General features: G+C 35.4%; 1 protein-coding gene and 1 long non-coding RNA gene across 3 annotated transcripts; one reads left to right on the top strand and one right to left on the bottom strand.

The window, feature by feature from the left end:
• Positions 1–12,354: 12,354 nt before the first annotated feature.
• Positions 12,355–50,894, bottom strand: LOC121727497 (opsin, ultraviolet-sensitive-like). 2 transcript variants are annotated; one of them, XM_042115385.1, is made up of 3 exons: positions 50,309–50,894; positions 18,732–18,862; positions 12,355–13,477 (listed from the first exon to the last, which is right to left on the bottom strand). In XM_042115385.1, the coding sequence occupies exons 1-3, from the start codon at positions 50,737–50,739 to the stop codon at positions 12,459–12,461; spliced, it is 1,581 nt and encodes a 526-aa protein (XP_041971319.1). In that variant the 5' UTR covers positions 50,740–50,894; the 3' UTR covers positions 12,355–12,458. The 2 variants fall into 2 exon arrangements, with proteins under 2 accessions (XP_041971319.1, XP_041971318.1); XM_042115384.1 differs by lacking the exon at positions 50,309–50,894 and adding an exon at positions 43,374–43,897.
• On the top strand, positions 25,273–26,872 carry LOC121727522. Its single transcript, XR_006035688.1, has 2 exons — positions 25,273–25,349; positions 26,836–26,872. It is a non-coding gene; the product is annotated as an uncharacterized LOC121727522 (long non-coding RNA).
• Positions 50,895–51,320: the final 426 nt, after the last annotated feature.

Here is a 51,320-nt window from a genome sequence, read left to right on the forward strand (position 1 = left end):
CAATTGGCAGGGTTACCACCACATGTATACAGATGCATCTAAGGATACTACAGATAGTTGTGTTGGAGTTGGTGTCTACCATTTACAATATAATATTGTACAAAAAGTAAAGTTTCCGCCTGAAACATCTGTTTTTACAGGAGAGTGTTACGGCCTTTTTAAGGCTGTTGAGTATATTTTACTTGGCAGGCTTAAAGAGACACTAATATTTACAGATTCTTTAAGCTCTCTACAATCCCTGATTAAATTTCCTTTTAAATCAAAAAATTGTTATCCAATTATTGTCCAAGTTAGAAACCTTCTATATCAATGTAAACTTCAAGGCTTTTCAATAACTTTTATATGGATACCGAGCCATTGCGGAATTGTTGGCAATGAAATTGCCGACAAATTGGCAAAAGAGGCTGTTTTCAGTGGTGATTTGTTCCCTTTTAATAATTATGCGCATGATTTGGCTGCTCTGGCACGGAGTTCCCTATTGAAATCTTGGAATAAGTTGTGGGCCTTGAGTAGCCAAACAAAAGCTATACAGTATCGTAAAATTCAACCAGAGATCCCTACTAAGCCCTGGTTTTCTAAAATATTCCTCTCTAAAAATATAACAACATCAATTATTCGGATGAGACTGGGTCATATGTGCATTCCAACGCATCTTAGGAGAATTGGCGTTAAAGATGATGATTTATGTGACTGTGGAGAAGTAGGTGACTTAAACCACATTATCCTATCGTGTTCCCTCCATGATCATTCCCAACTGTATAATAAACTATCTTTAATCCCTATTCCATTTCCTACTTCTGTAAATATACTACTTGCTTCCAATGATAAATATGTATATATTTGTATATCTAATTACTTAACATTAAATAATATTAATATTTAGAATAAGTTATATGTCATTTAGTTTATTGTAGAATTTAATTATTTACCTCACTGTTTTAATTAACTTTCTTCCAAATTCCGTTTCCTTTTATTCCTTCCGCCGTTCCTTACCTTTTTACCCTGTCTGTGGCACAATACGCATCCTTTGTGTCAAGTTGCCAAAATAGAGGAAAAAAAAAAAAAAAGATACATAGTCCGCGGCAAAAAACGACCTCACTAAAAGAGCACCAAACGCAACATTCTGGTGGACTTTCGATTTAGTAGTGCTCGAACGCTCCGCTGGGAAACATGTCCCAGTGCTCGTTCAACAATTGTAAAAATCATACGTTTAAAACGCAAAAAAAGGATGGAATTTCATATTTCCGGTAAGTATTAATTTTATCCTAATATATTTCATACAATTGTATTATAAATATTGGTATTTCGTTAAGAAATCAACAAAAACAGTTTTAAAATTAAGTTGTAAATAAATCAACACGAGGTATAAACCATCTCAATTGCGAATACTCATACTAAAGGTACTTATCGTAGTTTATCATGCCCACTTGAAATGTTCGGGTTATACACTGAGTTTCTGTTCCATTTGGTGGAGTCGCTATTAATTATTATTTATTTTATTGAGGAATATATTTTTTTTAGGTTTCCTCGAGATCCAGTTAGATGTGGAGATTAGATATCAGTTATAGCACGGCAAAGATGCGAACAATTTTTCAAGCCGACTTTAGCGAGCGTTGTATGTTCTAAGCATTTATATTCAATGTATACACGTATATTTTAGTTAAGTATAAAATTAAACATATTAGAACAACATAATATTACAAGTAAAAATAATTACTCCACACTTTATACATTAAACTTTGGAAAAATAAAAAAATGGACTTTTAAAATTATTACAATCAACAAAAAATGTTGAACAGTTCGACTCCGCCCATACTTCACTTCACCCTGTTCCAGCGGCGACGTGCGGCCGTAAAATTATTGAAGTGCTTTTTTGGAATTTTGGAAAACTTTAAGACATATGGACGATGGTTGAATTTAGTTTGAAGCGTACGTCGTTCGTAAAAATGTATTGCTTTGTAAACACACATTTTACATTATTTTATAAAAAGATCTTTAATAACTTTTATTAAGGTTGATTTTAAAAAAATGTATACTTTTTTAAACTCTTTTACTCGGCGACAGATTTTCGAGAGGTTTTGTATGGGACTGTGTATCTTGTATATTAGTGATCGAAGATTAATTATTGAAAAACGAAAGGTAAGCCATTGTAAAATGTAAATATAACCGTAAATTGATAAATTGAAGGAAAACATAACTATGTCATACCGTATTCTAATACAAAGTATGTCATAGTGATTATTTGCATATTTGTATAATAATTTACAACGTAAACTATAATAATATGAAAAAGATAGATTATTATTTCATGGAAAATATTATAATGTATCAGTATGTATGCAATTAATTTCGAAAATGTTGAAATGTGTCTATTGATTTATTGTAGTTATTAATTGCACGTTGAGTGTTAAGCGACTGATCAAGAGTTCTGACAAGACGTGCCCCCGCTAGGTGTGTTACAATTTTTGAACTTTTGAACTTTGGGACTCTCAAGCGCATTTAATTTTAAAGTTTTGTCTCGGTCTAGTTGAAATTTGTAGAGTAGATGCAATGATGCTAGATAAGTGCATGTGAATTGCGAAGACACGAATTCAGCGCCCCCCCCGATCCTCGCGCCCTAGGCTGCAGCCTAATTATTAGCCTAAGGGTTAATCAGGCCCTGAAGGTTATTAACTTTAAGTAATAATTTATGTATGGAAATGTAGTAAATGAAAAACTTTTCATTAATTTCAGATTTTTAGGTCCCTGTACTAGTTTGCAACATTTTAGTCTGCAGGCAATGGTTGTTAAGGAGATTTAAGGAGGAGGAGAAGGAAGGTATTGGATTATGAGAGGTGCGGCCACTAAGGGAAAATCCTCTGATCAAGTGAGGTGGTATACAGCTGGCCTGAGCCCACGCGATAGATTTCAGCTGTCGTATGTACAGACTGTAACAAAACAAAGTAATAATACTTATGTGTGTACTTATAAAGATGCGCGTCCACTGGATCGGAATCGGAGCGTACGCAGCGGACGGATTTGTTGCCTAAACCTTGTGGATTAAATCTGTTTTATTGTTTTGTGTTTATTTAGCTATGTACAATAATTTTTATTGAAATAAAACACTTATTTGAGCTCATTTCTTTTTTTTTTTAATTTTTGGTATGTTTAGAGTGAAAGGTTTTGCACTTAAAAATTTTAACTTTAGTTTCAATTAAAAAAAATAATAAATGTTAATTTTTTTTTCTTCTAAGTCCGACCTCTTGTTACGTAGTATATGACATTCTCTTTGATATGAGGTACTGCCAACCAGCCAACTGCCAATATTCTAATTTTATTCTTTTTTTTGTCTGGCAAACCATAGAGTAAAGGGCAAAACCATTGAGGTACTATAGACTGGAGAATAGACTGGAGCATAGACGACAGTATATATTATGTCCATAGACTTAATATATACCATAAAGACCAACAAAGAGTGCGAGAGAGAAGAAAATCCTTTATGGAATTATAATAAGATGAAAAGAGAGAGGCAGTCTAATGAAAATTGTAACAACTTTTATTTGACAGGTCGTCAAAAGTCGTCAATCGTTTTTATGCCCTTTCGGTATTTGCAATTTATTATTTAAATCGTATGTTATTTTCAACAAATACTATTATATATAACAATAATAACTTGTGCTGTGAGTGATTGCAGTGTAAATCATAGGAATAATCCTGAAAAATATACATTTCACCCGTAATTAATCTTCATGTCCTAATTGCTACGATGTGTTTATTTTTGCTATATTCTGGTCTTTAGTTCTCTATTTCAAATAAAATATTGTGACTCCTCCCTTTTACTTTCATATTTTGCGTAACTAAAGGTACTATTGTTCCTATATTACACAAATTTTGAAGAAAAATTTTTCATCAAAATTTCTTACATTATACGCTAGTGCTTGAATCAAATTTATCGATATGCTTATCGATATTTTACAATAACATAAATCTAAAATAATAATCATTTACCTTTATATTTATCACCTTAAGCCCGGCCGCACATTATCCGAAATTTCTGATCAGGAAATTCGGACGCCTGGCGGAACGCACTCTGTTCATACATTTTGTTGTAGACCCATCATACAAAAAGAATTTCTGACGTGTCAAATGTATGAGCGGGGCGAGGCCTCCGAATTTTTGTGATCAGAAATTCGGAAAATGTGCGGCCGGACTAAAAAGGACATATTATCTTATTTTAGCTAATATAATTTATTATAGTATAATATAGCTAATATAATATAATTACTATAATATAGAGTGACTCTAAAACTAGAGGAAGGTTTATATTTATATATCATAATCATTTGTTTTACAGATTCCCTCAAGATCCTCTAATAAGAGGAAAATGGCTGAAATTAATTGAGCGTGTTGGTTGCAATCCCAAGAAAAATTCAACAATATGTAGGCAAACATTTCATTGAAAATTTAAAAAAAAAATTAGAATAAATACTATTTTGGTTAAAGGAGCTATCCCATTTTTATTTGTGCCAGTAAGTTTGACATACTGTTGCACTTGTTACTGAAGCAATTATTAAAAATAAGCAATTATAAGCAATTAATGCTTTTTAGTTCTTTTAAGATTATACTTATATGAACTAAAAAGTATTAAATAATCCTTATTCTGTACTCAATCTTCATAATTTTAAAGTCGGTACCAGTCCTAAGTATATAAGTTGCTGTTATACCTATTCTGTCAGAGAACTGCCGATTAGGTTAGCTGGTACCGATTGCAAAATAATGAAGATTGAGAACAGAATTAATACTGAGTACAGAATAAGAATTATTTAATACTTTTTAGTTCATTTAAGTATAATATTACTATTGTCATTGCCTTGGAAGTCGGTTTTAATTTTTTGTTTAAAAATAATAATTTTACTAATTTTAGCTGTAAATAAGTAACTTTATAATGTGTTAAGACTTACACTTAGTGTAAATTATTTACCCCTATAAGAACCTCATGTCATAACATATCCGACGATTGAAAAATCATTCCAAAAGAAAATGTGTATCTACTTTTCAATCGTCACCTTTTTTTGCCAATTAAAATTTATGATACCTAATTTGAAATACAAATCTATCAAAGTTGCATATTATTTATTTCTTATAGAAACTCAGGTAAAATAACTCGAACGGACTAAACTATCGATAGCAAAATACTATACTATCGATAGTAAAATATACATCACTAGCACACGCACACATTGACAGATCAAAAATGGTCACGCATTTTCGAGTTGTCAGGTGGTCTTTACGACAGTACATATTATGTCTATGATTATGTCTATGCTTAATATAGGTTTATGGATGGTTTATGGACTGGAGCATAGACTTAATATGGACTGGAGAGAGCCTTATATCGGTGTATAAGCGTCGAAAGCGTGTAATGTTATGTCCTACTTACTAGGACATAACAAAGGAGTCGGTCTGCATATTTCATGTAATAAAAGTGTTATTATTACTTATTGGGAGGCAGTAGCTTATACTCTCCGCGAAACTGTTATGTCGCAAACGGAGGCTACATAAAGAGAGCGGGAAGCAAATTAATAATATGCAGATATAATATGTGTTATTTAATAATTATAAATAATATTTAAATAAAATAAAAATTTAAGGGGGGCTCCCATACAAAAACACAATTTTGGCTGATTTTTGCTCTAAAAAGGTACGGAACCCTTCGTGCGCAAGTCCGACTCGCACTTGACGATTATTTCTTAGATTGATTTGAAAGGGATGACACTACGATGTTGCCACTTTTTAATTTCTTCACTTTCTTGACAGAGACTGACTATGACATATACAAAGATTATAATAGGTGATTACTTTACATAGATTAGACTCATTTCTTGTAATGTCGTAAATTAAACACACAATATAACTACATCATAATTATTTCAAATTTTCTTAACTACATAATATATATAAATAATAATATTTACACTGTATTGTACTATACTTAAACTGTATTTAATATAAAGTATCAAAATCTTTTATAGTGACTGGATACAGTGTGGCCATAAGAGGCCACACCGGAAACAAGTGGCGACTCTATTAATGTCGTGACTTTTTTGACGGGCTATATATTTGCGTATTTGAACACATGTCTGGCGTCGGCTTTAGACGAGCAATTTTCTTGCGCAATATTATTTATTGCGTAATATTATTGATCGTTTTTGACAGGGTTGATATTGAACACCGCGCGACTTCAATCTAATGGGGATGTAGTCAGTAAACGAAATACAATACAAATTATTGTTTTTTTGGGAGTTTGTATTATAGAATTACCGGAAATTACATGTTTTTATCATTAGCTTTATAATTTTTTTATTTCATTAAATAAAAATTAAATATTTAATCCATAATATCACATGATCGCAAACAGCCATCACAGAGTGTGACGTCAGGATCTAAAGAACAACGTGCGTGACAGTGACATTTCGATGTCAAACCCATTTTTGTTATTTGGAGGACCGTGACGTCATAGCGATGCCATGATAAACTTTAGCGTTTTAGCGGGAAATTTTAAAACGAAATTTATTAAGTAGTTTTTTTTTTTAATTTAATGAGTGTATTAATTTTTTATACAGGTTGCAATTAAACCTTCCTGCCAAATTTTGATATATTGATCCTTGTTAAAAATAAAAATTCACTTATTTATTATTTTATAATCACTCAGTACTAAAATGTTGAGAAATAGCTTCCGTAAGTTATCCTAAAAAACACTACAATTAATGGACATGACGCGTCGCCCGCGCGTAAGGGAGCATACCCATACTACGTGACCCATTTAGGGGGGGGAGGGGGGTCTTCAAAATACTACGCTCGGTCACGAGGGGGGGAGGGGGTCTAGAGTTTTGTCACGTATGACTACGTGACAAAACTCTAGACTCTAGATTTCACCGAGAGAAACGTCATACGAAATTTTTTTTTCTCGTCATTTAATACTTAACACTGGCATTTATTATGGTTATTTATAGCCAACAGCCATTAAAAAAACAGGCAATGTTGTCACTTATCAGGCATTTTGAAGTTCGGTGAAGCTGTCAAGCTGGGTGATCATATTTACTATATATTTTAGTGTTCGATTACAATTTGAACTACAGTCGTGACTAAAATAGTAGGTACCATCAAGGAAATTGATTTCTAAGTAGTTGACAGACCAACGTCATGTAGTCGGTTCATGTCAATTCAATGTTAATTGTGATCTGTCGGTTGGGTTTAACTTTAAACGCGACCAAATTACTTAGGTCCGCCATCTGCCTAGAAATTAATTTCTCTGATTGTTCTATTGTAATTTTAGACTATCACTAAATATTATAAAACAAAGTTTTTCCCCCATGTCCCTTTCTTCTTTAAAACTACGCATACGGATTTTGATGCGGTTTTCTTTAATAGATAGAGTGATTCAAGAGGAAGGTTTATAAGTATAATAACATTCCTTAAATAGTGGAGAAATAGTGTTATTGTTGGGGTTTCTAATGTGATGTCGTAAATAATTACATTTTTTCCGCTTACATTGCAAACGCAGGCTGAACCCTACGAGATTTATCAAAATAATGTACCAAGTACTGTACACATTGAAAAGCTCACATTGAATACTCCGCAATGGTATGTGTCTACCTCTTATGGATATCCCACAATAACAGTTTTTGTCATTTACTTTTAACGACAAAATATTATAATGGCTAATTTTCGAAGCGATTTTAACCAATACGGCATTAATCCTTATTCAATAAAACCACTTTAAATACATTGTAAATTGAATATCTATACTAATATTATAAATGCGAAAGTACCTCTATCTGTCTGTCTGTCTCGCTTTCACGCCAAAACTACTGATCCAATTGTAATGAAACTTTGTACACAGATAGTCTAAAGCCTGAGAAAGGACATAGGCTACTTTTTAACTGGAAAAAGGGGTTGTAAAGGAGTGTTTATACGTAAATTTGTTCAAATTAAGTTAGTGCCAAAAATTCATCACTCAAAAAATCTTAAAAAGTAGGTCACGTAGTATGGGTATGCTCCCTAATGTGTCCCCGCGCGCGCTTCCACCCGCGGTACCCCCGCTCGGTCCCCCGCGCCGTGAGTGACGGTTCTGCAACGATTTTTAATTGGGATAAAATATATCAATAAAAAATATTATAACACCCAATTTTTTTGGTTAAATGGACTCTCTTAATGATACCTAAGCCCTGATAAAAAAAAACTGGCAGAAAGGTTTAATTGCACCCTGTATATATTTTTAGGTGTAACAAAATATGTACATCTATAAAATAAATATACCTATTTCCTAAAAATAATTTACACCCCTATTGCCAAAAAAACTGTTCAATAAAATTGAAGCGTGATATTGCACAATACAAATTACATTATTGATCGTCTAGGGGCCGCAGCCGGCTTACGGCCGTTCCCAATATTTGATCTATCTCTGGTTTTATTTTTAAGGACCAAATACAGTTTTGTATCACTAAATGCATAAATTCATGATTAATAAAAAATTACAGCTAGATACAATAACTAGTTACATTCGGCCTCAACATGCATTAAATAATAAACAATATTTTAAACTAAAACTAAATTAAATTAAATTATTAAAAATTAAAAATACAGTTAATTGCATGGAACAATACATATTTTCTAAAAACATAATTATAATAATTGTACATAGCATTAAATTAAAATTAAACATAGGACACCAAAAATTGTAAAATTAATAAGAACAATAAAAAAATAAAAAATATATCATTACTATATTTACATTATAATTATTGATTAAAATTTAAAAAGTACTTAATTAAAAAATATATACATAAAAAAAAAATATTAATAAATTTGTTTTAAAATTACCTCGAAACGTGGTTAAAATTTTCTCTAACAATATTTTTAACTTTGTTGAGACTATCACAGAATAAGTCGATTAGATCAGACACACTGTTCAATAATTTGAGAGTTCTGGAAAATGGAGAATTTTTTCGAAGGTTTGTGCGACATGTGTAATTTGCAAACAAGGGAACCGGGTAGCGAGGCATACGATGGGGTATCTTAAAAAATATTTTAGACAGTAAGTCTGCAGAGTCTATTGATCCATGCAGAATTTTATATAACAGCAGGATACGTCCAATATAGCACGTCTAGATTCAAGACTCTGCATGTTAAAGACCTGCAATTTACCCTGGTATGTTTCGTTAGGGTCGAAGATGTTTCTAAAACACTTACTTCTTAGTAAGCGCTTCTGCAGCTTCTCAATCCTCTGTATGTGGATTTTGTAGATAGGGGACCATACTGAACTACAATATTCTAGTTTACTTCTGACTAAGCTGTTGAAAAGGAGAATAAGAGTTTGTGGTATTTTAAAATCTTTACCATTTCGAAGAATGAAACCCAATGATTTGCTTGCAGAACTTATTATGTTGTCAACATGAGGTATGAAACTAAGTTCGCTATCCATGATCACGCCCAAGTCGGAGACTTCAGATATAGAATTGACATTATCCCCATGAATACTATAATTGGTCTCAAACTTATTACGTTTACGTGAGAATCTCATATGAAAACATTTTGATGTATTAAGATCCATTTTATTCTTTTGACACAACACAACTAGATTCTCCAAGTCACGCTGTAGCAGAGTTTGGTCAATCAGACCATTTACCACACGAGTGATTTTTAAGTCATCAGCAAACATATACACTTTGGAGTTTACGATGACATCACTTAAGTCGTTAATGAAAATGACAAAGAACAATGGACCCAGAATTGAACCTTGAGGTACACCTAAGGTAGCATAGAAAGCACTAGATTCACAACCGTCAAGCACAAACCTGTTGACTTACGAAGGTTTTGCCCTACTAGAGATAGGAATAGCTCACATTATACACAAATTTATGTCAATTGTGAGCTATTCCTATCTCTAGTAGGGCAAAACCAGAGATAGATCAAATATTGGGAACGGCCGTTAGAGAGAGATAGATAGGGCACTGTTGTACTACCATAACATGTTTTTACTTTTTAATGGTCAATTCAATGATATTATAATATATTACTGGCTAAATTAATAATAAAACAAAGAAACGAATATTTCACATCAATTTAATTACATATATATTTTGGTTCAATAAAATATATTTTTCAACAATATTATATTTTTATATACTTATATTTTTATTTTAAATAATTTGACTAGTACATATTATAATAACTACATTATTTAAAAGTCAGACTAGTAACTGCAACTGTTGGGTACACGATACACCATACACTCACAGATTTGGATGATTCTCCTTGTTACTTTTTATATTTTATAAAAGAAGTTATAAACACCTATATCTATAACTATCTATGTTGGAGATAAAAATATATCTAGGTCCAAACAATAAATCTAGGTCCTTTAAAAATAAGTGCCTACAATTATTATTTCGCAAACATTTCTGTAAAGTGTAAACTGAGGCACAGTATAGCAAATATATTATTGCTATACTGTGACTGAGGTGAACAACACAAAATATGACAGTAACAGTTAAATATGACTGTACCAGCTAATATGAATAATTGCACCAAAGTGTATGTAATGGCATGTTTACACTCAGCCCTTGCCACTGCTCCTGCCGCTGTCGGAAATATTGCCTCAAATACTTCTGCGGCATTATAGAGGAGAGTGGGTGGTCACACTCAGCCCTCATACTCCTTTACGTAACGACTCGCAACGATGGCGGATATCGAAACTGTTGCGGCGACAGCATTATGTCTGCTGAGTATATATAAATATACCTATGCATATTTTAAAAACAGATCAAAACACATTTGATACGTGGGAGAGCCATGCTTCGGCACGAATGGGCCGGCTCGACCGGAGAAATACCACGTTCTCACAGAAAACCGGCGTGAAACAGCGCTTGCGCTGTGTTTCGCCGAGTGAGTGAGTTTACCGGAGGCCCAATCCCCTACCCTCCCCTATTCCCTTCCTTTCCCTTCCCTACCCTCCCCTATTACCCTATTCTCTCTTAAAAGGCCGGCAACGCACCTGCAGCTCTTCTGATGCTGCGAGTGTCCATGGGCGACGGAAGTTGTTTTCCATCAGGTGATCCGTTTGCTCGTTTGCCCCCTTATTTTCATTTAAAAAAAACAGATCGAATCGAAGACGCCGTCGTCGTAGTAAAAGGAAATTGTGGATGAGGGAAATTCATAGAAATAGAAAAAAACTTAATGATTTTCTCGTTACTCCACTCAGTTGGCGGCGGTGTTGTAGGCGGTGACATTTTTGTGGATTTTGTCGCACGTGCTTTTCGTTCAAAACGCTGGCGGCAAGTGAGCGAGAGAGCTGAATGTAAACTCTCACTCGCGCTCGCGCTGCCCGTCCTTTGACTTCCGCCCTTCGATCACTAATTTACAAGATACACAGTCCCATACAAAACCTCTCGAAAATCTGTCGCTGAGTAAAAGTGTTTAAAAAAGTATACATTTTTTAAAAATCAACCTTAATAATAGTTATTAAAGATCTTTTTATAAAACAATGTACAATGTGTGTTTACAAAGCAATACATTTTTTCGAACGACGCACGCTTCAAACTAAATTCAACCATCGTCCATATGTCTTAAAGTTTAAATTATTACAATTCCAAAAAGCACTTCAATAATTTTTCGGCCGCACGCTGGAACAGGGTTCACCCTGTTCCATACTTCACTTCAGTGAAGTATAAGTGGAGTCGAACTGTTCAACATTTTTTGTTGATTGTAATAATTTTAATAGTCCATTTTTTAATTTTTCCAAAGTTTAATGTATAAAGTGTGGAGTAATTATTTTTACTTGTAATATTATGTTATTCTAATATGTTTAATTTTATAGTTAACTATAAAATTAAACATATTAGATATACGTGTATACATTGAATATAAATGCTTAGAACATACAACGCTCGCTAAAGTCGGCTTGAAAAATTGTTCGCATCTTTGCCGTGCTATAACTGATATCCAATCTCCACATCTAACTGGATCTCGAGGAAACCTAAAAAAAATATATTCCTCAATAAAATAAATAATAATTAATAGCGACTCCACCAAATGGAACAGAAACACAGTGTATAACCCGAATATTTCAAGTGGGCATGATAAACTACGACTTTTACAATAATTGTTGAACGAGCACTGGGACATGTTTCCCAGCGGAGCGTTCGAGCACTACTAAATCGAAAGTCCACCAGAATGTTGCGTTTGGTGCTCTTTTAGTGAGGTCGTTTTTTGCCGCGGACTGTGTATCTTGTATATTAGTGATCGAAGCTTCCGCCCGAAAAACCGACACTCGAGGGAGCGCCGGGCAATGGCAGCGGCATGAGTAGTGGCAGCGCGAGTCACCTATTTACATATTCACGCTGCCCACTTCCCTCCCCACTTCCCTGTCCAACAGGGCTGAGTGTAAATGTCGTATAAGGGAGGAAGTTGCGAAAATTTTAAAATGATTTTTTGGAAGAACTTCTACTAAAACTTCTTTTTTTGGAAAATTGGGGCTTTGAATACCAGGACGGGGGCGTAACGACACTCTCCTCGAAACTCTTCATGCTGACGCTGGTGTGCGAGCGCTGCGACCCCGTGCGGCCCGCCACGTGCTCCGACACGGTCCGCACGGGCGCCGCGCTGTACGCCGCGCCCGGGTTCTGATATGGAATGTCTTTCATTTCGATCACTTCGACGTCAGTCTCACTCAAGTCTCTGCTCGGTCGGCGAATTTTGTTTGATTCCGTGTAACCTATGGTGCGAACCGTGCCGCCCATTCGTCGGGACTTGTCCTTAAACAGCAGCTTCTGCAGCTCCTTCCGAAACTTGGGGTGTGTTATGATGTAGATGAAGGGGTTGATGCACGCGGCCGTCTTGCAGAACAGTGCCGGGATCATCGAAGTGGTGGGAGTTATGAGATGTTTCTGGCCGAAGATGCCTAGCAGCGCGACGACGGCGTACGGAGTCCACGAAACGAAGAACAGGGCTATGACGACGATCACGAGGACGGCCAGCTTCACTTCGGCCTTGCGTTTCGTCTGCTCCTTCACGTGTCTCGAGGACATGCGCTGCTCCTGGTTCTTATTAGACATGTTCCTCTGGCCGACGACGATCCGCAGGATGACGCTGTAGCAGTACGATATGATGCAGAGCGGGGCGAGCCAGCCAGCGCAGAAGAAGACGAAGATGAAGTAGCGCGGCTTGAGCTCGTCGGTGAGGTAGTCAAAGCTGCAGCTGGTGAGGAAGCCCTCGGGGACGTAGCGGCCGTAGCCGACGTCGAGGGCGGGGATGGTGGCGAAGACGGCGGCGTACAGCCAGGAGCCGAGCGCGAGCAGGCGGGCGCGGATGGCGGTGAGCGCGCGCAGCGGCTGCAGCGGGTACACCACGGCCCAGTAGCGGTCAAGCGCGATCGCCGTCAGCGTCGCGATCGACGTCGTGCCGCTCAGCCCCCCCACGAACCCGTAGATCACGCATCCTGAAACATAGCGTTTATGAAGAAAGACATCCAAATTCTTAAGGAAAACAACGGGACGGGATTTGTCTGGATTATGTAGCGGGTAGTAGGTCGAGAAACAAACATTCCTACGCAATGTAAACTTATGCCTAGGTGTATTTGCTTCTCTTTTGTGTTTTGAACGAAGTGTTTTATTTACAAAACTTATATTTTTAGGTACAAGTGTACAAAAAATTGATAGTTTTGTTAATATAGCAAAGGTAATGTATTGTCGACGGAATTTCGATAAATAGAGCGATTTCATACTAGGTAAGTACCTATAATATTATGTGTTCGTGAGACATGCGACATACTTTATCAAATTATCACATAAGTACTTCATTCCCAACACGTCGTTAATCATTCTTAATGTAAGTACGTAATTATTATAATATCAAAATTATTCGACGCTTTCGTGCGGTCATTTATTATTATTAATGCCGTGAAAAGTTTATTATTTGTAGAACGTAGGCAGCGGTTACCTTCATGGATTTTATCGCGCTCTATTTAACGTATTCAAATACCCGGCGTTTCGGTTAGTTTAAGATATTTTACAGCATCCGTACTCCGTAGTCAGCTCATGTTCTTCTAACACGAGATCAATATTATGAGAACCTACTAAGGGGTGTCCACAAATTACGTAAGACAATCTGGAGAGTATAGGTATCTTAAGGCAAATTTCACATCAATTTATCTTACTTAGCCAAAATTGACACATATTTTGGTCAATTTTTTAAAATATAAAAGTATCGGACCGTGCGAAGTGGGTGGAGGGGGTAAAGAAAGCGATCGCCGCGCTTGTCGTGGCAAAAATATGCAACAAAAGGGGATCAGTTAGTAGTCAAACAAACTTGCCAATCTTGTTTTGAATTTTTTAGAAATTGGTCTTAATTGTTTTTGTATCGTAGACTGCAAAAAAAACAGCAGCAGCAGTTGGCAGCAGCAGCAGCCAACTATAGACCAATATCCATATTGCCGACTTTAAGTAAAATCTTTGAAAAAATAATTTTAAATCCATTTTAACTCAAATAATTTATTACATAATAATCAATTTAGTTTTACTAAAAGTCGGTCTACAACAGATGCAGGCATTAGTCTTCTGTGTAGTATTTTTGAAGATTGGGAGAGGTCGCAGGATGCACTTGGTATTTTCTGCGATCTCTCTAAAGCATTTGACTGTGTGGAGTATGATACTCTAATAAGAAAACTACACAATTATGGTGTAAGGGGCACGGAACTTAAATTTCTAAAACCTTACCTTACAAATAGAACCCAGAGGGTGGAAGTTAACTCCATAAGGTCTAATGAAACCAAAATAAAACTAGGTGTGCCACAGGGGTCCATTTTAGGCCCTTTTCTTTTTCTCATTTTTATAAATGATTTACCTTATCTTGTTAAAGATAAGCATGAGATAGTACTTTTTGCTGATGACACTTCACTAATTTTTAATGTGAAGAGGCGACAATTTAATTATGACGAGGTAAATAGTTCTCTCTCAAAAATAGTACATTGGTTTAATGCTAATAATTTACTTTTGAACTCTAATAAAACAAAATGTTTAAAATTTATCTTGCCAAATGTTAGGCAAGTACAAACCAATGTACTATTAAATGATGAGAAAATGAATTTAGTAGACACCACCGTATTCCTAGGCATAACGCTGGATTGTAAGTTACAATGGGGTCCACATATTGCAAAACTGGCAGATAAGCTTAGTTCCGCAGCATATGCTGTTAAAAAAATTCGTGAAATCACTGATGTAGAGACCGTGCGATTAGTTTAATTTAGCTACTTTCATAGCATAATGTCTTACGGCATCCTCTTGTGGGGAAACGCGGCAGACATTAATACAATATTTGTGCTGCAGAAGCGAGCTATTCGTTCTATTTATAAGATGTCGTCTTTGGAATCTCTAAGAGAAAAATTTAAAGAAATAAGAATTCTGACCGTCACATCTCAATACATTTTGGAAAATCTGTTATATGTTAGAAAGAACATAAATATTTTCAAAAAGAAAAGTGATAATCTTAATGTAAATAATAGAAATAAGAACAAGTTAGCAATACCAATGTTCAGACTAGCCAAAGTATACGCCTTTACAATAAAATCCCAGAAAATGTTCAAAATCTACCTTTAAACAAATTTAAAAAAGAAGTTAAAGAACGTTTGTGTGCTAAAGCGTATTATAAAGTCAATGATTTCTTCGAGGACAGCACACCTTGGGAATAGGGTGGCTCCATGCAGGTTACTTTTATTTTATTTTTGTTACATAGATGTAAGTAAGCCATAACATTGTAATTTTTCATTTTTTTTAGTAAAAGATGGCCCCGTGCGAGTTTCTTACGCCGGTTCTTCTCGGCGGGGTAGTTCCCGAACCGGTGGTAGGCAACGTAGTTTCTTCGTTCCACTTTCAAAAAGTGTATCATGAATTCATGATACGTGCATGATACCCATTTTGAATAAAAAGATATTTTATTTTTTATTTTTAATATGTTCTGCTAACACCAATTTATTTCATTTCAGCATAGTTTGGGGCTGGAAACTTGTTTAGTATTTCACAATCCATCTAAAAAGACCATTTATTGTCTTTCGAAACATATTTTATTTACTTTATTATACGAAATAAACAAGCTCTTGTTGTTTACTTTTTGACATACGCCCCTAAAACTGCGTTTGTAATATGGCGCTACTGTCGTGCACGCTCTCAGAGTGGAACATAATATTTAAAATTTTTTTTTTTTTTTTCGAAAGGGTCTAAGCTACTGGTCTGGTTAAGACCATGGTAGTTTAATCGTGGCTATAACTAGTCTGTTGCTAGTTGGTTTGGAAATAAACAATGAGGGGGGGCTGGCCCCATCCCCTAAAGTCACACGTGTGACATTCTAGACGGGCAATATTGGGGAGAGCTACGAAAATAAGCTATTTTTATCTGACGTGGGGACACGGGTCCCCCCTGCTCTTAAGGGGTCCGACCCCTTACTCACTCTCAGACGAGTGAGGCTGCTCGCGCGCGGTAGCACAAACTAGCTGCGTACGAGTTATCGCGGTAGATGAGCTCAAGTTATTAATGTTATTGCTTAAAAGAGGGCCGTCCCTCTCCCCTTCCGAGTCCGGTTGGGGTGACATACGCGTGTATGTTCTAATGTCAAAGTAATTGGTAGAGCTCTCTACGACAATGTCGCGGTCGCGGTCATGATTTAGGTGTGTTCCTATGCTATCCGCATGCGAACTCGAACCCGGGATCGAGTTCGGCACCGGATTTCGGTCGGTCTGTCTGTTTGTCGTTCGGGTCGTGTTAAGTCCTCGGGGAAGGCGCCGGCGTCGTCCCCGGTGCAGTACTAACCACGCGGGTGAGTGTGATTTGTGTTTACGTAACTGTACACAGTACGTTACGTATTCTGTGATGGGGTCAACAGGGTCGGCTAAGATATGCTTAGGCCGTCTGAAGGGGTATCGGAATGATGCGTCATGTTCGTAGTCCACAGCCTTACGAATGAGCGGATTGGGATGTACTTTGCCTTTCTCAAAGAATCTCTCTGAGAGTTCTTTGATATAGGCTTTGATAGTGATAAGCTCGCAGTCTCTATGCAAGTCGATGTTTCGCATGTAACGGGGGGCACCTGTTGCCATGCGCAAAAAACGGTTTTGTACTCGTTGCAATTGGTTCATCTGATTGTCACTTATGTGTGCGAAAGAGACGCACGCATAAGTGAGTATCGTTCTTATACATGTTTTGTATAATGTGAGCTTATGTCTTAAGGACATTTTGCTACTTGCGTTGAGTAAAGGATATAATTTGTATAATACAAATTTCGCTTTACGTACGGTATTCGATATATGGTTCGTGAATGACATCGACTTGTTTAGTACTACTCCTAAGTATTTGACAGCCGTGACTTCGGGAATTAATTTTCCGTGCAGACTAATAGGTTGCATTTTCTTACGTTTTAGTCCGTTAAATAATATAGCGTGACTTTTGTCGGGGTTTAGTTCAATTCTCCATTTAGCGAACCATTTACCGAGTTCGGTAACTGCTTCTTGGAGTTTTTTGGACGCGAAAGCTATTTGGCGATGAGCAAAGAAAAGGGTCGTGTCGTCCGCGAATAGCGCTTTTTGTACTCGAGGGTGGGTGGGCAAATCGGACGTGTAGAGATTGTAGAGGGTCGGGGAGAGAACCGAGCCCTGCGGTACTCCAGCCTCTAGATCTCTAAGTGAAGACAGAATGCCTTCGACTCTAAATCGAAATTTACGGTTTTTGAGGTAGTTACTTATTATTATAACAAGACTATCGGGAATGCCGAGTTTAAAAAGTTTATAGATTAGCCCATTGTGCCAAATTTTGTCGAATGCTCTTGCGACATCAAAGAAAACAGCGCAAGTCGGTTTCCTATTGTTCTTTTGTTCTAATATGTACTCCGTTAGGCGGTGTACCTGAGCGGGACAGCTGTGGAATTCGCGGAATGCGAATTGTTCATCAGGTAAGAGTTTTTTATCAACTATGACGTCTTTTAGGCGTCGTAGTATAACTCTTTCGTAAATTTTACCGAGGCAACTAATTAAACTAATTGGTCTGTAACTACTTGGTTCCGTCCGGAGTTTACCCGGTTTGTGGATACCTATTATTATAGCTACTTTCCAAATATCTGGGAATGAACATCCTAGTAAAAGGGCGTTAAAGATGCTCACGAGTAATTCAATTATAGTGGAAGGTAGTAATTTAAGGGTTTTATTTGAGATACCGTCCAGGCCTGGGGCCTTTCTGGAATTCAAATCTTTAATAATATCTTTGATTTCCTCCGCATCCACCGGCCTGAGCCATGAGTTGGCCATGAGTCGGCTTTCTACCTCGGTATTGACTAGATTAACATGATCGGGGTCAGTTGGGAGAGTACTAGGTCGGCACTGATTTTCTATGGTGTCGGCCAAGCATTCGGCTTTGTCAATATCCTCCAGTGCAGGAGGACGATTTGATCTGTTTAATGGAGGCATATCGCTCTCAGTATCTTTTTTGAGGGACTTCGCGAGCGGCCAGTAGGCCGTGTGAGATTTAAAATTTCGGCATTTAAGCGCCATACGTTATCTGTCAAACTCTTCATTAAATTAAAGATTAATCATAATTAAATGTCTCTGAGTGCAGCAGTAAAAATATCCCAAAAATGTCTCACGTATCTCACGTAAATTATGGACGCTCTTTTACCTAAAAATGAGCATTATTTGTGTTTAAACTTTGCCTCACCTGTCCTACCCAGTACAGGGCCGAGGTGGAAGGAGTTGACTATGAATATGGGGGTTTTGGCGAGCATCAGGAAGTCGCTGAGAGCCAGATTTGCGACGAGAATATTGCCGGGCGTCCGGAGCGATCGGCACCTGGAACGATTAAAACAATAATATTTAATTACATAGAAATTCTGCCAATGGCTATTACTCGTATAAACATAGTTCTACTGTAATTTGTACCGTAGTAATATTTTGTCTACGTCAATGTTGAAGACGTCTCTACGTTTTTGTGGCATATTTTCTTTGGCAGGGTTTCTCGGCTATGTGATATGTCTAAATACCAGTTACTAGATCATAATATTAAGGGGGCGACTAACCCTAAAGTGCCGATTTTATAATTCATTTTTATACTTGAAAATAAGCCCCGAATTGTTTCATTCTCTAAAATTAGATCACTACATTATATTTCCGAGAATTCGATCTGAGCAAAACCACGATATCTTAAAATTTTCTCGATAGAAAAAAATCACAAAGATGCATCTAATTTTCACGAATTTTTCATTTATTGCCATAACCGTGCATTGAACTAAGTTAATATTTTAACACATTGTATAAAATTCTATCATTGAGAGATCGACCTAGCAGATTTTTAAAATGTTATATATTTATCGAGTTATTGAGAAAAAACTAATTTGGCGATGAACCCGCGTCGTCCTTTTTCACCTGGCATATTATGAAAGACGGGCGTGAGTGTGAAGAGAGAAGGACGATGTTTGATTTTTGGCATAGAAATGGATCTAGTCTATATGTTATAGGCAAACTCCGAAGCTCCGGCGCTCCTAGGTTGGACTGGTCAATCCTCAGGTCAGACTGAATGACTTAGTCAAAGCCCAAACAAATGTAAATTTTCGGCCTTTGACTAAACAATTTTCGTCAAACCTGGGAGGGACTAATTTGGTCAGGCAAACGTCAAAACACAATTTTATTAAATCGGGGTTTGACGAGTCAAACTCCGATATAGGTATGAAGTGTCTTATCTTTGTATATTTGGAAGCATTTTATCATTTAAGCAGCTTTCAAGTCTTAACCGCTTAACTCTGCCAGTTCTGATACCTGATTGGTCAGCTTACGTGATTTTCACTTTTATATTTGAGATGCTTTGAGAGAATGCCGTGGCCCGTGTGGCATTAGGCCCGCCTTTTGTACGATGTGCAATAAAGTATAAAATAAATAAATAAATGCTTTGGAATATACGGAGGTTAGTTTGTAAGATTAGGTAAGTATAAAAAAATAACATTTTTAAAATTTTGATGTTTATTGTTTTAATAATATCTTAAGTAATTAAAATGGAAAATTAATCATTTTTCTGGCATGGTGAGGCATTAACTTTAATGTTAATTGTTTTAATAATTTCTTAGGTAGTTAAAGTGGCAAATTAATCATTTTTCTGACATGGTGAGGCATTAATGTTAATGTTAATTGTTTTAATAAACTTCTTTATCCACGTTTTTAGTAACAACAACACCGTTTGATTCACTCATCTTCAATTTTACACAATTACACGCCCGTGTGCGTGCGTACACAATTGAGCGTGTGCTCAATGAACGAACATGAAATGACAAAACAATCGGTCCGAACACCGCGAGAGACATTATGAACCTTTAAACATGTTCAGATCAACGTTTGACCGAGTTTTGCAGTCGCTTCTAGGATTGACTAGGCCAAAACCGAAACAGAATAATTTACTTTCGACGTTTGACTGAAAAGTTAGGAGCTCCTGGGTTAGACTAAAAATACTTCAGGCAAAGGGCGAAATTGAAATGTATTTCGGGGATCGCCTAACGGCTTTGGCCAAACCTAGGATAAACCAGTCCTTCCGCGAAGAGACTGTGTATCGGACTTTGACTATAACATATATACTATACTATATCCATTTCTGTGATTTTTGGGGTTAGTTGCCCTCTTAAAACCATGTTATTGAATCTTAGAAAAGAACGACATGCCAAAACATACGAGATTACAAAACGTTAGGTATTTAATACCATTTTCTGTTAAACTTTTAACCGACATTCTTAAAAGTTTTCTTTAATCAGCGGTAAAACTGTGAACCAGTTTAATAAGTTTAAATAACTACTAATTTATATAAAGCTTATAAATTCTTGTAGCTTTTTTATGCGCTATTTTTTAAACAAGTTGTAACGTAAATTAAACAATAATCAAAATGTTTAAGATCACCAGTAATTCTGAAGATGTTTTAAACTTTATAAACGCGAGAAAGTTGAAAACTGGAGGACATTTCAAATTATTATTACTATCTAGTGGTAGGTAATCAAGAGCTATTGCAAAGGTTTATCTATCTGTAAAAGAATGGTTATAACTTATACCTACTAGCTAGACAAATCGACGTCTAAAACTATAGAGTCTAGAGTCTAGACTCTAGAGTTTCACGAGTACCGCAAGAAGACACCATTTTATGTTGTCATTAAGAACAGGAAGAACCAGGCGAAAGTACCTATATCACTGTAAGAATAACGATCACGATCAATATCTAGACAATAAACATAATATTGATTTAGTGTTAGCATCCAATCAAATTTACATAAAAAAATCTGTGTTAAAACTTAAATTATAATTTTTCTGATGCTTAATTTAACTAGACGGACTCAAGTTTCAACATAGCTTTACTACGGATAATGGCAACATTTTATATCATAATCGCTAAATAATAGTTAAAGCCCGTGTAATTAAAAGATCCACCCTCTGTGTTAACAACGTCTGTACGTTATCGTTAAAAAATTTATCCTTGTCTGTTAGGCCATTTTTTGTGAGTAGCTTCATTTTGATAAGACAAACAACATTTTATCTGCGAAAAATCTCGAAAGTGGTAGCTAACAGAGATAGAAAGGATTTCATACTTTGATTTGATGGTCCTAAAATATGGATTGTTCTACTTGTAGGACTATAGCTTGTTAGTAATCAAAACAAAATTTGTTCTAGGGCTCCCTGACTATTAGGTTATACCCGGCTCCAAAACCATCACGTTTCCGGGTCGTGCCGACCGTAACGGAAATCCGTTTTGCAATTTCCTAATTTGTGATGAAGTATATTGAGGTTCCTCAGTAGTCAGTCTCTCACACGTGTCGAATGATCAGGTAATTTATACTTTGCGATTTGCGGCCCACAGATACGGTACCTAATTATGTCAACCGTGTCCACTAATCCTGGTTAATTTCATTGCCAGAATCGAGCTATTTCTACACCGACGGATTCTGTTTAGTACTGCCAATAAACTCCACTTTATATTCACATTAATTGAAAGATAAAGGTCAAATGCACTTTGAATTCATGAATTCGAGCTATATCTTATTTTATTAGCGCAGCGTGCAAATATCCGTGACTAGGTTTTCTGCATGGAATAAAATATAAGTAATATTGTTAACATTATACTTACTCCCTTCTAATAAAAAGATTCATACTTTGTTATACAATTATAATTATGTAATTTTTTATAAATGAATAAATTATGTAATTTTTAGGGTTCCGTACCCAAAGGGTAAAAACGGGGCCCTTCACCCTATTACTGAGACTTCGATGTCTGTCCGTCTGTCTCCAGGCTGTAACTCAAGAACCGCTTTAGCTAGACTTCTGAAATTTTCACAGATTGTGTATATCTGTTGCCGCTATAACAACAAATACTAAAAACAAAATAAAATTAATATTTAAGGGGGGCTCCGATACAACAAACGTGATTTTTTGGCCTTTTTAGCTCTATATCAATAATGACAACAGGTAGGTACTTGAATTTTTGTCGAAGTTCTAAGTTATATGTGTTCTTTAATATTTAATAATAATATTAAAATAAAATAAAAAATTGAGGGGGCCCCCATACAAAAAACACAATGTTGGCCTAATTTTGCTCTATAATGGTACGGAACCCTTCGTGCGCGAGTCCGACTCGCACTTGGCTGATTATTTGTACTAGAAATAAACTAGTAGGTAATGAGCAGGTATGTTTGACATATGTATTTATAAAGAACTAGATAACGCCGACAACACCGTTGCGTTTTTTTATGGAGTTAAAATTCGTTTATGACGCGGAAAACGTACATTTTTCCAGGACAGCAAGTGTCTTTATTATATGTCTTTTTCCGGGGCTCAACATACCTAATTTTTGGGCGTGGAGAAATAACAGACAGACAGACTGAGAGACACAATTTTGCATTTATAATATTAGTTTGTTTTATGATTTTGTCCCTTTATTTATAAATTATAACATACCTAACGTAAGGTACATTAGCGACAGAATAAAGAGCTCTAATGGGACCTAATGGATTACCTGAGTACCATAAGGTACCATCAAAGGGTTTTTTTTATGAAACACCAGTCAATCGTCATTCATTACTGAGAAAAGTAATGAAATTTTCTTTAGGCCTTTTTAACCACCGCGGAAAACAAGGGTGTGTTGTGATTTACGAAATGAGTGTGTCAGTTCTTTCTTGGCATCGTAACCTCCTAACTGGCTAAGAACGCTTTATCTTCTGAGATCAATTTTGGTGTTAAACAATGAGTGGTTCGAAAGTTACGTCAGTCTGGATTGTACTTTGTAATCGCTTGTTAAGCCCGGCCGCACATTGTCCGAATTCTGATCAGAAACACTTGAATTTCGCCGGACCGCCACCCCGCACACTATCCGAAATATCCTTCCGGCGAGTTCGAGCTCACTCGGCTCAGTACAAAATGTAAGAGACAGCGCGGACGTTCAACTGTTTCTGATCAGAAATTTCGGACAATGTGCGGCCGGGCTAAGTCGTGCTTTTTTTATATAATACGAATAATGAAAGGAATATTAAATATATTTATTATTTAATCCTCTATTCACTTGCACTCAGACTGGCGCACTGAGCGCTACTGTCATGTTACAGTTCAAATGTAACATAACAGTACCTTGTCGATTGTTACTGGTTTTACTACGTTTTAACATAGATAAATATTTAATGATGTATTATAAACTTGTTATTGTTCTCTTATCGAGTTAAAGCCACAGTAAGTATACATAATATAAAGTAAACCATCTTCATACTTGACAACCCAAATTATTCGCACGCACACATAGCAGTGATTTCAAAATCTTTAGAGCGAAAAACAATGATGTATAATGTCACGCACGTGTTAAACTTATAATGATCTATTATTGCATGAAATTATTGATCGTAAAGGTGCTCCCTCACCGGGAGCATTCGCTTGTAATGTAACGTTACAGGGTCGAGCATTACATCAGTGAGGAAGGAGAACCGAGCATTACTTTTTTTTAAATATAAAATAAGGGGGCAAACGAGCAAACGGGTCACCTGATGGTAAGTAACTACCGTCGCCCATGGACACTCGCAACATCAGAAGAGCTGCAGGTGCGTTGCCGGCCTTTACTGCTGGGGACAGTTCGTTCCAGAGTTTTATAGTGCGCGGCAGAAAGTTACGCGAAAAACGCACGGTGGAAGACTGCCACTCATCAAGGTGATGAGGATGGTAATTGGTATGTTTTTCGCGTGGGACGATGGCGAAAAGTTGCAGGTGGTATGATTCCGAACAATTCCTCAGAGCACTTCCCGTGATACAACCGATAGAGGATGTAGAGTGAAGCTACATCTCGGCGTAATTCCAAGGGGTCCAAGCTGTTTGAAACACTATGGCAGTCAACAATTCGAGCAGCCCTTCGTTGGATACGATCCAGAGGGAGCAGTTGGTATTTTGGCGCCCCTGCCCAGAGATGAGAACAATATTAAATATGAGGCCTGCGCCTTATGGAGTTGTAGGCGTTGGACCGGACTGAAGTACTGTCACGCTCTGTTAAGAACACCAAGCTTCTCCGAGGCTAACTTGGCCTTACCCTCTAGATGATATTGGAACTGGACTTCGCTCGATATGTTAAGAGCCCATATGACCCTAACTTGACTACATACTTTTACCTAGATCTCAAAATCTGTAAGGTCTAGAAAACTGATTTTTTGACACAAGTAACTTCAGTTCATAAAGATTAAATGCTCAAGACGAAAACACGATTACTCAAAAAATGCTCGATAGTTTCTTTTTTACAAAAAACCTTGTTTTTTGCTTGGATCTTCGAAGTTTGCTGTCTTTTCTTTAATTTTTTTTAATATCTAAAAAGGTATTGATAAAACCTAAATTTGCTCAAAACACTTTTTTCATAATCATTATAGTTCGTCTTTTATTCAAGTTAAACTAACTCGGCGATGATTCCGCGCCGTCCTTTTTCACCTGGCATATGAAAGACGGGCGTGAGTGTGAAGAGAGAAGGACGATGTTTGATTTTTAGAGTCAGGTGAGCTCTTAACGCCAAGTATCTAATGCGCATCAATGCGCACCTTGTAATGATACAATGTGTAATATCTTGAAAGAAATTGTAACATCAATGCTACGTGACAACTGACAGTAAAGTCAGCTTGCTAAGGAATGCTCAAAGTCGAATCTATGATGATTGATGTTACATGATACGCGAATGCTTCCGGTAAGGGAGCACCTTAAGATCACGGCTGGGATAAGCTACTGTGTATTTAAATATATTTTGTATTGTGGTATTATTTTAAGAGATTGCAACTTGTTTCGTTTTTATAGTCTTGATGTATTAGAGGCTAAGTATATAATTTAGGGTTTTCTATTTAAGTACTTTAGAGGTAGAGGACCAAATATATAATCATGCATTACGTTAAAGTAATTCTTGTTGTTTTCTGTGTGTATTTCTTCGCGGGTTTCGTTAGATCAGATGACATTTACGATGTTTCTGAAACTTTAATATCTGGACAAGTGTCCAAAGGTAACAAAATACATTTAATAAAAATAAAAGCCATCCACCAGATAAAAAATCAACATTTAATTATTTCTTTACTTAAATTTAATTAAGAGTTACAGAAAATATATGGCGATGTACCTAAAATCTTCATTAAATTAAAGTAACTATTCGCTTTGAGTGCGACTCGGCCGTAATAGCACAATGTAATAGTTTCATATTATGTTTTGTAATGTCAAAATATGGTATACAGGGTGTAACAAAAATAAGTGATAATACTTTAGGGTGGGTACGTGTTCCTTGTAGAGAGCTCACTGTGAAAGTAGCAGCGCTGAAAAACCAAAATTTTTTTTCACTTTTGTATGGGGAAACTCGTGACGCTCGGGCCCTTGCCCATACAAAAGTGAAAAATATTTTTCGTCTTTCAGCGCTGCTACTTTCACAATGAACTCTCTACAAGGAACACGTACCCACCCTAAAGTATTATCACTTATTTTTGTTACACCCTGTATATGAGAGGTCTACCTGTGCAGGTATGTCTGCGCAGGTAGACCGGCATGTGTGTGGGAATAGACAATATGTGCAGTTTTTTAGGCCTGCGTAGGCGACCGGCGCTAAATCAGAAATCAATTATTTCGACTTTTGAGTGACACCTGCACAGGCATAACTGCACAGGTGGACCGTAGCGTGTTACATAAAATAAAATAGTTTATTAAGGCGAGGATAAACCCCAATTTGTTATTCCGCGACTTCCAGTTTACCTAGTTCCAATATAATAACGAAGTTTTAAAAAATATGAGGTATAAAGCACAATATTTAAAATACCTTAAACCATAAACATTTTAATAAAACTTAATACTTTGGCTGTAATTAATTTACAAACTCACCTCCGATAAAAATCTATTTCATCGAAATGTAAGTATTAACTAGGATAATTATACATTTTATTTGAATAAATTGTTAGTAAATGTATATTAAAAATTCTTTAACCGAACAATTTTGTTTCTTAATGTTTATTTCCAAAGATATTTAAAAAAAAACATGAAAAATAGAGAAGATCCGCTCGACTGACTACAGTTTTATGCTAAGCATAAATGAATCTTATTGCGATGCGTATACGCTTGGTCTTTGGTTGTGTGCAAAGTTATCGTTTTGGATTGAGATTAATCCCCGCCTTAAAGGTAAAAAAACACTGTACAAGTTTTTACATCATTTTAGACATGCAGATCTATTTTAGGAAAATTTTATATATCTATCGTTTTCTATGACACAGAGAAGAAAATCTCACATAATATACCTAAAGCATCTGGTTACTTTTCAGACAAGAAGCTGGTAAACTACTTACAGGACCTTCTAGACAAAATTAAAAATCCTGGCAGTCAGAAAACAAATTTTCGTGCCTTCAAAGGAACAAAAGGAAATATGCTCATTCCGGAAACAAATCCAATGTTCGCTGAAGATGGTTCATCTTACAATGAAATAAAAGAGGATTTGGAGACTTGGCTACAGAATACCAAGATATATTTCCCACAGTCACTTGACGATAATAACAAGGGTGAAGCTTGAAATTACCGATATTTACCAGAAAGTATATCTAATTATAGTATGTAATTCAATAATAATTTGAAAGTAAGTGTTTGTTTTAATTTGCTTACCACTAGACATTTTTCGTAATTTCGATCACGCAGACGGCAGGTACGTTTATTACGTGGAAACCGCGTAACGTATACTCACAGTATATGATATACTGTGAGTATCATACTCCATGTATACCGAATCATCAAGACTTAACTTGCGAATTTTTCTATTATTAAATAAACACTAGCAATAATTGTTGGCTCCGCTAAGGCACCTCTGCAATTTATCTACCTAGAAATGTAGTTATTCATATTCGTACAAATACAAATATTCCGAGAGACAGTGAAATAGGTTTGAGCATAGAGAAAAATAAACATATTATACTGGGTTTGACAAATTTCGCAATATTTTACAGAACAAAATAAACGTTTGGTATATATCACTGGAGTAATGTCCACTACGAGACCCTACGAGATCCTAGACAATTTAAAAGGTTACATATCTACTCAATTCAATGTAGGTACTTATACTGTTACATTTCAAAGGTGTTAAGTGGATGATATTGTTTGTTTTACAACGCCACAGATAATAATTCGCATATTTTTATATTATAATCGTTAAAATGCAGAATCGATAACGTGCACATTACCTAGGTAATCTGTAGATTCCCTGATACCATCCGTTAAAGTGTGAGATTTAGCCCCAATTTCACCAACGACTGTTAAAGTTAACGCCGGAATTAGTATCACGTTACCTCTTTCGATTTTCATATGAATGAAAGAGAAGACATTACATTTTAACAAGCTGTTAACACTAACAGACGTTGGTGAAATTGGGGCTAAAAATAAAGCTTAAAGCACCAAAAAGTTAATATATAGGTATATTAACTTTATGATTTGCACTTTACATTCCCTTCCTTCGTAAAAGGCCGTATACACGATCGGTTCCAACCACCAACAGAGGTCACCTTGGTAGGGTTGGAACAAAAATCAACCATGTAGACGCTTATTTTTGGTTGACCAACCAAATAACCTTCAATAACCTTGGTAGTGAGCGCATCTCTCACGACCAATGTCAAATAGAGAACATTGAGTTGAAACGCAACCGTGTAGACGCTTGTTGGCGTTCAGTCGCACATTGATCGTCGGATGCGTTGCATGTGGTGTGTAGCGCCAGTAGCCAAAAATCCTAACGTTGCTATTAAACGTTCTTGCACAGACACAGCTTTTTGCATCAACAGTGATTAATGAACCCTTAATTACAAAACAAGACACAGGTCTTGTAACTTTTTTTGTAATTAAGGGTCGCATCATTTCTAATAATTCGTTGAAAGAATTTTCGTCCATTCTAAAATTCCCCATATTTTTAAAATGATTAAGTGGCTCGAAGTTTTTCTTTCTTTTAACCACAGTTTCATCTACAACCGTCTTTTTTACGTTTTTTTTCATCACATATACAAGCCAGCGCTATTGCGGTCTTTTGAGGTTTAGATAGTGATCCCATTGTTCACTTTTCCACAGCCTAGCCAAGGCCTAAGACAGACGAGTTGATTTACGTGTAGATAGAGATTCAACTTTGTTGACCCAACCAAGGTGACCTCTGTTGGTGGTTGGAACCGATCGTGTATACGGCCTTTAAAAGTCCTAAAAACTTTGACTTAAGCTTGTCAAATGCCAATCTGCTAAGACTGTTGTTGTTTTAAGTAATTGGTTTTCTTCTAGTTAATACGATCTGTTTACTGTTATGTAGGTTATTATAATATATTTTATTAAAGTAACATTTTATATAAAGATCAAGGGGTATTTTTGTATGGAGCCCGTACTCAAGCTGTAGCACTTCTACATACTTCAAATGGAAGGGCTTGAAAAGCAGTACATTTTATTGTATGACGTAAAATCTCTAAACCATGGGAGAAGAAAATCGGCCAAGTGCGAGTCGGACTCGCGCACGAAGGGTTCCGTACCGTTATGGAGCGAAAGTGTTGTTTTTTACAGATATCGAAGTCTTAGTAATAGAGTCCCGTTTTTACCCTTTGGGTACGGAACCCTAAAAAGTTAACGAGGGTAGAAGGTAAGAAAAATCACAAAAAAACAGCCTGTATTATTGAATCAATTTATAGTGTCGCTGGTAAGGAATCATTTCTGGAATGTAATCGTTTATGGAAAACTTGAGCAAAGTATTGTATTTTAGTATAATATTATTGTTTCATATTTTAAAGAAATGTATGAGAAAACAATAAAACCTTCTAAATCTAACCTTTTCCGCATTTTACCGTAAATGTATAATCACTTTGGAGAATTAATATTTTATAGTATAATTTGATATAATATTATGTCTCAAAGTGATACATTAGTGGGTACGAATGCCCCTCCTTTAATATTTAGTGAAGAGGGAACAGACAGACATACTGTCTGTCTATGTGTGTCTATCTATCTGTCACAGACAGATAGATAGACATTCGCATTTATAATTTTAGTATGGAGATTATCGTACATAAAAGATATTATCGAGATTTGAGACTCGTAGTTAAGAATTCCATAAGTGAATGTAACAAAAAGTCTTATGTTGTGAAACAGTAATTTCCTAACGTGATTAGAATCCGGAATTGTTGAACATCAAATGGTTTTCTCCAAGTTTTTTTTCTTTGTAAATACTAGAAAATATCTGGCTTATGAGTTATGAAGCTGGAATGATAATCGAATGGTTCCCTAATGATAACATTATGTCATTGCAATGGCTTCGTAATTTATCTGCAATGCATGTGCATCCACATGTGCGCGGACGTTGGTGATCTTAAAAAGTCTTTAGTCTTTACATACTCGTGTTCACTTGTAGCTAATACTAAAATGAAATGTTACAATTAAATAATTTTATTACACAGTACTATTATTACTAAGATACTACATTGTGTACGAAACTTGCCCTTTTCTTTGTAATTTTTTCGGGGTAAAAAATCCTTTCTTCTTAAGAAAGGTCGCTTGGTACTTGGTAAATACATGATAACCCATAAAACATTTTACTATTTGTGTTATTAATTCCGCGGAGTGAAATAGCAATTTTTAATCAATTAACTTGGAAATATGCATGTTCCAGTTATGCCAAGGTAGGAATGCAACAAATAACCACACTCTGCAATATTGTTGTGGGTGAAAAACACATTTAATAGCGTTTTCAGGATGTCTATGATACATTTTATTGTATTGTTACATAACTTGTTTATGGAAACCATAAATATAAAACCATAAATATAAATATAAATAAATATGTTGTGTCGAAAACCGACGGAACTCTTTACCAGGTTGCTTCTGTTAATCAGTGTCGAAACTATAAATAAAACAAAGACTTCTATACAATTCTTTGAAATAATTTAAATGTATGTACGTCCTTACTCCTTAGTCGTGCCTTATATGAATTTAATTTTGATTGTGAAACTACGACGGCACTTTGGCTAATAAGGGCCCAAGATATAACAAAAGAGCTGAAGATAGAGTTTCCGCCCTGGAGCAGCATCATAGAGTAGTATGATAAAAGTAAGTATAGGTACTGTAAGATCAAACGCACGCTTGATCACAGCTAAAAGATGATACAGTGAAAAATCGTATATAAACGAATTGAGATTGAAGCTCAAAAGACAAAGGGCACATTATGTAATATGTTACTCGTACTACTTCAAGTAAAATTGGAAATCAAAAAGCTTTAGAAAATTTGTACTGTTACATAACTCAACTTACATAAGTAGAGTTAGGTAACAATATAAGTTTTAAACATAGAGCATTACCCCCCAAAGTATGCAGCAAAGTGGAATAAGGCTCAAATCGCACCGAAATGGTAGCGCAGCGGCCGCGAGATTTTCCAAGTTTCTCAAGCGATAGGTACCTACTAAGTACTATGTATAACAATAATTAAGATAAAGCTTAAAATCATATTCTGACACTGAAAATGCTCGACGCTGCGCTGCCATTTCGGTGTGATCTGAGCCTAATGCAAGAAAAGTGTATAATTATTGGTGTGAAACATGAATTTCCACCAAGAAGTACATTCAATATCATTTTAAAAATGGTGTGTGTAAATTAGTAATTAAAATCAGTTGGTTTGAATCCTGCAGCTGTAGGCAAATTGATAAAAAAAATGATGCAGATTTGTCAAAACCCAGCTCGCGACTCTTTCCAACATTTTTCGCTATCTCAAGTACTTTCAAATATTGCATACCCTTGTCCTTTTTAGGGTTCCGTACCCAAAGGGAAAAACGGACCCTATAACTGAGACTTCGATATCTGTCCGTCTGTCTGTCTGACTGTCTGCCTCCAGGCTGTATCTCAAGAACCGCTATAGCTAGACTTGTGAAATTTTCACACACTGTATATTTCTGTTGCCGCTACAACAACAAATACTAAAAATAAAATAAAATTAAGATTTAAGGGGACTTTGGGGGAAATGTAATGGGGGCCTTACTATAAACGTGATTTTGGCAACAGGTAGGGGCTTAAAATTTTCACAAAGTCCTTATATAATTATATGTCTATATTTAGTAAAAATATTAAAATAAAATAAAAATTTAAGGAGGGCTCCCATGCAAAAAACATAATTTTTGGCCTATTTTTGCCATATACCGGTACGGAACCCTTCGTGCGCAAGTCCGACTCGCACTTTTTTAATAATTCACTTTATTACGTAGATGCTGCTTGAATCTTAGTGATTAAACTAGGGTTGCTTATATTAATATTATTATATTATAGTGCACATGAATATCTAGAGAAGATTTTCGATAAAATGTTATATAAAAAACTCAATTTAACTTACTCGTAATGTTAGCAAGGAGAAAGCTTGTAAGTTGTAACTCGAATGGAAACGTACCGTAGTCGTATGTCTGGAATATCGATGGGATATGTTTTGCAAAGTTTACAATTAGATAGAGCTTAGTTAGGGAGTTCTTGAGTAATACGTATTAATATCACAAAGGATTAAACAATAGTACGAAATATATTATAGTAATTTTGTCCTAAAAGCTTGTGGCGTATGCGTGGTGACTGGTGGCCGCAAAAGTACATTGTGAGTTGTGACGGACGACGAGCGTGACCGAAGCCCACTGACGTCATTTCAGACGTTGTTTAATAAGTATTGTCTTGCCCTTCTCAGAAACTCTGATAGCGCGATGCAGGATTGTTGCGCTAGTTGTGACTTGTGGCCTTGTGGGTACCGCCACAAGCTCTTTTATACATTATTGTCGAAATAATGTTATGTGAATCAAGTGTACTATTTTTGAGAGAGCACTATTTACCTCGTCGTAATTTGACTGTTGTCGCTTCACTTTAAAAATAAGTGAAGTGTCATCAGCAAAAAGTACTATCTCATTATCCGGCTTTTTTGCAACCGACCGGTTCACGTCATGAATTCATGATACAGTTGTACAGTTTTCAGGATAAGTATATTTTTACTGTTTATCATGATTCATGTATAACAACATAACAAGCAAACTTGCTTTAATAATAACCTAATTTGTTTATACAAAATCCGAGTCTTTTATAAAAAAAAAAAAAAACATTTCAAATATTTTTTTTAAATGTTTATTGAAGAAGATGTACTATGTTGCTCTGTTTGGTATTTAAATAAGATACAATATTCAATTAATGTCATAAATAGATATTTATTTACCAGGAAGTAATTTTAGAAACTAATCATTTAATATCAACATAATCAAGATTTTTTTAATATAATTTCAATAATAGTAAAATAAAAATAAAGCCGGATAGTCGGCGCTTCTTGCCGACTATTCGCCGACTACAAAAGCGGCCGGATAGTCAGCTTTACCGACTAGTAGGCGACAAGTCGGCACATCTCTCATAAAAAGTCACAAAAACGAGCTCCAAGGGTAGTCTTCTCTACCTATATTCATAGTGCTGCGTCGCACTTTCTACGTAAACAATTTTACGTTGGCCGCCATAACTCTTCAGAAAGTCTTAAATTTACTGTGATTTTACGTAGCAGTTTATGCAAAAAAGCGCACATGCGTGTAAACGCCATAACAGTTTCTATAATATAAAAGCAAAGGTCATAAAGGTTCGCGCGAATTGTGCCGGAGCGCAGTAGGGCGGGCCGCATTTTTTTAACAAGTTTAATGAATTATGATTTATGACCAAGTGCGCAGTCATAAAACTTGGAATAATACTAGGAGTAGGTAGGGCTGGTTTCGGTGACGGTGGCATGGTTTCATTGAAACTAGGCTTGTTACGCTGGAGTAATTTTATGGTGCGTTTCCAACGCGGGAATCGAATCAATGACCTCCGAGTCAAGAGCTACGCTCTGGACCACGGAGGCGGTAAAAATTGTAAAAAAAATGCGGCCCGTCCCGCTGCGCTCCTGTCACAATGCGAACCATAAAGGTCAGTTAATCATGAAAAGTACCTAAGTTTGCGCGAATACCGTAGAGACCTTAGGAGTATCATGTCTCAACCCCAAAAACTTTGGATATTACTGATTAGGCTCCGTAGATTGAGGAGGATGAAGGTTGGAGCGCCACAGTTATGAGAAACTTGAAATTAAATCGGAATATTTTACTAAGTATTCAATAAACTTCTTTTAAACTACAGAGCCTATAATATTATAGTCTTTGTCAGTTATACTCAACCTGCGGCACGCGGGACTTTATCAGCCCGCGTGAAGTTAATGCATTTTGAAATTCACGCCCACCGGCAAAATAGTGCAAAGTCGTCGTGAAGATTTTTAACACTTTTAAATCGCTTAATCTGAAGAGCGTTATGTTAACCCTAAGACTGGGTTGCACCAACTAACTTTAACTTTGACTACAGTGCAAAATGTCAAATCTTTGGGTAAAGTTAAAAATGGACGCCATCAAGACGCCATATATTTTAACCATAACCATAGAGCTCGACAAGGTTTTAAAAGCACGTGGCGAAAAAAGGAACTATTGCTGTCATCATACAAAACGCCATTTTTGACAGTTCTCCTTTACCAGCAGTGCCCACGCCCACGCGCATTTATAACCTTGTTGGATCATCTGTCAATTTCTCCGGGCAGGGCTATCAATGTCGTCTCCCCATCTTTCAAGCGGTCTGCCTCTCTTACGTTTACCGAGCGGGCTATTTCAATTTTAAAGATAATATATTAATAAAATAAAGTTGAAATAACCTTAGTTACTACGTATTTAAATATAGCTAAGATAATTTCTTGATCAATTTGAGTGTCGTAGGTCAAGTAGCAACGAGAGACAGTTTGTTATTGTGAGAAATAATGATTCGGTATCCTTGTAATAAATCAGACTTTTTGATTTGTTTGGTCAGTCAGCAAAAAATGGAGGAAAACGGTGAATAAATCTATGTTACATTTTGCGCCCAATAAAGCCAATTGTGAAAGTAAAAATAATATAAGAGTTTCTGTGAAATAAGGTTGGTTTTCCCTAATTTGGATGCGGCTTGATTTGTAAATATTTGGTGCAAGTAGACTCTACTTTTTGTAAATATTTGGTGAAAGTGCTAATGCTAATGTTAAGTATTGGTAATTGTAGATAGATTTAGTGAAGGCGGGGATAATGTCTACTTTACTACACACAGGAAACATACTAAATTAAATAATATATTTTATTTAATTAAATAACTCTTGCTGGATTGTCAGCGCAACGTATTTACCACCAGCTGTTAGTCCTGAAATATATGACAATCACCTGAACTACATAGGATGTATTCTGCAGATGTCGGATGTAGATAAATTTATTATAGCGGGAGACTTCAATCTCCCGACTTTAGGTTGGCGACAAGGCTGTTTACATTTGGAACCAATAACAAATAATGTACGTCTTAACCTTGCAGAGTCTCATATGGTACATTTTGTATCTCTCTTTAACTGTGTACAGGTGAATACCTTTAAGAACGAACGAGACCGAATACTAGACCTGTTCCTCACTAATATATCCGATTGTGGCAGCTCAATTGAACCCGTTCCTTTAGTACAAGTAGTTCCACATCACCCACCTTTTTACGTGCTCATTCCTGTAACTAACACCCTTAAACCTATGAAAATTCTCCCAACTAAAATACATAATTATAATAGGGCAGATTATTCTGTTATAATAAATAAAATTGATGAAACTAATTGGGTAGAACTCTTCCAAAACGTAACGGCTGAAAGCGCAGTTTCGGTATTATACGAAAATCTGTACTCAATAATTAAAAATAACATACCAACAAAAATACATAAAACATCGCACTTTCCTATATGGTTCACACCTGCACTTATTCACATCTTTAAAAGCAAAAAGAAAAGTTGGATACGGTGGAAAACATACAAAAATATATCAGATTACAGAGTATTTGCTATGTACAGGGAACGTTTTAAATATTATTCACATAAATGTTATAGGCAGTATTTAAATAATGTTGAAAATGGTATACATAATAATATAAATTATTTCTGGACTTATATACATAATTTGAAACGTAATGGAGACATACCAAACTCAATGATATACAAAAACATTGCCACCAGCGATCCTTACCAAGTTTGTAATTTATTTTCTGATTTTTTCCTATCCGTTTTTGAGCCTAGTGAAGTAAATGATGATTTTAATGCAGATCACATCAATAGTAACACAGATTCAGATTTAATATTAAGTAATATAAGTCTGTCTCAGGAAGAAATACTCAAAGAACTAAGAGCTCTGGATCCTTCTAAAGGTGCTGGTGTCGACGGTATACCGCCACTATTTTTCAAGGAAACTGCGTCTGTAATTTATAAGCCACTTCACTACATATTTAACACCTGCTTACAAGAGGGATACTTTCCGACTATCTGGAAATCAGCCAGAATTGTACCTGTACACAAGGGCGGCGATAGGAACAATATTGAAAATTACAGGCCAATCTCTATTCTACCCACTCTGTCGAAACTTTTCGAAAGGCTTGTTCATAATAATATTTATCCTTCACTTCATAAGCACATAATTGGTGAACAGCACGGGTTCGTACTCCGACGCTCGACAACAACAAATTTATTAGTATATGTTTCAGAATTGTTTGATGCACTCGATCGAAACCAACAGATAGATAGTGTGTACACCGACTTTCGAAAGGCTTTCGACAGAGTGGATCATAAAATCCTCCTTGAAAAATTAGCCTATAATGGTATTCGAGGAAATTTGTGGCGCTGGTTCAGGTCCTACATAACGAATCGTACACAGAAAGTAATGCTGAATGGATATGAATCCAACTATGTACCTATAAGCTCTGGAGTACCCCAGGGATCCATTCTGGGCCCATTACTATTTATACTTTTTATAAATGACGTAAATAAATGTTTCAAATTCTGTAAATTCCTCATGTACGCTGATGACCTAAAAATATATAATATTATACAGTGTGCAGAAGATCACTTCAAATTTCAAGAAGACCTTAACAGATTTTCTAGGTATTGCGAAACTAATAAATTATCACTAAGCCTGAATAAATGTAAATCGATAACTTTTTCTAAAAAACTAAATACTAGTACATTTTCTTATAAACTTTGTAATGAATATTTAGAAAAAGTTGACTCTATTAGAGATCTTGGGGTAACACTAGATAAAAAACTACATCTGGACATACACGTAGATAATATTGTTAATAAGGCTTACAGAATGTACGGATTCGTTATGAGGTCCTGTAAAGACTTTGTGCAATCCTCAACATATCTGCACGTATACAAATCGCTCATACGTTCGCAGCTCGAATACGCTGTAGCTATCTGGAACCCTTACTATAAAAAATACATTGACACGATCGAAATAGTACAAAAAAAATTTCTACGCGCAATGCATTACAGATGTTGTCATTCCCGAGAATCATATGGCACACTTCTTGAAAAATACAATCTCCTCCCATTATCATCTAGACGTATTCAGTTAGAAATGATGCTGTTTTATGACCTATGCCATAATAGATATGATTGCATACCTTTAAACAATAAGTTATGCTATAGGATACCCATAACTACACATAGTCGAAGACCTCACCAAATATTTGCTACTGTAGTCAGTCGAACTAATGTTGGTAAACGCTCCCCATTCAATAGACTAGCCAGTACTTACAACAAGAATTTTATCCCCATTGATATCTTTAGCTATAAAGTAACCAAATATAAAGAAGAAATTCTAAAATTACTTAATAATAGTACTGACAAAGTAATTAGTTAGCTGTAATTAAGTATAATCTATTTGTAACAATAAAATCTTATTATGCTTGTACTTATTAGATTATTTAGAAGGCACTAAAAAACGTGTCACAATGATTTAACATCAAAAATATACTTATAAATTGTAAATCATATATATTATAAGAACATCAGTTCATTATGTACTTTTAGCTTTTAGTTTTAGTTTACCATTAATGTTTTAAATATAAGTGTACTTATTATATATTTAATATCACTTAATCTCAACTGGATGATTAGAAATATAGTCAAGTAATTTGTAGTTAACGCCGTTGGTTCCGTAGTAACTAAGTTTTTGTTTTTATATACATGATTATAATTATGCACTATGGTTACTGTTTGTTAACTTCAATAAATGAAAAAAAAAAAAATATATAAATAGTCTACTGAAAAAGTTGAAAAATTGCAAGGACACGAGTCTATTTAAAATATCATAATGCTTAATACTACGAGGCAACGGCCACCATCTACAGTAAACAAACAGAGACTTAATGCGCAAAGATACTGAAGATTAATGAACCCTTTGTTCAATGAAGCATAGAATAAAAAAAGTACAGCATCAAGTTGCAAATCCCGCGCTAGTTTATGTTCGCCCACGCATCTACCGTGAACACTATCATTTATTAAACGCAACAATAACTTTCCTACTACTTTTTATGAAAAGGAGTGATTATTAAGTATACATTTTAACTTCTGAATGCAGATTCATTATTGCAGCCAAACATAACAATTATTTAATGAAATTTCTTGTCTCTATCGGAATGTGTATTATACAATATGCCACAGGGCAATATTACAGTATAAAAAATTTAGTTTGTTATTATTTTTAGCAATATTCCGCGGAATAAACTTCCACCTTTAAGTAAATGAGTGAGTGTACGCATAGGCATGCGTACAGTATTATATATGTATAGTAATATTACAGTACTTATTTCGTGCAGAACTATGAAAGAAATTCACATACCATGCTTTCAGAATCCACTTACGACACTGTATGTATCTATGTATATAGAATTTGAACTACTACTCCAATAAAGCCGAAGGCGCCTGCAGAGATCTTGTCAAATACTCGCTAATAATTGCTCAGCAGGAGTCGTATTTACTCGTGGATCCATTAATACAGCGATTAGTCACGTATTAATGATTTAATCACGTCATCTGGTAATCTTTAATGAGCTTACGAGTAGCGAGAAAAGCGTGTATTAATGGGAGTCCTATTTTTACGCGCCTATTCATATAATTTGTGTTATGGTAAAACTTCGAAATAGAGGGCTTCAGATTTATGATTCAATTTGACATAATAGAGACTGATGCTTTGTTCGTGGTTACTCCGTCCCGTCATTTTACAGGCTTCCCAACAATTTATAATATTAGGAAAGGCAACAATGCTAAGAAGGTACTCGGTTCCTATTTATTTTATCAGATTTTCCTTCGTATTTTCCAAGAGTGTATGACAAGAATGTAATTATCTAATACCTCTGAAGTCATTAAAACACATAACACAAAATATTTATTTAGGAAATTTCATTTACTCCCAGTCCCCAGTAGTTGATCGAGTTTCGCTCTTTGTAAGTTTAAAGTTCAAACACCAATAGAATTAGTTTCGTAACAGACGACTTACCACAACGACTGAATCCATTTGAAGTGGTTCCCGTGACAAATTCGTCGAGTTCCAATCGAGAATCGTTACAGTGATAAATCCTTAGCTCAATAAATACAAAATCACCACGAGACGCGCGCCAGACCAAAACAAAAATATAGCGCCAGCGACGAACATCAAAAGACCGTCTTATATAATACGGTTTCTCGTTGGCCTATGATAGACTGTAGATATAGATAGTCGACCGTGAGCATGCAGTGGACCTTTTTAGTTTACCCATGATCGACGTCGATTGTGATTTGCCCTCGCTATAGCTCTAGACAGATTCCCAATATCGGTGGCAATCAAAGCTATAGATAATCATGGCCCAACTCCTTGAAGACTTACAACTAACAGAAACACTTTTACGTTTGTTTTTTAAACTTTTCATATTTTATTCATTCATTCTAAAGACTATTTAAACTAAAAGATTACAATTCATGATAGTAGTTTGAAAATTTTCCAACATTGTAAACAAAAAAAGTTTCTTTGGCGACAAAATATTTCTCTTTTAATGTTCCGCATAAAGGTGTTGTCGTCGGAGTTCTATTTATTCTCTCTATGAGGGTAATTCATAAAATATTTATAACATAGAGGGGGGGAATCGGGAAGGAATAGGAATATATTTTGGTATCTCGGAATGTAGCTGTACGAGTAATGGAATCTGAAGTGTTGTTACAACAGTGACAAGATCAAACATTAAGATTCTGGCGTAGCAACAACACTAGATTATTCTTAGCTGTTTCAGAACATCAATGCACTAAAATAGAATGACAAAATTTTATTTTTGGCTACTTTTTATGATTTTAAATGTAGTTTTCTTTTGAAGGTTGCAATAAACATTAAACTCGCACACTAGGTCATGGACGACGGACTAGGAAAATGTTGTACTTTTTACTTTTGACATTCCACTCTCTAAGATTAGTTCAGATTTCAGATTAGTAAAACTCTTTATTGATATTAGCGACAAAAGTTCAGCCCATAAAAACCTGAAAGGGCAGTGACTCAAAGCTATTAAATGTCAAAAAATATTGTACGTCCTTGTTATTTGAGCAACAAACAGCTTTAAAAATAAAAATAGAATCACGATAGGCTTAAGATCGTATTGATTATTAATTTGATAAGCGCCAGAGTTCTGGTGGCGCAAAAGTTGGCAAAAACAAATATGGAGATTTTTTTGCCAATTTTTATGTTTTATTACTTTGTTAAACTGCTGACCGATCGAGACAATGATATAGGCGAAATATAAAGTGATTGTACAATACTTTTCTACTCTAACAAAAGAATTCACAGGTGTCATAATCTCACCCAGCTCATAGACGGCCTACGTTTGAAATCGGTTTCTAGATCGCGGTGAAATATTATATACTCTCTTTTTATATTCTACATAGAGAGGTAATAGGTATCATCAAAGATATTATATCACTATTCACTACATAATATAAAACAAAGTCGCTTTTTTTCCTTCATGCCCCTTTGTTCCCTTTAATCTTTAAAACTACGCAACGGATTTTGATGCGGTTTTTTTTAATAGATAGAGTGATTAAAGAGGAATGTTTATAAGTATAATAACATTTATAAAATAGTGGAGAAATACTGTTAATTTTGGGGTTTCTTATGTGATGTCGTAAATAATTACATTTTTTTCCGCTTACATTGCAAACGCAGGCATGAATGAACCCTACGAGATTTATCAAAATAATGTACTAAGTATTGTACACTATGAAAAGGTCTACAGAAAACTCCGCGATGGTATAAATATGTCTATCTCTTATGGCCATATATATCCCACAATAACATTTTTTTGTCATTTTAACCAATACGGCAATAATCCTTATTCAATTAAATACTTTAAATACATTATTGATTTAATATAGATCTATATTATGGCACTTTACAGCTTATGATTTAAATGAATATTTTCGACAGTTTTAAAAATTGCGGGACGTAGCTTTTGCGGCGGTACCGACCAATGCGGACCACGGGCAGTAATGAATAACCTATAATTAAAAACTACTGAATCGATTTTAATCATTTCTTCAGTGAGTGACATAGGCTATAATTTATATTTTATACCCGTGCGAAGTTAGGGCAGATCGCTAGTTATGAATATATCTTCTTATATATATAAAACTCAAAGGTGACTGACTGACTGATTGGCATAATGATCTATCAACGCACAGCCCAAACCACTGGACGGATCGGGCTGAAATTTGGTATGCAGGTAGATGTTATGACGTAGGCATCCGCTAAGAAAGGATTTTGATAAATTCCAACCCCAAGAGGTTCAAGTAGGGGATGAAAGTTTGTATATAATAATACTTCTTAACGCGAGCGAAGCCGCGGGCAAAAGCTAGTGTAAAATATAATTGGGTATCATCGAAATATTTTACTACAATGTTAATAAAAAGTGTTGTAGGTATTAAGCAAAAGTAATAAAACATAAGTATTGATTGAAAGTAAAAAGTCAGCAATGTAAAAAAATGTAGACAAGGGGCAGCGGCTAAGAAAATATATTAATATTATCACGTTCTTTACTACCACAAACACAAACGTATAGAATATTCTATTTCCTTTGGTATATTTTGTAATCCTCGGTTAATAGGATTTAGGACAAGCTTGTAATGAGTTCTAGTTCTTATGAAAATGCTCTTGTAGGGAAAAGACTTCTTGGTAATCCATTATTATAAGAAGTGTACCAAAATTACGAGATATAACACGCAACCGCAACAAAGTACGGTTCTATCGCGGATAAACCAGCGATAGAACCGTATTTTTTTCTATGTTCCACCGGAACTTCCACGTCTAATTTCATTAAAATTCGCGTAAAACAGTCACACGTTTACATTTAGTTAAAGTAGCTGTAAGTGTTACTAATAAACCAGTCCTGTATTTAGCCAAATATAGCTGTCCCAACCATATTATGTGCCGGCGTTATTGAATAATGTTACGTAAACTGTTAGAAATATATGATTGGCACTTCTGGAACACCTGTGGACTGTGAGTCTCCTATAGTCATACAAGCTGTCAACATCAGTGTATCATGTTCTAATTACGCGTTTATTATAATATAAGTACGTTGCTTATTTATTTGTCTGCGTTTCATCACGTCTTTCCGAAATATTTGATGTTAAATTAGTTGTAATTGAAAATTTGTGTCTTTATTGTGCTTATCATAGTTACTTTTAATATTTAAAATGTTTCTATGGTAGACATCACAATCATATAAAGCTTTATATTTTTCTAATATCCGTTGTAACCGCTCTTCGCTTTTAGCAGGAAATGAGGTGCAATAGTTTAAAGAAACAATGTCAATGATTTCATAGAAGATGGCACATCTTGGGAGTAGGATGGCTTCTTGCAAGGCTACTTCTACATTATTATGTTATGACTTACAATTATGTATGTTGACATTGTATGTAATATTAAGTTACAAAATTGTAAACTTTATTTAAAAAAAGAACAATTTTTCTCTCACATTTTTGGTAAAAAGTGGGACCCGTGCGAGTTTCTTACGCCGGTTCTTCTCGCCGGGGTAGTTCCCGAACAGGTAGGGTAGGCATCAGGTTCTGAAAAAAATTGATTCAAATTTACTTAGAATTAAAACATTTTTTATTTATTTATTATTTATCATATTTTATTATTTATATATATTCAATAATTTACTAATATTTGCTATTATTTATTAATTTGGTAAGTACAATGCTTGTTGAAGTAGGTACGTGCAATGCTACGCTAAGGATTTCACGCTAACAAGTTCGTTAAAGTTTTAACCATAAAGACCTTGGGACCATGTTAGTTGTTACTTACCTTCGATGTGAGGTTCAGAATGTAATACGTATAAGGGTGGACTGATACATTATATTTTGTACCTTTAATTATATTGTTATCATGATATTTTACTGAGTTAGCAATCAATTTGTATCTTGCAAGAAGATGTTGTGAAAAGAAATATCAATCAATCATTAAAAATTTATCAATTCAATTTTTAGACAATTAACGCGCGTTTCGATACTTATGTATTGCTAATAAGGGCTTTCTTAACAAAATATGACACGTTGTGATGATTTAAGATACATAACTGTCTCTTGTAATAGCCCGTCTATGCTGAGCTGGCAGCTTGTGAAAGCGTTAAGCTTGTAGCCCGTCTACGCCAAGCCTGTAGCCCATCTACGCCGAGTCTGTAGCCCATCTACGCCGAGTCTGTAGCCAGTCTACGCCGAGTCTGTAGCCCGTCTACGCCGAGTCTGTAGTCTGTCTAGGCCGATGCTGTAGCCCGTCTAGGCCGTTGCTGTAGCCCGTCTACGCCGAATCTGTAACCCGTCTAGGCCGATGCTGTAGCCCGTCTAGACCGATGCTGTAGCCCGTCTAGGCCGATGCTGTAGCCAGTTAATGCGAGACAGGAGTTATACTACTGAATAATGACACTTTGGTTCTACCCTCACCTTATATACATAAGTATGACGACGACGTTGCCGGTGCAGCCGACCACCGCTAGCGCGATGTAGACGCCGGCCAGGCTGTAGTGCAGCGCGGGCGCGGGCGGCGGCCAGCCCAGCCAGTGCTCGTTGATGCTGAGGAGGTAATCCTCGCTGAACATGCCGTAGTGCTTCCATAAGTACACCGGCCATTTTCTTTTGAACTTCACGTATACGGACTCCTTGGTTTGAGGCTCCGTATCGAACTCCTCGGTCGTCTCGAACTCTATGGGTCTTCTTTTGACTCGCACTAAATCTCTTCGTCGTCTCTTCCATAACTTTATGCTGTAACACGTATTGATATGTTGGGCCAGGGTGTTGTAGGTGAATCGTTTTTCTATCACTTCGGTGGGCACCGCATCCACAGGATTGTCGCAGAGATGGTCGTAAACACCACAGTTCACTACCACTAGTAAGAGCACTATAATGTTGGTCTGTAAGTTCGTCATGTCCGGTACAATCGCGGACTAAAGCGACACGACCGCTCCCGACGCTCCTGGATCGAGAATGTTGTGATTTCACGAGACACGAGTCCTCCGCCTCTCATCTCACATAATATAATTTTAAAACAAATTCATTATACAAGTTTTCGTATGATACGTTACTAACAAAAAGATCCGAGAGGATTATTCGTACGGTGTGATATTAAATAACTTTTCCCCTGATCCGTAGTCATTATAACGGATACATTGTAAGATTGTTCAAGCCTTTGGTAGGTGCAAAAAGATTGAGTGTTTTAAAATGATATACTTAATATATATTTAATCTTATTGTACGAATAATACGTGAAGTAATTTCATTGAAATTATATAATTGTACTTGATATTTCTGTAACTTCGGATAAATTAAGCAATTAGATATACATAGCCACGGTTCCAGTTAAACGATACGAACTTTGGTTAATAAATGTTTAATGTTCCCTAAAGTTGTTTGTAGTAGATTTTGAGTAAATTCTGCACTACTAAATTAATGTTTTTACATAATATTAAGTACACTTTTAAAAGTAAAATATTAAAATTTATACATAACAATAACTAATGTCATAAAATTATTATCCTTATTGGACGTGGGATAGGAATTATAATGACATTAAAATTAAATATAATATAAAATATTAAACTGATACTAAAGATAATCAGTTAATTAATTAAGCCTTGACGTCATTTCATAAAAATAATTTGTTAATGAGTGCATTATGTGCATTACAATTTGGGTTGAACAATCTCATAAAATGCCGCTATTTAAATTAGAATATAAAAACTGAATACAAACTATTAAGGCCCCTCTCCATCTTAGATCGTGATTTATAAGAATAAATAAAATGACCTTCGCGGTCCGGTCCACACATTTCAAAAAAATACATTACACAAATGTAATTTTACCGAAATTACAAAGGTATTTGTTTGTATCAATGACAAAAGTGTCAATTTTTGCTGCTACATGTTTATCAGTAAGTATGTCGAGAGTCGAGACCGAAATTAATTTTTGACGAAGTTCATCTTCCAACATGCTTGGTCCGCACACAAGGGTCGGTGGTCCGGATTCGGAACGCGGTCCGCCATTTGGTGAACCCTGATGTATAGCATGCATAAACGATGTCAACCATCGGCAGTCACCATCAAATTCATTGTTTTTATTAAACACACATTTAAATAATTATACAATAGTATTTATTATAATAAACTAGGCAGTGTACATCACGTCGTCAAATCCCATGCTAAATAATTTAAGCTTGTGTTGGTTGTATATATTATGTAACATAGAGTCTATTTTATAGAGAGTGGCCGCACACAGCCTTTAAAATTGATATAAAAAACCTAAAGTAACAAATTTAATATAAAGTTTAAACAGAATATACCCTAAAATCGAAATATTTACTGGAATTGTTTTCTCTTGGCGGTTCGGAAGGGCGGGTTCGGGAAGGCTCCGGTGATAAGTTACCGCCGATAACGTCGGCACGTAAACGGCGATGTCTCTCTAACTCTATCGCTTGATGGGGTATTTGTTTAAAATCATAAAACAATAGAAAGCCACTGATAGATAGCCTAGATTCACAAAATCAATGAATGCTTAACATATTCTATTTAGTATTAGATGCATACAACAAAAATTCTAGTTATTGCACTATGGGTACCTACACCCACAGACATAGAGAACACCACAGTGTGAAAAAACACTCTTTGGCATTCTTTTTTTTGGCAAAAAAATCTTTGGCATTGGCCACCTTTTAAATTTTAATGTGTTCAAAAATTATACTTTTTGAGGATAAATGCCTAGATGCCAATTTTAATCTTAATCAGTTCAGTAGTCTTTGTATATAGTTGTATTAGTTATAAACTGAATAAAGTAAGTTGTAAGTGTTGTTGTAACTTATAAACTACATATATAAAACTAGTGCGCTAGCATAACATTATTTCTTTATAAATACATTATAATATAAATACAGATATTAGGGCTAAGGACGTAATAATTACTTACGTTTTATGACTCTACTTATTATAATTATATTTAGTACTTACCTATTAACACTAGAAAGACCGGAATTCTGAACTTCCTAGAAAGACCAAGAGCGGTCAAATGACCCATCGTATGTTTTTACATTTTTTTGTGTGTCTTACTATTTTGCTTTTGCATTTTATTGATCATGTATTTATTTATAAATGCAACTAAATTAAATTATAGAACAAATAATCAAGAAAATAATTTTAAAAAGCATTTTATAGACCTGCTCCTGATATAATGACATTATAATGACTCCACAAGATTGATTGGTTTTGTTCCTGTATTTGAGTGTAACACACCGTTTTTTCAGATTTTATATTTTCTCATGTTAGCAATAGAATGGTAAAGTTACTCTTATGTACAGTAATTCACGTCTAGAAGCCATAAACATCTTGATGAAAATACCCTAGTGGAGTACAAAACTTTTTTTTTTGTGTCGTATTTTTGGTCACAATATAAAAATCTTTTATCACTAAAGCTAAAAAAGTACAAAAAATATGCTTTAGAAATAAAATATACTTAAATTTAGCATAAACATAACAATTTTTATCATATTTTCTTAGAACCACAATTCGCAACCTTTAGTTTGTTATTTCCTTCGTTTGTGTAGGTAAAACAAAAAATAAAATTAACTCAGCATAAATATATTATTTGAATTCGAACTACTAATAAACCCTGGCTGTGTTAGGTCAACTCAAGCAACAATACTATGAAAATTCACACAGATTTTTCTAGCAACGTTGATAATTTTTAAAAACAGGGTTTCATTAGGCAAAAAACTTGAAATACGTTACAATATCAAAACAGGCAAGGCAAAAGGTTTTATTTGTGCACATACTATATTTGTAAATATTATACCATTATTTTTACAAATAAAAATGTGAAATTTTAGCCCATTTATGAAAATAAAAGTATTTATCCCTATTTTGTCCTATGAGTCATTGACAAGTCTATTTCAGTCGAGTTTTTTATAAACTTTAAATCAAATTTCAAATACAATACACAAACAAAATATAATAATAATAAAAAATTTGAAAGAAAAATAAAATTTGCAAGAAAAACCCACTTTCTTTAGAAATTGTATTCAAGCGGTCAATTGACCGCTGCTGTCTATCTAGGTAGGTTGTTATTTAAAGCTTATAATTATTGAGCAATCATTAAAAACAGGTTATCACAATTTAAACAATCGAAAATTATTAAATGTCACGAGAGACAAACGAATTTCACGCAACGGTTACAAAAATATCGCAAATTAAAAACGAAAATGCCTTTCTAGTGTTAATTATATTATCGTTCTTTGAGATATCGTAACTCCATAATTACTTTAATGCAAGCACTCATTATTTCTTGTAATAGCTTGAGAACAATGAGATCCTCCTTTGGTTTTTGTCGGTTAAAAATAGCAACAGGGCCGGTCGTAAATGGAATTACGAGAAAACTTTTTCCCGGACACGCTTCGACGTAAATCGCTATAGATATTTTGACTCCTAAATTTTTATTAGGGTGATTTATGTTGTCCCATCTGAACCATTTTAAACAGTACCCTGATTCATATTTTTATAGCAACACTAGCTGACTCGGCAAACATTGTTTTGTGATATAAATAATTTCTAGTATCAATATAAAAAGTAGATAAATACCTATTCTCAGGCCTAACGAATAAACATACATTTCATTAGAATCGGTTGAGCCGTTTTGGAGGAGTTCGCGCACAAACACTGTGACACGAGAATTTTATATATTTGATAAAGCTTCAACCCAGTCTGGATCTTATGTAACAGTCTAAAATAGTATTTTCATATAGTCTAACTTTTATTGTCTATTGTAATGTTATAAAGTAGAATCCACCTACCTAGACCTTCTTTTAATATTTCAAAAATTAAATTGTGGTCGTTGTTCTCGATATCTTCACGATATCTTAAAACTATAAAAATTTCATCGAAGATAATAAAATATTATTATTAATTTTTACTTAGAATATAAATAACTAATAAGCGATTTGGTAATAATTGGTAGATCAAAGCCGCAAGCGACTAGGAGAACAGAGGTTGTCGTCCAATTAGACGTCTAGTCATTTCAGACTGAAATGAAACACCCTGCAAGTCGATATTACTTGGAAGCATGAGCTAGTACGAGTTATACAAAATTGAATTTCTAGTCAGTTACTGAAGTCATGACTCTGTAACGGTATCGTAGATTAGTAGCTGTACGCTATTTATACTTTACTGACTCCTGCCGCATAGGCGACGAGTAATTGAACAAAAGTTCATAATCCAATAATCCCAACACAATGAAAGATCGTTCAATCGCAAAAAAAACACATCTATCACAGACACCTGATGGCCTCTGAGCCCGTAAATTACTTTAATATGCTAACTTTTAATTGAATGAAAGGTCAAAAGTATGTTTCATAATCGCAAAATTGAGTATTTGAATTTTGACGTTGAATGAGTATGTATTATTTGAGGAAAGCTTATCGTTTGTGATTAAAATACATTTAAATATCTCTGCGTCTTTTAATATTATAACAGTAACTGTAATTAATGGGGGAGGCCCAGCAGTGCCCAGCAGTGGGATTGCATAGGCTAACAAAAAAAACTGTAATTATTTTAAATATTTATTTACTTAATTATGTTAAGAAACCATTTCTATCTTAAAATTTTGTTGTTGCTCCCAAATCAACACAAAGAAATGATATTTTTAATACAAAATGTGGAGATCAATTGAGATAAATTAGGCGCGTAAATCAACAGCACATTTTATTAAAAACCAAGAATACAGTCAACGACCTGAAAATAGAAGGAGGAGCCGTAAAATGTGGGTAAACTATTTTAGAATTTACCGCAGAATTGGCGGCTGCTCAACAACATTGATGCAATTCAATTCTGACCTCGTATAACAAAAAAAAAAAAATGATGCTTTGAAAAGTAGCGCAGTGGATATTGAAAATTTAATAAATTTCTTAACTAATGTACCTTAAAATTGCTAAATTCCACAGGTTATTTAAATTTTGAATCAAGTTCAATTTCTAGCAATCGAAATCTACGCTCACAAGATGACGTGGGTAAAAGCCGCTTACATTAATTTTAGCGTTCAGTAAGTAACGAGGTTTGCCGTCCTAATTCTTTCCTTTCAGAATAGCCTTTAAATTGCTGTCTGTTTGTTTATTCGACTGTGAACTTGACTTGAACGGCCACGTAATATCAGATTGATTGATTCATAAGCCACCCACGTTATTTGGTCGGGTAATATCAAGCTCAGCATCACCAGTCGTCACGATTAACATTGAATTGAACAAGTAAAGTATGTCCGCTATCTGCTTATGCTTTTTGGCTGTAATTTTTATTCAGTGAAGCATTATTTTATGTCCGCTTTAGCCAATCCATTACTTAATGCGCACATAATTTTGTTCCCCCGAGTGAACTAGTGTATAGCAATCACGCGTGCTCTGTATGTAAATGGCGAATCCCGTGGCGACCGAGTATTGAACACAAAAGCCTCCGGACGCGACCGAAATCCCGACACGATAACTAAAAACCGTCCACGGTCAGTTTTAGATTTACCGCAATTTTAGTATAAACTTTCCTTATAACGGTACAGATAAGAGAATGTTACAATATTTATTACAGATATTTTAACAGTTTAGTCAGCGTTGGATAGAAAATACGAAAAATATGTTATTTTGCTTGAAGCTTACCTAAATAGATCATTTTAATTTTATGTAAGTTTATTTGTCTACATTTTATCGTTATCGTACATGTTTTTAACCGAAAAAGTTTTGGAAGAAACTATACTACTGTTAGGTAGCTAAAAATAGGTATTGTACATAATATCACTTAGAATGTTACTCTTTATAAATCGCTAACAAATAGCTCACTATGTCAGGTCGACACAACTTCGATAGCCTTCAGTGACGTGTGAAAGGGGTGTTGTTCCTAGAGGTTTTCTCTTTTATCCCTTATCAGAGAACTAATCAAATATATATCGAAACTCCCCAGCGATGGCTCATGGCACCTATTCCCGCGTCTTTTATTTAGACGCTGACTAAAATATTGCGTTTGCGTGACGTAACACAAAAATATCACACACACAATCACAGTTTCCGTGTTTACGTCACAGAGATTCGGCTGGCATCTTCACAGAGAAAACTAAGTAAAAATAATTAGCACCGCTGATAGAGTAACTTTTTAAAATTATGGTTTGCGCAAATTTAAGACCTAGGCATTTCTCATAGTCAATAGAAAATGTAGTCAAAAGTAACTCGACTTTCAATGTTGCTAATTTTAAGGAACATAATATTATGTCCCTTAAATAATACTTTAAGGTATATTATACCCTAAAGTATTTGATTTTGTTACATCCCGTATAAAAAAGTATATCGTATAGACTATAGTACTCACCTCAGGTACATCATGAGCACGATGACGTTGCCCCAGCAGCCGACCGTGGAGAAGAATATGTAGATGCCCCCCAAAAACCTCTGGTACTTCTCGCTGGGCGGCGGGAACTGCAGCCAGTGCTCGTTGATCAGGTACAGGTAGTCGTCCGAGAAGTACCCCAGCTCCTGCCATGCGTCGATGTGCCAGAGCCTCCTAAATCTCTCCACTAGCTCCTCTTTACGCGTCTTATTCGTGTCGATCGTCTCATTTTTGCCTCCGTCCGATCTTTCGGTGCCATTAAAAATTCCAATTTGTCGTTTCTCCCGCCAGATAATTGGATTTTTCATGCTCGGCCCGTCGAAGTCCTCGCTCCTTAAATTCGATTGAAACTTTACGCATAATATTCTCATCAAAACTACCGAGGAGAGGACGTACAGAAATATCGTCTTCATGGCTGCACTCCATCCGAAGACGTGTAATTCCTATGAAATCCAGCCGACATTGGCGTCGGCATAACAGAAGCTCATACATTCAATTAATGGAAAAAATATGGAGTTCCAGCGGCCGTACCTCGGGGACCACTTTGTGGCATTCTTAAATTGGATTAAAGTGGACGCTTTTAATAAAATCCTTTGCATTAGCCACTAATAAAGCTACTCGTTAGGTTGATCGGTGACCTTGTCCATCGTAGCATCGCTTATTAAATTACTGGGACCGATATGAACGATCAGAAGCGGCTACATCAAATGACAGTACGGCGTAAACTGCTCCGGATTCGCCCAGGGTCATCATAAAATCTTAAGAATCAAACTGCATGTTTAGAAGGATTAAAATCAGATGTGTGAATTTTATACAGGATTGTATTCAACCCTTATCTATTAATTAAGTAGTAGTTTTTTTGGTAGGCTAAACCCAAAACATATTTCATTCTTGCCTTTGTAAAAGCACAGTTAAGCTTGTAAACAATTTTACACTATTGTAATAAAATTTAGAAATCTAAAATCCTTAATGAAACTTATTTAAAAACAAAACT

Source organism: Aricia agestis, chromosome 5 (genome assembly GCF_905147365.1).
Source record: "Aricia agestis chromosome 5, ilAriAges1.1, whole genome shotgun sequence".
NCBI lineage: Eukaryota > Metazoa > Arthropoda > Insecta > Lepidoptera > Lycaenidae > Aricia > Aricia agestis.

What these genes read in the sequence shown, in the direction of transcription:
- LOC121727497 (XM_042115384.1), bottom strand. Translation starts at nt 43,855, where the DNA reads ATGACGAACTTACAGACCAACATTATAGTGCTCTTACTAGTGGTAGTG. An exon ending in GTCATACTTATGTATATAAG is followed by an intron (nt 18,863 to 43,373) that starts GTGAGGGTAGAA and finishes TAATCGTTCCAG; the next exon opens with GTGCCGATCGCTCCGGACGC. An exon ending in CCCTGTACTGGGTAGGACAG is followed by an intron (nt 13,478 to 18,731) that starts GTGAGGCAAAGT and finishes GCTATGTTTCAG; the next exon opens with GATGCGTGATCTACGGGTTC.